The 51,200-nt window shown below is 43.2% G+C and overlaps 1 protein-coding gene across 1 annotated transcript; it reads right to left on the bottom strand.

Annotated features, from left to right (window-relative positions):
- Window positions 1-12,095: 12,095 nt before the first annotated feature.
- LOC119813649 (NACHT, LRR and PYD domains-containing protein 1a-like) lies at window positions 12,096-44,822 on the bottom strand. Its single transcript, XM_038329045.1, has 13 exons — window positions 42,559-44,822; window positions 35,849-37,517; window positions 33,845-34,015; window positions 32,947-33,117; window positions 30,348-30,437; window positions 27,826-27,917; window positions 26,523-26,622; window positions 24,892-25,115; window positions 20,918-21,180; window positions 20,305-20,430; window positions 18,695-18,836; window positions 13,389-13,433; window positions 12,096-12,966 (listed from the first exon to the last, which is right to left on the bottom strand). The coding sequence occupies exons 1-13, from the start codon at window positions 42,611-42,613 to the stop codon at window positions 12,674-12,676; spliced, it is 3,441 nt and encodes a 1,146-aa protein (XP_038184973.1). The 5' UTR covers window positions 42,614-44,822; the 3' UTR covers window positions 12,096-12,673.
- Between the last annotated feature and the right edge of the window lie 6,378 nt (window positions 44,823-51,200).

Here is a 51,200-nt window from a genome sequence, read left to right as displayed (position 1 = left end):
CCTAACTCACCCCACCCTTCCCTATTTCTGTCATCGGATCCCACTTCTGGCTCCTCACTCTCTGTTGTGGGCCATCGGCTCTACCTTCCTACTGCTCAGCTTTTCTTGAACACACCAGGAACTTGCTCACCTCGGGACCTTTGCACTGGCTTCACCTTTCTCTTGGGATGACTTTCTACCTGCTTTCCGAAGCAGCACTGCAGTCCCAGAATTCACCCTCCCCTATGCTTCTGTTTGTCACTTGTTGCCACCTAACGGCACAAACTTGATTTCTTTCTATAATCGAATAGAAACTCTTGGAGACAGGACTTAGCTTCTTTGTTGACTGGTATGTCCCTTGGGCCCAGGTTAGTGCCTGACTGACAACTGACTGACAATATCAGCACAGAGAGGCTCACAGTCTCTAAGAAGTGATTAGTCCTTTAATATTAACATTTATTTATTTATTTATTTATTTATTTATTTATTTATTTATTTTATTTATTTTTGTGTGTGTGTGTGTGTGTGTATGTATGTACATGCACACACACCATTAATCATTTGTGCTAGTCATAAGAAAACATTTAGGAGTCAGTTCTTGCCTGCCACCATGTACAACCCTGTGATCCAATTCAGTACATAAGGCCTGGTGGCAGCTGCCTGTTGTGTGAATCTCTTCCTGGGAAAACATGATTGATACAGGAAGGCCACTCCCATTGTGGGAGTGTCACCCCTTGGCAGGTGGTCCTCAGTTGTATGAGAATACAGGCCTAGCAAGCCTTGGAGGGCAAGCCACTGAGCATCACTTCCCTGTGGTCTCTGCTGCAGTGTTCTGGCAAATGTTTTTCTTATACACTGGAGTTTGATCATTCAGACCACTTCAACTCCCAACCACAAATATTAAGAATTCTTTTTTCTCCATATCCTCAGCAGCATTTGCTATTTATTTATTTATTTATTCATTTATTTATTTATTTATATGGATAGTCATTTTCACGGTGCTGAGACCCTGTGGTGGTTTGAGTAGAATGGCCCTTATAACTCATATATTTGAATGCTTGTCCTCAGTTTATGGCACTGTTTGGAGAGGGTTTGAAGAATGTTCTTGTTGGAGGAAGTGTGTCACTGGGGGTGGGCTTTGAGTCGTCAAAGCCCACACAGGTCCCATTGTCTCTGGTTCTCTCTCTGCCTGCAGCTTGTGGCTGTGAGCTCTCAGCTACTCCTCCAGCGCCATGCCTGCCTACTGCCGTGTTCCCAGCCATGATGGTCATGGACTCCATCCATGATCTCCAAATGACACCCTTTTAATTTCATGTGGTCGCATTTGTCAGTTTGTCCCATTTTATTAATGCCCTTAGCTCTGCCTGCATCAGGAAGTGTTTCCCTCTAGCAGATCCAGGGTTTCGAGTCTTATGTTGATGCCTTTGGTGCATTTGCACTTGCGTGCTCTGCAGGGTGAGAGGAGAGGATGGTTCTTCTACCTGCAGGCGTCCAGTTTATCAGCACCACTTGTTAGCGAGGCTTTCTCTTTGCTGATTAATAAATACTTTGTCACCAATGAGTGTTTTTTGTCATTTTACTTTAGAAGAGCAACAAAAAATTCCCTTATTTTATCATCTGAAACTTTTTACATCCAAAACATTCTTTTTCAATGGATTGTTTTCAAGCCAGAACTTATTTGATAAGTTATTAAAAAATACATGAAAATAATTTCAAGCTGTCTTACTATAGGATGGAAACACTGCCAGGATACTTGATTAATTTACTGTTAAAATTGATAAATCTTAGTCCGTTTTGATAAGTCGTGGTCCCAGAACTCTGTAAACCACACACACGCTGCATGTTCTTTGTAGAATCATTTCTTGAACTGTTTAGACTTGGACAAGAAAAGAAACAATACAATTATAAATGTCTTGAGTTTAAATAATCTGATGTTTTAAATAACACTTGGTTCTATACATTTGCACACTTAGTCTGTATCTGCACTTAGTGTTTAGCTCCATTTGTGTACGCTCAAATATTTGTTGACCAATTCTTGTGTAACTTTTCTGGGGAGATGTAAAATTAACACTTGCTCCTAACTTTTGATCTTTCCAAAACACAAAGACTGACTCATTAGCTAATCTTAATGAATAGAAATGCATTTGTTAGAGATTCCTCATGGAGCAATGGAAGACCACAGACATTTGCACGCTGACCCCAATTGCTTCTCCCTCTTTTCACCAAATTTTGGCTGGGCCTCAGAATTAATGTAAACATTAGTTTCTACCGCCACCTAGTGTCAACATAGCAGAGGTGACCCAGGCTCACAGTTTGATGCGTCTGCCTTTGACCTTGTTAGGTACTGCCCATCTTGGGAGCATTGGCTTGTTTCCTGCAGGATGGCATATGGGATAGCTGCATTCATCCTGCTGCAGGATGGAGATGACAAGGATTCAGAGGTCTGGGTCATTCTCCAGCTGGTCTAGAGTTCAGACCAAACATGGCTGCTACACCTTGAAGGAAGCATACGCACTTGTTAAAACATGCTTCCTGCATGGCCATGGTGGCTAACACGACTCCAAACCCATTGCATCTCCTGTGCTAGACCTTATGGACAAGAGTATAGAATCAACAGCTCATAGTGTGATGAATGGTGATAAGAAATTGTTGGTACACTTCTAGAATTGGATGACCTCGTCAGTAGACTGTTGGAATTACACGGGAAGAAAGAAGAGTATAAAATTAGATCAGATTTTACTAAATGGAAATAATGTAACAGTGCTGGTTTCTGGGGGAAAAAAGGGGCTGAAGAAACAATGGATTTCATTGAAGTATGTTACATTCTGGCTTTCTAAACCCTTTGATGTTTAGATTGCATAAAGCAAAGTTTTTGTTAAAGGGAAATACTTTGAATATATGTGCCCTTTTTTTCTAAGCTAATCATCATTATTTTGGAAAAAGAACAGTTTCTTTAAGACTTAAAAATAAATGTTTATGCCATCAAAATTGAGATTTTTAAGAGCCAAGTATTTTGTTTTTTAATTTTGTAATATGTCTACTGTAAGACAAAAATGCTAAATACAAATTCTAACATTGTAGGGAAGGACCAGAATGGAAAACACAGCCACCCCTCACTTCCCAGACACAGAAGCAGGTTCCCTGTGCTCTCTGTTGTGGCTGTTGGGATCAGGTCACTCTGACAAACAAATTTTATTAGCAGCTAATCCAGAGCTGGTAAATTGACAGAAATCAGTCTTCATTAATGGGCATTTGTAGAAAAAAGAAAGTCGTTCCTCCAGCAGACAGCCACTTAAGCAGATAGTTGTCATTTCCTACCCCAATGTCAAATAAGTTTTTCTCATTCAAGCCACTGACTTAAGGGCATTTGAAAACCATGAACCTTTAATCATCTTAAAGTTCAAATTTCAGAAGTTTTGCTGTTGTAATTGTGTTTAATTATCATCAACGCAAAGGGAGTAAACTTGTAATTTTCTTCTTCATTGTATAAAACCTATCTCTCCCAAATCACTGGCTCGTGTTGGATGAAAGTGTGCTTTCAAGTCTTCATTTAAATACTTATTGTCCCTTTGAGACTTGTTTGATGTGGGATTCCCCTCCATATGCTGTGACTATGTTTTAGGGAAATGAACAAGCAGTCTCCATTTACACTTATTAAAGGGTCTGAAACTCACTATAGATTAAGGAGTCTCTTGGTGGCACCACACTAGGTTTGTTAAAATGACAATAGCTATGCAAGCTGCACAGATCACATCTTAAGACACACAGCATAGAAAAGGCACAGAATTTCTTAGAAGGAAAATTAATACTGAGATAGTCTATTCTCTGACTCTAGTCTCTGTGAATGTGCCAGTATCTGACTGAAGTAACAAAACCCTAGGCCACTGTCAGGTGACATGTCCTCTGGAGGTGCAGAGTTGAGGACTCACTTATGGAGACTGTGTCTGTCTGCTGGACACAGAGTCTGTCCTGTCATGGCTTGGTTCTCAGAGCCTCCTAACCGCATCAGCAGAAGGCCTGGGTTACCTAGAGCACTTAGCGACCTTGCGTTCAAGTAAGCAGCCAGAAGAAAGGGATGTGAACTTTTTGTTTTTATAACCAATTCTTAATGAAATCAAATTTAGTAGACCTAAATATATTTCTTTTTATGGAGTTAAAAAGCTCAGACTATTAAATATATATTTAGCTATTGATATTTTAGCATTTCCTCTCATTTACAAATAAATCCAGTGTGTTGTATCTGTTGAACACTTTTAAGAACCTTGGCTTCACTTGTAATCATCAATATGTTTAGTTTAAAGTTACTTCTAAATTCTCAATGAAGTCAGTATAGCAGAGAGGGAGTTCAAAACTTGGAATTACCTCTTGTTAAATAAAACCCTAGAGGATCTTGGGTGAGAATCTGAGGTAAGCTGCCTGTCTGTGGCTCACTGCAGGGCAGAGTGAGAATAATGAAAATCCTGTGTTCTAGGGGAGAGAGAGAAAGAACTTCAGAGATCCTCACAGGCAGAGCTAGCACACCTGCAGAGTTCAGAAGAGAAGATGGGAGGCACTGAGAAGCCAGGCTAGCAGCTATGACCACGGGCCTGGTAGGGAGTAGAAGCTTGATCCAGAGTGAAACCAGGTGGCCTGGGGAAAGAGACTGGCAGGCCTTTCCTGGTGGCCAACACACAGTTGCATGACCCTCATGTCCTACTCTGGTAAATTGGTGAGCAATAGAGGATCCCATTTTGTTATTCTTTATAAAAATTTTAAAAAAACATGTGTGTCTGTGAGTGTGTGTGTTTGAGTGTGCACCTGTCTGCCTATGGTGCTAGGAGTAGAACTCTGATCCTCTGCAATAGCAGCAAGTGCTCTTATCTCTGAGTCCTATATCTGACCCCCATTTCACCATTGTAGATCTGCTTCTTCCTCCCTCCCTCCCTCCCTCCCTCTCTTCCTCTTTCCCTTGCAACAGGGTTTCTCTGTATCACAGTCCTGGCTATTGCGGAAGTCACTTTGTAGATGAAGCTGCTCTTGAACCCACAGAGATCCACCTGCCTCTACGTCCCAAGTGCTGGGATTAAAGGTGTGCGCCACCATCACCTGGCTGATTCACAGTATCTTAAACTGAATCACGTCTCCGTATGGGATGATGTAACTGTTTCAAAATTTTGACCAGACCAAAATGTTTGTGCATATGCAATGGCCAAGCTGAATTCAAATGTGCACTGAATCTGAGGTGTTTCCGCAGTTTCCCGTGTTGCATCACGTGACCTCCTTGTAGCTGTGGTTGTGATGCACAGCCTGAGTGCTTTTCACTGCATGGACCTGCACAACACGCATTCCCTATGGTGCCCCTGGAAGACCTTGGCTAGGCCTAGGCTGATGTTTGCTGGGATTACAGCATTTCCCTGTGCATACAAGATCTGCTCTTATCGAAACATCATAGCTTCACTACAGATTATAAAGACTTAAGTATTTTCCTATTTTTGTTCTTCAGCATGTACCAAGTTAGCATGTATTCATATTGTGTTATGGGGACTATCTGGTTTACAAGTTTGTGATCTGAGTTGCTGACGAGCTACAAAAAGAGATGCTAGGTGAATTTTGTTCTGGGATTAGGGCAGACTTTCCACCAGCTTCTGGAATGTGCACTGCACATCTGTGCTAAGCACCAGGAATGTAAAATACCCACCAACTCTGAGAGACAGTGAGGTTTCCCCGTGTATATAGCACCAACATTTCAACCAAGATTTAATGCCATATTAAAAAAATAAACAAATAATCCATCTCATTAGTTTGAAAAATTTGCTTTCATCTTTTGTTAAAATTACATAGCTTTGGTAAAATTATATTACAACAAAGAGTTGTTTAAAATAAATTTCTTTAGGGTTTATTTTTAGTAAATATGAATGAATTATATTTTATATAGCTACACATAATTATGTAAAAATTGGAAAGAGAGGTTGAAGTTGAAAAATGATTTTTAAGTGTTGAATATTTTTCCTTTTATAGAAAATAGATTTGTTATTCTTTCAATATATCCTGAGTATGGTTTTCCCACCCCTATTCCTCTGAATTCCTCTCTTTCCCACCTCTAGATATAAAACCTTTCTTTTTCTCATCAGAAAAGTACAGTCTTCTAAGAGATAATAACCAGTCTTTCCATGTCTGCCCTTCACCCCTGCATTCTTCCCCCAAAAAAAGAGTAAGATCCACTTTGTTCCTCCATCTTTCCCACTCTCCATCACTTACTCATTTGTCATTGTGACACTCGGAGCTGCGGTGTGTCACACATATACCCCTTTGCCCAAACAACTTTACTTGCAAGTGTTCACTGCAATGAGTTGTTGATCTGGTTCAAGACCTCTGATTTCTGGCACGCCATCAGTACTGGGCCCTCATTGAAACTCCTCTTTGACATTCTGCTGTTGCCCTGAGTCATGGAGCTCCTGTTGTTCAGCAGGACATGTCCCTTCACAGGCTCCAGTAGGTCACAGTAGAGGGGTAGAGGGTGGGTTGTTTCATTTCATGCCATGGGCATGGACCTGGGTGGTAGCTGAGTTGATCAGTCTAGACCTCTGCATGAAGAACAGTTAATAAAAGCTCAGAGAGAATTTGGGTTTCAACCTGAAGATTTGAAAAGCAAAAAAGCCAGCCACTAGCTCTTACCTCATCCTCAGTCTGAAATGGTGATCCTGCCTCCAGGAATCTCAGAATGAGACTATGACTGAGAACTGTTTTCTCCTGTCTTATAATCCTCTCTAGGGCTGAGATTAAAAGTATGCACTACTAGATTAATGGCGTTCACTGCCCGGTTTCTATGGCAAACTAGTATGGCTACTGGGATTAAAAGTGTGTGTTACCACTGCCTGGTCTGTAAGGCTCATCAGGGGAGTTGTTTTACTCTGATTTTCAGGCAAGCTTTCTAGGTGAGGGGCAGAGCTAGCTCTCCCTTTCCTGAGATTTCATGGCTACCAGGGAAGGGTAGAGCCAGTTCTCCTGTACCCCTGCCATATGGGTTGGTTCTTAGGAGTCCATCCATGCCACTGGGGATAGCTGTCTCACTATCCTGTGAGACATATACTGTGGAGGCAGTTAAGGAGTGGGACCAGCTCTCTCAGGGCCAATGAGGTGTGAGGCCAGTTCTGCTGTGCACCAAGACCAGGTCTCCTGCACCCAAGCCATCAAGGCCAGCTCTTCCAAGAAGAGCAGGGACAGATGTCTCTACTATATTTTTGCTCATCTGCCCAGACCCCATGCGGCACCTGGGGTGGGCCTCTGGGTGCCTTTTACCATTCCTGGGCACCAACCTCTGCTGTACCCCACTTTTTAATTTGACTGTTTGGTTTTTTTTGATGTCTAGTTTCTTAAGTTCTTTATATATTTTGGATATTAGCCCTCTATCAGATGTGGAGTTTGTACAAATCTTTTTCCATTCTGCAGGTTTTGCCACTTTGTGCAATTGATGGTGTCCTTTGCCTTAGAAGCCTTTCAATTTCATGAAGTTCCAATTATTAATTTTCAGTTTTAATGTCTACACTGTTGGTGTTCTGTTCAGAAAGTGGTCTCCTGAGCCAATGTGTTCAAGGCTATTCTACATTTTCTTTTCTATCAGGTTCAGTGTATCTGGTTTTATGTTTAGGTACTGATCTCTTTTGACTTGAGTTTTGTGCAGGGTGATAGATATGAATCTATTGGCATACTTCTACTTGCAGATATTCAATTTGACAGGTACTATTTGTTTAAGATGCTGTCTGTTTTTCCAGTGTGTATGTCTTGCTTTTTTTTCTTACAAATTAGGTGTCTGTATGTGTGTGGATTTATGTCTGGGTCTTTAATTTGATTCCAGTGATCAACAAGTCTGCTCTTATGACAATATCAGGCTGTTTTATTACTATAGTTCTGAATATGACTTGAAATCAGCAATGGTGGGGCCTCCAGCAGTTCTGTATAATTCAGGATAGTTTTAGCTATTCTTTTTTTTTCCCATATGAAATTGAGAATTGTCCTTTCAGGTCTGTAAAGAATTGTGTTGGAATTTTGATGGGGTTTGCATTGAATCTGTAGATTTCTTTTGGTAGGATGACCATTCTTACCATATTAATCCTTCTGATCCATGAGCATGGGAGATCTTCCCATCTTCTGATATCTTTGTAATTTATATTTTCAAAGACTTAAAATTTTTATCAAACAAGTCTTTCCCTTGCTTGGTTAGAGTTACTTCAAATCATTTTATATTATTTGAGGCTAAGGTGTTGTTTCTCTAATTTGTTTCTCAATCAATTTGTCATTTGTATATATGAGGGATACTGATTTTTGTAAGTTAATTTCATATCCATCTACTTTAATGAAAGTGTTTTTATCAGCCATAGGAGTTTCCCAGTGGAACTTTAAGGGTCACTTATGTATAAATGATACATTTATATCATTTGCAAATAAAGATATTTTGAGTGCTTCCTTTTCACTTTATATCTTCTGATTACCTTCAGTTGTGTTATTGCTCAAGCTAAGACTTCAAATACTATACTGACTAAGTATAGAGAGAGGGATAACCTTGTCTTGTTCCTGGTTTTGGTGAAATTGCTTTCAATTTCTCTCCATGTTAGTTGATGTTGGCTATGGGTTTACTGTAAATTGCCTTATTGTGTTTAGGTATGTTCCTGTATCCCTAATGTCTCCAGGACTTTTGTCACAAAGGGGTGTTGGATTTTGTCAAAGGCCTTTTCTAATGAAATGATCATTATTTTTTCTTTTTTATCTTTTAGTTTGTTTATGTGGTGGATTACTTTAGCTAATTTTTTTTTTTTTGGTTTTTCGAGACTGGGTTTCTCTGTAGCTTTAGAGCCTGTCCTGGAACTAGCTCTTGTAGACCAGGCTGGTCTCAAACTCACAGAGATCCGCCTGCCTCTGCCTCCCGAGTGCTGGGATTAAAGGCGTGCACCACCGCCGCCCAGCACTTTAGCTAATTTTTATATATTGAAACACCCCTGCAACACTGGAATGAAGCTTACTTGATCATCATTGATGATCTTTTTGATGCGTTCTTGTATTTGATTTGCAAGTATTTTTAATTTATTTTTAATGATTCTTTAAAAATGTTAAATGTTTTTTCTTTTGTTTATTCTTTGTGTCTTTCACATCATGCATGTCTATCCCATTTATTCTCGATTCCTTTGTATCCACCCTCTGCCCTTGCAACTTCTCCCCACAAAATAAAATAAAATTTAGAGAAAAAAAAGAAAAAATTATCTTGTCATGGAAGCTGTAGTGTGACTCAGTAAGTCATACAGTAAACCTTTTATTCACATATTTTCACTTGCAAGCGTTCATTGCAAAGTCACTGATCTGGTACGAGGACTCTGGTTTCTGCTATACTATCAATCCTGGACCCTCACTGGTCTCCTCTTGGATAGCCTGTTGTTGCCCTGTTATATGGAAATCCTGCACCTTTGGACCTGCAGTACTGGCCCCTTCACTTGATCCAGCAGATTATAGATGGGGTTGATGTTGGAGTGGGCAAGTCATATCCTAGTTCTGGGCCTGGCTAGTTGCAGGGTTGGTCAGCCCACCAGCTCTCCTTCACCCTCACCACCAGGGTGAGCTCTCCAGCACTGCCTTGGCTAGTTCACTCCTTGCAGTGATGGGCAAAGTGGCAGGGCCAGTTCTCCTGCTTTACGCTCTCAGGTTGGCTCTCTTATGCCTATATCAGCAGGCATAGCTCTGCTGTGTTGCGCAGACTAGATGTGGGGGCCACTCTCCAGAGTGCTGCAGCTGGTGAGAGGCAGAGACAGATCTTCCACTCTTATGACCTCAGGGCCAGCTCTCCCATCATCTCAGGCACAGGGGGCTGTGGAGAGGGAATCGTTCCTCCTCCCGTGCCTAAATATGACAGATGAGGGTCAACGCCAGATCTCCCATGCTCACATTCTTGAGCTGTCTCACCTCAGGTCACATCAACAGGGTCAGTGCTGCTGTGCTGCCCAGACGAGGTGCAGGCCCTACTTTCCCAAGTGCTGTAGCTGGGAAAGAGGAGGGTCAGCTAGCGCCCTAGGCACCTGTAGAAGGTAGAGGTTGGGGGGCACCTTTCCCTCATGCCGCTGCTACACCACAGATCGGGGAGGGGGTACCAGCTACGCCCCACTCATGCCCTCAGTGCTGGACCACCTGTGCCCCTGCTTCCAGGGTCAACTCTACTGTGGTGCCCAGGTGAGGTCTTTTCTCCTGAGTGCCACACCTGATGAGGGTTTGGGTCAGGTCTTCTACCTGCTATAGATGGCAAGGGTAAGGGGCAAGGAGCAAGGGACAAAGGAAGGCATGTTTTCCTCACCACAAGACAGGCATGACCTGCTCTCCTATCCTCACTCCCTCAGGTCCAGATCAATCTTGCTCCTCAAAGCAGACTAGCTCTAATGTGTGAGGTGTGTGCGAGCACTCTCCTGAGTGCTTCAGCCAGTGATAGGCAGGACCAGTTCTCCCAAGTATTGCAGTCAGTGAGAGGCAGGGCCAACTCTGTATATCCCTATCTTCTTGGCCTTTGGTGGTATCAGGAGCCACAGACATCAACACAGACCTCTGCTGCATCAGGGTCGTGAACCCAGACCTGGACCCAGGCCCAGACATCACCGTGGCCCTGGGTGACAATCAAACCAGCCACATTCTCTTGCTCCTCACCGCTTTCACCTCTTTAGATCTGCTTCTGTCCACAAGACATAAACCGTTCTGTCTTTCCTTTCTCTCCCATACCATGCCATACATTTGTATACCATACACTGCCTGTTTATCCTGTGCCACATAAGGGTTTTTTTTCCACTCATCCATTATGGCTCTGGGCAGGACCATGTTCCCTCCTCAGAGTCTGGGGCAGTCAACCCTGGGGCTCCTTGTTGTCTGACTAAGGGTAGCACAATTAATAAAAACCCAGAGATAGAAATTGGGATTCAACCTGGAGATCAGAAGAGCAAAACAGCCAGTCACTGGCTCTTAAGTACAAAATGGCAGTCCTGCCTCCAGGAATCTCAGAATGAGACTGTGCGTGAGAGCTGTCTCCTCCCGTTTTGTAATCCTCTCTGGTGCTGGGATTAAAGGTGTGCACCACTACCGCCCCGTTTCTATGGCAAACTAGTGTGGCTACCGGAATTTAAGGTGTGTGTCACCACTGCTTGACCTGTAAGGATGATCAGTGTGGCTGTTTTACTCTCTGAACTTCAGAAAACCTTTATTTATTAAAATACAAATGAAATATCACTACAGCTCAGACTGTCACGGCATTGGGCAGGACTCTGCTGCCAAGAATCATAATGGTGCGTGACTACCCGATACCAGAGGGCAATGAAATTCTTCCTGCCCCAAGTCTAGAGACCTGGGGTGAACCTGTGCTTGTCCTCTGGGGTCCACCAGGTCTAGACCACAAATATTTTATAAGTATTTCTGCATCTATGTTCATTAGGGAAATTGGTCTGAAATTCATTTTAATCTTTTTTAGTTTGGGAGTCATGATAACTGTGGCCTCATAAAACCAGTTTGGCAAAGTCTTTTCTATTTCTATTTTGTGGGATAGTTTGGGGAATGTTGGTATTAAAGTCTTTGTTGCAAGTTTGGTACAATTCTACACTAAAACCATCTGGTCCTGGTCTTTATTTGTTTGGAAGATTTTTAATGACTACCTTTATTTTTACTAGGGGTTACATATCTGTTTAAATTGCTTATCTGATCTGATCTTTATTTAACTTTGGTAAGTGGTATATATTGAGAAAATTAGGCAATTCATTTAGATTTTTCAATTTGGTGGAGTACTGGGTTTTAAAGCATGTCCTTATGATTCTCTAGATTTCCTTGGTGTCTGTTGTTATGTCCCGACTTTTGTTTCTGATATCATTAATTTGAATATTCTCTCTCTCTCTCTCCCTTTAGTTAATTTGGATAAGGGTGTGTCAATCTTGTTGATTTCCTCAAAGAACCAATTCTTTGTTTCATTGTTGTGGAATATTCCTTTTCACTGTGTGAATATGTACCACTGTGACTGGTTTACAAAAGAAAAACTGAATGGCCATTAGCTAGGCAGGCAGAGGTAAGGCAGGACTTCTGGGCACAGAGAGCTCTGGGAAGAGGAAAGGTGGAGTCACCAGCCAGACATTGAGGAAGCAGGATGGGCAATACAGGGTAAAGGTAACCAAGCCACATAAAAGAATGTAGATTTAAAAATATGGGTTAATTTAAGTTATAAGAGCCAGTAGAACAAGCCAAAGCTGAGATCAAGCTTTTATAATTGATAATAAGTTTCTGTGTCACTTTTTTTTGTGAGCTGGCAGCCCACAGGGAAAAAAAAAACTCTACATTTTATTGATTCTTTTTATTTTTTCTCTTTGTTTCTATTTCATTGATTTTAGTCCTGAGTTAGATTATTTCTTGACATTGCCTCCTCTTGAGTGTGATTTTTTTTTTGTTGTTCTAGAGGTTTCAGGTGTCCTGTTAAGTTGATAGTATTATATCTGTAGTATTATTTGTATTCACTTAGCACTATGAATTTGTCTCTTAGAACTGCTTTCATTGTTTCCCATAAGTTTGGGTCCCCAAGAGGTCTCCTGGAAACAGTGCCATCAGTAAAGTAACTCAGGTGGCCACCAGTTTATAGATTTAGAAACATAGGGCAAAATGAAAGTCAGGCAGAGTCAGGAATCATTTGAGTGCTCACTCTTCAGCCCCTAAGATGTCAAGATCTCATAGAGACACTTCCTGGCTTCTCATAGAGGTCCACGATCAGGTGATGATGGGTCTCCTTCAGAGCTTGGTACACTCGATCTTTGTTGTCCAAGCTCCAGGACCGGCTAAAGCTGAAGAGCTTCCGCATCTTGTCTTGGGTGGTGGCTTCAGCCCGCACTGCCTCATACTCCTCTTCACTCAGCACCAGACCATGCAGTTTGTCCAAGAGAGGGTTCACTGATGTCACTCGGGCCACCAGCTGCTCCCTATGCTGGTCCACAAAGTGTTGGAAGGCAGCAGCATCTAGGGGTGAAGATTAGATTGTCATGGAGCAAAGAAAGCTCCTCCATGGGTTCTCCCAATGCCTGCCCACTTCTTCTTTTCCACATACCTAATCTGCACCCCTGGTTTCCTTATTCCTCTGGAAGGTCATTTGAAAAATACCCTTACCTTTCTTGAGGTCAGTTATTGGTCTGACAATTTGCCTGACCAGGGAGGGAGTCATCCTGTGGTGTTCAGGTTGGGAGTGGGTGGAGTTATTGTCAACATGGGAAGCAGCAAGGGCTTGAGAGGAACTCTGCCCTGAGCATGCAGCTCTTCCCCCTGTCCTGGTGAGGTTTTCAAAGCGAGGCTGCCTCTTCTCTAAAGATCTCTTCTCTGAAGTATCAGACGATCTACCAGCAGAATACTATTGGTTTCTCTGGTCTTGTTTAGTTATTAGTTACCTTTGTGAACTGCAGGGATCATGGGTGGTACAGGTCTGAGGTCCCCTGGAAGAAAGGAGAGATGAAGCATCTGTAATGATATCTGTCACCAACATGCAGTACTCTCTGTGAAACTCTCACCCATGCCTGAGATTTTGAGAATGAACTACAGAAATTCTGATACAACCTGGAAGGTGAACATCTCCTTACTCACACAGGGAATCTAGGCACCAGGACTATCATCACTGAGAGAAGACATTTGGATGAGCAATAGACATTCCTCCCACATGATCACAGACTCATTTTTTCCTAGATTGAATTGCCCATGGAGAAATAATCAAGTCCCTTGTTGGCTTAAATCATTTGACATTTGATTCTTGTTAGAAAACTACTTTCTTGTCCTGGTTTGACCCTGTACACACACATGCCACAAACATGTGTTCTTGATTTGATAGCAAAATCAAGATGAAGCAAGACTGAGCATATAGGAATAGTGAGTTGATTTTAGCAACAGGTAAAGAAAGTCAATAAATCTCAGCTCATGAATAATCCCAAGGGTTTGAGAAGACCGTTAATTCACCGTGCTGTAACAGTTTAGGGAAGTCATTCCAAAGACCCAGTTTGTAGTATTTGAAGCCCTGGTCGTATTAAGGAAAGATGATATTTCTTATACTCCATGCTAGCTGGACCATCTTGGTGTATCCTGACTTGTAGATAAACTGGAGCATCTAATGAAGAAAGTGATTGAGTGACAAAGAATTTAAAAACCAAAATGTGAGATTGGGGATACAGTGGGCATTATATTATAATCATCCAGTATTTGAATACTTTCTCAAATGGAAGAGAACAGATCCTAATGAGTACCAAATATTGGAAGACATCGCTGCTTGGTCAGAGGTTGCAGCCTCCCCATGACCTTGTAGCTTATCTCAATAAGCAGACAAGATGGCGCTCCCTCCCTCCAGCAAAATTATGAAGATATTGGCTTAATAAAGAAAAATAGCCGCATTGTTCCCATCAGCTAAGGGTCATACTGTGAGTGTTTATAGACAGTATTAACTTTTTCAATCATCCTACCAGTTACTCATTCTGATCTTCAGTTTCAGAAAGGCAAGACTAAAATAAGTTAAGTCATTTCTAAAGATTGCCTGAAGAGTAAGGACCTGAGTGAGATTCAACCCTGGCCTGATGCTGGGGCAGTCAAGTCTCTAGCTGTGGCTCACTCAGGTCAAGGCTGAGCAAAGCCTAGTCTTTGACCACAGGTGTAGCCTGTTTTCAGCAGTTCAGGAGCAGGAACCACTACTGTTTGATAGCTGTCAAGGGCTGTGCATCCCCAGAGGTACTGATTAGACAGCTGTCAAGGGCTAGCCATTCCCAGTGGTACTGATTAGGAAAGCTTGATTTTGACATTGTGGGTGATGGACTAAGACTGTAGTGTTACTTTTCTCAAGAAAATGTCACTATTTGGTTTTCTCTTGTCCATGTCAGCTAGAAAATATGGAAGAGTCTAAAATCATCAAAGAAATACATACAAAAACATTTGACCCTTGGATGGAGGGAGGCCTCTGGGAGACAAATTTCAGTGAATCAGCTCAATTTTATTCCAGAGTATAAGGAATGAATATATAGCATTGGGAAGCCTGGGGACAAATCCTAATTTTCATTAGGTGGCATGCTTCTATCACAAGGCTTAGTATCTGGCAGTAGGGTCCTATAGCAGAGCTCCTTGAGCAAGTCTTCTCGGTAGGGATCTGAGCCAAGGGTCAAAATTTGGACAGAAAAAAACTCATCATGGAAATGAAATCACTCTATAAGAAAGACTTCAAGATTATATATAAAAGAAAGAAATTGAGGAAGGACTTAGAAGATGCAAAGACATTCTCCTCTATGCTCATTATTTAGAAGAATCAATATTCTGGAAATAGCCATGCAATTAAAAGCACACTACATACTCACTGTAGTCCCAATGAAGATGTCAGGGACATTCTTCACAAGTAGAGTGGAAAAATGCTGAAATATACGTGGAACCATTAAAGACGCAGATATCCAAGGTAATTCTGAACAAAATCAATTGTGTGGAAAGGTTCATCACACCTGATTTCCAACCAGTGCTACAGCCATAGTAGTAAAAACAGCATGGTATTGGCACAAAGACATGTGCAGATCAATGAAATGGAATGAAAACCTAGATAGAAGTCCACACAACCAGAGATACCTGACCTTTGACAAAGAAAACAAATATACCTTGGAGAAAAGACAGCCTGTAAAAGAAATGGTTCTGGAAAACCTAGATAGCACTGTATGGAAGAATAAACAAGATGCCTATATCTTGCCTTTAGAAAAGTCACCTCTAAATGACCTTAATGTGGGATCCAATACTGTGAAACTTGTAGAGCAAAAGTAAGGAGAACATTTCAACACAGCAGCATAAGTCAGGATTCTATGAGGGAGGTTCTGGTAGCACAGGAAGTAAATCCAGTAATCAACAAATTTGATCTCAGGACACTCAAAAAGTCCTGTATAACAAAGGAAATTTAATTGAGAGAAGATGCAGCCAAGATGGGAGAAACTATTTCCCAGAAAACATCTGTCAGAAGATTAGTTCCATATATATGAAACTTAAAACCTAAACAACAAGAAAATAGCACAATTCTGAGGTTTGCCATAGGAGTAACAGCAAAATTCTCAAAGAAGGAAGTACACATGGTAGGAAACACTTAGCTTTTAGGGGAATACAAGTTAAAATTACCTATGATTCCCATATCATCCCTTGAGAATGTCCAGTATTAAGAATACACACAATGAAGACTGTTGAAGTGTCTGTGCAGACAGAGGAACACTTATCCACTGCTTGTGAGAGTACAAACTAGTGCAGCCACTGTGCAAATCAACTACCATATAAACCAACCTTACCGCTCCTGGAATATGTTCAAAGGAATATATAGCCTACTACATTTGCACAAACACGCTCGATGAAATTCTGTTCATAACAGCTAAGATAATGCAACAAGCCTAGATGTCCATCAACAGTTAATTGTGCAGCATTTATATACCATGGATGTTTTTCAGGTGTGAAGAAAATGGCATCATGGAAGGTAAGTGCATACAATAGGAAAAACATAGAGGAAGATAAGCTAGGCCCAAAGAGGAAAAAACAAACAAACAAACACCATATCTCTCACATGTAGTTTCTATCCTGGAGTCTTTAGTTCTGCTGTGGGTTTAACTTGGTGAACCCCTGGAAACCAGAAAGCTAGAAATGGGTGGGGCTTTAGGGAGGAAGGAGGGCAGCAGGGTATTGGTAAAATGAGGGTAAAGGGGGAATAGTGGGAGCAGAAATGTTCAAAGAGCAAGAAGGGAGGAGTATGGAGGAGATAATGGGGTGGGTGGGATGGGTTAATGAAGACAGTATTTAAAAGTCAGAATGAAACCTATTATTTGATAACCCAATATAGAAATAATAAAAGAGTTCCAATACACAACACCCTAGGAGGTCATAGAGGTAATGAGTTTCAAAAACAAAACCCAATTCCAGGTGTGGGATATCTCCACAGGAGTGTTGGGCAGGGAGACCCTGGAGGTTCCTAGACAAAACAGGGGCATGCCATTCTTCCTGGCTCCCTGTCAGAACTAGTGGATAAGATCTTACTGCAGAAGACAGCATACATCTTGGATACATGACATAGAGAATCTAAGCTGGAACTGAGCTGGAGGTTTTTTTTATGCTAAACATAGTGTCAGATGGTGTTAGGCAGGCTGCTGAAGATGAAAAGACATCAACAACCTTCTGGCCAGGCCAGACTGTCTCATTGCTGCAATAGTGGCACAAGTGTGATGGGAGCAACCAGTAGCTCCCTGATTACACTTCAGGCCTACTTCACAAGATAGAATCTACCCTTAGCATTTTAAACTGATAAAACAAACAAACCCATTTATTCAGAGGTCTTAGGGCATTGTGAGAAGCCGCTATTGCTGCCTAGCTAAATGGACAAGGTGTCAATGCCCTTCTAAACATCTGTGTCTACACCACAGATAAAGGTTACTTTCAGCCTTCTTCAGAAAAGCCTCTCACTTCTATGAATGGAGGTAACTGCAGATACCTATGTATGTGCAGGATACTGAGAATTAGGGATGGTTGAGTACTCATTCCTATAAGCAGATATTTACATTACCTTCTTGAGTATCTAGGAACACTGTGGAAGTGAAATTGGAAAGAATGTAGGGACAGAAGATATGGAGAAGAGGGTGTGCTTTCTTCTATGCATCACATGACCATGGCCATCATGAATTCAGGGCAGCTGCTCCTACTGCCTCTGGACCCACAGAAGGAGGGCCTGCCCAACGGTCAGCTAGACATGGGGAAACAGCTCACAGGGACAGTACAACTTACTGCAAAAACTATGGCAAATAATAGAATATGGGAGAACAGGGTGTATACAATCCATTTGTACCCACTGGTGAACTCACTTGCTTCTACTGGGTAGTTCACACCCACAGTCACACAGATGGTTGAATGCTGCACAAAACACAACTTTATGATCATGGGAAAGAGATTTTTATTAAAGAAGAGGAGGGTGGCGGGAGTAGGGGGAGATAAAAATGTGTGTTTAGTATGAGTTCGTAGAACACACTGTATGTGTGTATAAAATTGTTAAAACACAGAATATATTTAAAATATGTATGGATTTAAGGTTGAATGTCTCATAATGACAACAATCCTTTCATTTTAACTGTTCACATTTAGATGTGAACTGGTCCTAGATGCTTCATGTGTCTCAAAATCTGTCATTTCTAGGGTATTGGGGGGCAGAAATTAGGATACAGGACTGAGAAAAAGGGGCTTAGGGCATGTGGTGGTTTGGATATGACATGTTCCATGATCATATGTTGAAAGATTGGTTCTGCAGCAGGAATTGTCATGAGGACTGTGGTGTGATGAATGAACACACACACTAGTGCACTCATAATTGCATGAACACAGAGAATGGTACTGGAAACCATGAGAGTGCACAGCTGGAGGAACTGGGCCACTGGAGGCACGTCCTGGAATAGAATGTCTTGCATGTGCTTTCTGCCTCTTCCTTCTCCTCCTTCTCTCTTTACCTTCTCCTCTCCTCTGCCCCTCCTCCACTGTTCTCCTCTTCACCTTTTTCTGCTCCTCTTCTCCCCCACCCTTGGACTTACTTTAACTCTCACCACCAGTTTTGGATCCTATCAAAAGCCACATATCTAATCTGAAATGACACCAAGAATGAGTGACAGTACACATTTTCCCATACATTGCCTTTCTTCAACCTTTTGGGTATCTGGACCTAAACAGATATTACCTGGTTTCAGCAAGGCTTCCCATATGAGATTGCTACTCTTCTTGTCTCTGATTTGCAGCTTAATCCCTGAACCCATGTGTCCAACGTAGATCTCAGAGAAGAGCTGGGATTCCCCGGGGCTACGATAGCACAGCTCCAGTTCCTGGAAAGAGGGAGGGAGGGAGAGAAAGAGGGAGAGAGGGAGAGAGGGAGAGAGAGAGAGAGAGAGAGAGAGAGAGAGAGAGAGAGAGAGAGAGAGAGAGAGAGAGAGAGAGGGTGACAAGCCTCTACTCATGTGAACATGTGAACATGTGAACAAGGTCTTTCTACACCGCCATACTTCCTTGATCCCACACACCACATTAGACACTGTGTTTTGCATCAAGGCAACCAACATTTAAATACTCACATGTGTATTCAAATACACATCTTTACTCAGTGAAGAGTTTAAAGTTTCTCTGTTTCCCACTTTTATAACTAAATTTAGGTTTCAGTTCTCTAAGAAGGACAAAACAGATTTCTCTCCCGACAAAGGACCATTTATCAATGACACCCTTACATTCAGGGATGAGAGAGAATATGGACAAGGCCTGAGTCAGCCCCACAATATCTCAATGAGAAATCCTGCAACTTCCCCCTCTGAATCATGTTTGGACTTGCTCAAGAATGTCCAAAAATGGTAAAAATGAAAACTCAGCCATTTAAAAGTATACTAACATAACTGTGTTTGCTCTATTGCTCCTGAAATTCCTCTAACTGTGCTTTAAGAAGAGCGTTCATGCTCCTCTCAGGATTGCTGCCATTTTGTACAGGTGTTTGACCTTGCATGCTTATAAACACTGTTTGTTCTTGCATACTATTTGAGTCTGAAGTCTTCCTTCAGTGTTTTCTCAGACCCTTATATTCAGAAGGCTGAAACATTCTGGAGAGAACATGGAAAGAATGTAGGAACAGAAGACATTGGGAATGCCAAGGGACCAGCTGGGACCCATCCTGCTGATTCTGTTCTTATCACTCTGACAACAAGGTGACAGGAAGCAACTTAAGGAAGGGCTGATGTTTAGTTTTATAGTAGGGAATGCATGGAAGTCGGGGCTCCATTCTTGGTGGCAGGAGCTTGCGGCACAGCTTGTTGTACCCAGAGGATCTGGAATCCAAGTCTGAGGTGGGGAGCAGGGCATGGCTCTAACCCTCAAGGACAGCCACTAGTGGCCTGCTTCTGATGGTCAGGCCTCACATATTTGTTTCATGACTCCCCAGATATTAGCAATAACTGGGGGTCAAGTGTTTCACATTTACACCTGTAGGAGACCTTTCAGATTCAAACCATAACAAGTGAGAGCTCATCCTGAAAGTCCTGCTCACACATCTCAAGCCAGGACCTGCTGTCCGTGTCAGGCTGGTCCCTTCTCCATGCCGTACTGAGTCTAATTCCTCGATTCTCCAGGCCTTCTGTATTTCTGTGTGGCCCTTAAATTGCTGTCTACCTAATGTGGATATATTCTTTATCATCCTAAGTCCCAATGATTTTCTCCCGAATCTTAGTTTGTTGCAAAGCCCTGTAACCTGTCCTACAGGGTTCCCAAGTCTGGCATCTGATCCTGAAGAGTAGCAAAGTCCTGGATGCTCACCTTAGGGATGATTTCCAGCTTCTTGGAAGCAGACACTGTGTAGCGGGAGCCAATATAAAGAGAATCTAGTGGGGGTGGCTTGTTTATTCGAACAAACTGAAACTTCATTTCTTCATCATCAATGGCCTAGGGAACATTGCAGACAGTGATTTAGCTAGATCTTGGGTCTACAACATCAGTCTGGTCTGAATAAGGTGAGGCAGTCTATCAGTGCATTTGTGTGGGTTGGGGTGGTGACACCTCCTAGCACCCTTCTGCCCTGTGTTCTGTCGCACAGCCTGCTTATTATTGGCTCCTGTCATGTTCATTGTGGGAATAGGGTTCCTGCTAGAAAAGAAGGGAACTGGCTACATTTTGGGCAAGGAACATTCCCATCCTTCTGGTGGGTGAAAGAGGCTATAAGATGCTGTGCAGAGATATAGGGACATTAGAAGCAGTTGGGTGAGAATCTGGTGTGAGGGACCAAGAAGAGGGTAGAATCATAAACACCAGCATCCACTTAATAGAACTGCATGCCCACTCCCAATTGAGAATCTCTCCAAGGGGCTCACTAGCTGCATTTCAAGTTTCTCATTAGTCCACCCTAGCTCCAATTTGTGGTTTTCAGTGTCACCTTCCGAATGGTGCAGTCATTGGGGATCAGGTAGAGATGAAGGGTGACATCCTGGAGATTGAGGTGATAGTAGATCAACGTGACAGAAGTGATGGGGATGAAATATCTGACAGCAGGCATAATTCTCAGTAGAACTCCCACTGGGGAGAAGCTTGGGTTTTCCAAGATTATGCAGTGTTGCTCTACCCTGGCTGGCGTTTCTAGGACCATCCCATGTTCTTGAAAGTGGACCACATGGAACCAGGAGATGTCCACCTGTCCCTCTGTGAAAGAACAGATTCAAAGATGGAGATTTAGTGTTTCCATTGAGCCATGCTTGGCTGGAAAAATAACAGAGGATTTAGAATGACCGTGGTGGTCTGAATGAGCATGGTCACTGGAGTTGGTGGAACTGTTCAGACAGAAGTACGAGGCGTGGATGTTGGGGGCAGTGTGTCACTCCAGTGGGCTTTGAGGTTTTAAAGGCTCATTCTATTTCCAGTTTAATTTCCCCTCTCCTCTGTGACATTAAGGATGTAAGCTCTGAGGTTCTGCCCCAGTTCCATGCCTGCCTGCCTGCCTGCTGCCCTGCTACCTGCCGTGAAGGTCAATGACTCTTACCTCCTGAAACTTTAATCCTCCCCAAATCTTCTATATGCTGTCTTGGTCATGGTGTCTTTTTAGCTTTTATTTGGTTTTTTTTGATGTTTATGTGAAAAACTGTGAACAAGAAAATGCTAAGCTTTATTAATTAATCTCCAGTTAGAATACAGCAGATCAATAAAATATTTTCATGCTATCAGTTCACCACGCCAGGGAGGTGGGTGTGACCTGCTGTGAATGGCGACTCATGAAGACTGCCCCTGCCCCTCATTGAAGCAGCTTTGGCTTTGGCTCTGTCTAGCTGATGGGGGGGAGGGGAGCTAACAGTGGAGCGTAAGTTCTGGGGAGCGCTCACAGTGGAGCGTAAGTTCTTGAGGGTCTCACCCATGGGTGCCTTAAAAAACTATAGCCCCACACCTGGCCCTGTGACTCTCCTTCCTACACATATTTTTGCTTCCTACACTGTAACAGGATCCCATTCTTTCAGGATCCAATGGAGTACTTGTCTGTTCGGAGAGTGGGAGTAAGAAACAGGAAAGGCAGTGGTCTTTAGGGAAGAAGCTTGAATGATGACTGGGGCAGGCGTTGTTGGAGAGAGCAGGAGTTCTGTGTGGAATTGCTTGGCTGGCATCAGACATACTAGGAAGGCATCATCTGGGTAGCAGATCTGATAGTCAGGATCTGGAGCTCAGGGTCTCAGGCGTTTGTGGATGCCACTATTGTTTATATTTGTTTTCTGAGTTTTCAAGCAAGTCATGCTAGGTTTCTTTATCTTCATTTTTTTTCTTGTGAGATTGCCTAATGTGGGATTCCCCTCTATATGTGGTGAATATGTTTTATTACCATTGGTTAATAAAAAAGCTACTCTGGTCTATGGCAGAGCAGAATATGGCTAGGTGGGAAAACTATACTAAATATGGGGGGAAAAGGCGGAGTCAGGCAGATGCCAGCAGCCACTAAGGAAACAAGATGTGAGGTAACAACCCACGAGACTTGTGGTAAGATATAAAATAATAAAAATGAGTTAATTTAAGATGTAAGAGTTACTTAAGAAGAAGCTTGAACAGGCCAAAGAGTATGTAACTAATATTAAGCCTCCAAGTGGTTATTTAATAAGCAGAGGAAAGCAGGTACGGGGAACCAGTGGAATGGGGTACACTTCCAGCTACTTCTGTTGCCCAATGTGGGGCAATGTACATCCACATAAAGCTGAAAAAGAAGGGCTTCTAGACCCACAAAAACACTAGTCAATTGGAGCTCCTTGGTAACTGTATATTTTCAAATAGGCTCTGTTTGCTGGCTGCAGACAGAGGTGCAGCTTTTTGAAGACATGGGATGAGGTGGTGCCAAAGTCCTAGCCATAACGCTTAACATTTTAAAAAGCGCTCCTGGTGGAAAAAGGATTACAAGTACACAGTAAAGACAGATTTAGACAAAAAGAGCCTCTAAATGGGCCACAGTGTGTTCAGAAAATATATAGAGACTTAAAAAAGAGTGAAAACAGTCATAAATAAAACAATGATTTAAAATTTTTTTAAGAAATAAAATAATACAAATCACAGTCCCAGAGAACCTAGACAACAATGAGGACCCTAAAAGAGGCAAACCAGAATCTAATCTACATGGGAAGTAGAAAAAGACAAGATCTCCTGAGTAAACTGGGAGCATGTGAGAGGGTTGAAGGGGAGGGGAGAGGACGGGAGGGGAGCAGAGAAAAATGTATAGCTCAATAAAATTAATAAAAAGTAGATAAAATAATAAAATATATGCACATTAAGTCACGTAAAAATAAAAAATACACAGAGTCTTGATTATACATACTGTTATGTTTTCTTTAGATTTTTTGACTGCAGACATTTGGTTCTAGGGGCTGCTAAGCTAAACCAACATATTTATTTTAAAGGTTTCTTGACTTCCAAAATTTGAGTCTAAAAATATGTGACTTTAAAGAGAGGTTTTGTTTTGTTTCCACAAAGGATGGTAACCTATAGATTCCATCCTATAGATAGGCAAATGTGGTTTAACGAAATAATCCCCCCAAAGGTCTCTATGAACCCTAAAAATATTTCATTCATCAAAAAGCAAAAAACAGTTAAAAAAACTACACCCAAATTCTCAAAATGATTACCTATGAATGTTTGTTTTCATTTAAAAAGGGTTGATTATAATTGATTAATGATCACTGTCAATCTCTTTCTAAAAAGGGGGGTCGTTATGATATAGAACTGAATATATTTGTATGGACTTTGGTTTATGAGCACAAATTTAAGGTCAATTTTGTTATATGTATATTTCTACTCTTGCTTAAGGTATTATGCTTAATATTAAAGCCTCAGAGTGGTTACTTCATAAGTAGCTTTGGAAACAGGCGGGAGGAGAAAATCTGGTTCAGGGGGACCAGTGGGGTAGAGAATACTTCTAGCTACAATTGCCATTAAATATGAATATCTTTAACCAGGGGAATGTTTAATGTGTTTTCTATTCATTGTTCTTCTATTGGCTGGAGAAGCCTGTGTTTCTGTTCTACTTCTCATGACTTTTTTAACTGTTAGATCTCCCCTCTTGTGGCTGCTCATCACCTTGACACCATGGACAAACGTGATCTTCATCTGCTGGTCTCCATGGTTGGCCTATTCCTGTGCTCCTTGAAGCAAGGCAAGTAGCCACTTGTATAACACCTGGTTTCCTTGTTGTTGTTGCTTTTTCCTTTCTTAAGCAGAGTCTGGCTGTGTTGTCTAGGCTGCTCTTGAATGCTAAATTCTCTGGTCTTAGCTTCCAGAGAGCTGTAGTAATGGCTTTCAGCATGAGATCTTTCTCTGGGAATCTTTTATTTATTAAACTATCTTCTGAGAGACTATTTGGTGATGACTGAGGTTGGGACACTTTTTAAAAAGACACCCCTCTTCTTCGGCTCCAGTTCCCAGACTGGATCTGTTGAAATCGTTTTCTCTCTGCCTGTAGCAGTGTAATGGCTCCTAGTATTGGTAGACACTGGAACCAAATGATCCTTGCTAGTTTCCTTATTCTTACTTTGTAACAATCTCCTCATATTACTCAATTTACTTTCTGTTTCCTGCTGAGTTCTTGCAAGATATGCTGTGTAAAAGCACTTAAGAAACAGTAGTTAATATTGCTACTAAGGACATCATGTTCCACTAAGAAAATTTTTCTAGGTAAAACAGAAAGAAAGTCGTAAGGCTTGGAGACATGTGCTTCAAAGAAGATACATCAGGCAGGAAGGGATGAGAAAACAACTCAGTGTCCACCTTCACATTCTGCTCTGCCTCACTAAGTCAAAGACCTTTCCCCATCACCGCCATCATATACTGACTGTCCTATATGGCAGGTCCTCCCATCACCTCCACCCGACTCCTTATGCTTCCCTTGGTTACCTTGGAGATTCACAAAGTGAGGGAGATGCACAGCAGCCACAGCTCCCCGCTCAGCCTTGATGTCAAACAGAGGCCCAGCCACCATGTGACTGTCCTGCAAGGGAGTCTGGTCCAGGTGTTGGCTCCAGGCACAGAATCCAATCTCGATGGTCACTGCCCTCGTCACCACAAAGTGGAGTCCTGTGCTGGGACAGTGGTAGGAACCAGCCTCAGGGATTTGAACTCTAGAAGAGGGAGAAGCAGACACCAGTGAACACCAGCTCTGCTCTTCCATTAGGTGGAGACCCAGTGCAGGGCTTGGGACACTGCAGACTTCAGCCGGATGACTCTGAGTTCTGGTTCCTCTGCTGTCTCTATGTGGATTCCTGAGTAAATCATTTAATCCTCAATTCTGAACAGAAGGTTGATGACAACACCATCTTACAGACCTGTGAGTACTGAGTGATCTAGAGCAAATCTACAGGTAACACATACCTGGAGCAGTTAGCTCTTAGTAATGATGATGCAGGTGATACAGATGTGTGTGTGTGTGTGTGTGTGTGTGTGTGAGAGAGAGAGAGAGAGAGAGAGAGAGAGAGAGAGAGAGAGAGAGAGAGGTTCTGGGGATCAAATTAGGACCTTGTGCACACTAGGCAAGGGCTCTACCACTGAAGTACGTCTTCAGTTTTTAGTGTTTAGATTCTTAAAGAGTATATTTCCTACAAATAAGAGTAATAATAATATTAGTGATAAATCTAGTGATACATCCTTGGCCCTGTAGCAATGCTTTACCAAGCTCTTCAGTGATTTTTCTCAAGGCTTCCTGTTTGGGAACTGACTGGTAAACAAGTGTCAGTTTCTGTGGAAGGTAGTTGAAAGTAACAGTTTCTCCAGCTGAGACTGTGTTAGTGTTGGAGGAGGATACAGGTTATGGTGGACACTGTGAATGTGAACATAGTCACCCATTACTCATAGGACTATAGCCCTTGGAGGACAGGACTGCTGTATGCATCCTCATGTTCTTAGTTTCCAGTGGGTTCTTGGCACAAAATGGTAGTTCATGAAACAGGAGTGTAGAGACTACAGGGATTGGAGGGAAATCTAAGAGATAGGAGCAACCAAATAAAATTATGGCAGGGATACTGTTTGTACCAAGAATAAAATAACAGCAGAAAGCCCACAATTCAGGTCATGAGCTAAGATGAGCTTTTTAGATGGAATGAAGGACTCACATCAGCTCTGTTGATGTGGTAATGGTGTGCTGGTCATGGAAGACGAGGTCCTATCTGAACTACAGGGGAGACATAGGGAAATGTTTATGAGTGAAATCACCTGTCACCTACTGTCCTGGACTCACACTACTGTGACGGCAATGATAACAAAGGGGGAATGTGAGGAGTTGAAACAAACTTGGAAAAATGGTTGCTGGAGCGCAGTAATTGGACAGGGAAGTCCTTGTGTGCTCCAGTTTTGTAAATGTCTTGAGAATGTTGTGAAAAGGCCTCTATAATTATAACAATCCAAACTTCTTATTCCTGTCCTGGCCTTGTCTCCTGCATTAGTGAGAGGATGAGAAGGTGCAGTTGAGACTAGGTGAAAATTTTGGAAAGTGTGCTGGGGAAAGTCACTTTTCTCAGGCAGAGCTCACTCACCTGTACAGGTTCCTTTCTCTGTCAATCACCTCAGTAGCTACAGATCCTGTAGGGCTCCAGAAGTCATCTTCAGTCCCCAGTGCTTCCATGTGTCTGTGTTCTGGAGAGGCAGGGGAAGATGGATGGAAGGTCATTAGTGGTGCAAATTATGAGCATCCCTCCTCTGGAAGAGGCCAGACACTCTTTGTTGTCCAGGCTCATCTCCAGAGCTTTCTTCAATGTTGGACCATGGCTGAACTCTGTTCCAGGTTTTCCCAGCTTAGGTCTCTAGGTCTTAGCAGGAAGTATGCCTGTAGTTTTCATCACCGTCCATCAGGCTATCTGGACGCTTCCTCCCCCACTCTGTCTCTCTCCCTCTCCCTTTTCTCCCCCCCATATTTTGTTTTATTGTCTTCCACTGTTCCTTTTGACCAACCATCCCACCACAATTCCTGCTCCCAAGCCAGCTGATATGTTTTCTGTCTTACAGATTCAAAAGCGTTGATTTTCCTAGCGTGTCTCAAGTGGGTATGTTGACAAACAAAATAGTGCAACTCAAAATTTAGATGAACAGGAATAGGGAGGTGAGTCCCAGGGCATTGCAGTTCGGAATGAGACACGGAGCCTTGGTATAGAGCCTGATATAAGCCACAGACTCAAGAAAGGAGCAACAGCATCCCCGAAGGCTGGGAAAGAAGGAAGTGATATTCCTTCTGGGTTCTAAGTGAGGAATGTCTTGCAAGGGGTGGTGCTCTTATTGGAGAGCCTGTATGGTTCCACGTCAGAGACAGGGGGATAGAAATGATGACCCCTTCCAGAACATCTCTTGCAGATAATGCTTTTTGCATGTGACAGGGACGTTGTGCCAATGAAATTTCAACAATATCTTTTCCTCAGTAAGATCTAACCAGTGATATCACTAGCTGACATGCTAATGTGGATGGGGTAAATCTGATAACACCGTGCTCCTAAGTGAAGAGCTGGTAAGAGAGGAAAAATCAGCTTCCCCAGTAAGAGTTTCCTAATAGGTTATTCAGTACCAAGTGGTCAGCCTGAAACATAAATGACCAATTCTAACTGTATCTGCAAATATTAAATACACATATATTTAACAATAATATTTAAGAACAGGTCATTAATTTGAGAGAGAGTGGGATATAAAAGTTGTTGGAATGGGCAGACTGGGGGCTGGAGATGATGTAAATATAGTACTTGTATATTTAATTTAAAAAAATAAGTTAAAAATAAAGAAATGCAGACTTCCTCCCACAGATGCCCCTTCATTTGACAATCATTACGCTCTGGGTCTGAACCCTTCACATACCTGACTGTGGTCTCTGTTGCTTGAATGAGATTGGGCTCTCACCCATTTCTTCTCCATCCGGGTTCTTATTAGGGACTATCACATGTGGCTCCCTAAACACAGAAATATTCATTTCCTCAGATGCCAGGAAAAACCATGGAAACCAGGGCTATGTACACAATATCCCTACAAAATATCCAACTCAACTTCTTCTCTGGGACAGAACTCCACGAAGGCTCCTATCCTCCCGGGCATCCATGCTGCCAGAACAGGGATCATGTCAACTCCTCTTTGCTTTAGTTTGAATGTGTTCCTCAATGTTTACTCATTAGAAAGTTAACCCCCAATGCCACAGTGCTGACAGGTTGAAGCATAAGACACAATGAGGTCACGAGTGCTCTGCTGCCATGAAGGAGTTAATGACATCATCACAGGAGTAGATTCCTGTGACTTTTGTCACTAAAGTCACCTTGGCCTCTCACTCTCAGCTCTCCCAGCTGCACAACCAGATGGAACAGGAAGAAGGATTCTTTAGATGTAGAGTCCATGCTCCAGAACTGCAAGAAATAATCTTAATTCTTCATAAGTGCTCAGTGTCGGACACTGTGTTATAGCTGCACAACACAAATAATCATTCACCCTAAATGCTAAGCACCTAGATAGAACCTTCTAACTCTCTCTCCTTTCTGTCCTCTACTCTCCCTCTCCACCCTCCATCCTTTTCCCAGGATGGAGAGCTATCTGTCTATGTTACTTTCATTGGTTAATTAATAAAGAAAACTGCCTTGGCCCTTTAAGAGAACAGAAAGTTAGGTAGGCAGAGTAGACAGAACAGAATGCTGGGTAGCAGGAGTGGGGAGACGCTTCAGGCAGTTGCCATATGCAGTCGCCATGATTCTCCTCTCTGAGATGGACGCAGGTTAAGATCTCTCCTGGTAAGCCACACCTCATGGTGCTACATGGATTACTAAATATGGGTTAAAGGAAGATGTGAGAATTAACCAATAAGAGGCTACAGATAATGGGCCAGGCAGTGTTTAAAAGAATACAGTTTCCGTATAATTATTTTGGGTAAAGCTAGCCGGGTGGCGGGACACCGCCGTTCCTTCTATAGTCCTGAACTTCTGGCAGGTGTCCCTGCTTCTGATATCATCCTTCTTGCTCATACATAGTAGCTGACCATAAAAATTGAGTGTAGATGCCCCTTCATGTCTGAGGCATTGGAATGCCTCTCATTTCCTCTGAGGAGAAGCAGAAGATTCTTAGCATGGTTCACAGTTCTTGCGGTGGCACCCGCTCCTCTGCAGACCTTCCTATGTCAGCCTTTCCTGTTCAAATCTAGACCAGTGGCTCTGAAATCATCGTGTTAAAGTGTCACCTGGACAGGCTGCTAAATCAGAAAACTCACTGAAGGAAGCTGCCCCTCCTGAGATTCTGAGTCAGCAGGGATGGAGTGGGGTCTGAGAACCTGCATTTCTGTGGAGCTTCCTGGTGATGGTGAGGCAGAGCAGATGGTCTCACACATGGCTTCCTGTCCCTCAATGGAGATGCTCTCTCTGCTTCCTTAGAACTTCTATGCCTGTCTGGAATTTTCTCCTTCTTTCCTCATCCCTCATTTCCCATCTTTGAGAGCTGACATCAGCTTAGGATAAAGTCAGGCAGATGAACACTGCACTCACAGGGTTCCCAGGTACAATTCCGTGGACTGTGAGGAACAAATGTCCCCTCACTGCTGGACTGAGATAATGAATGTTGGGCCATGTCTGCCTTGTTAACCTATATGCCCTCAGATCCCAAAGTACTGCATGATGCACAGTGGGTCTTACACAAATGTTTGTTCAATGAATGGATGCCCTCCTGTGTCTATAGGACCCTCTGCTTCATGTGTCACACATGAAGCAGGAACTAGAAGACAAATGGGATTCATGGTCATGAACTGAAATGGACTGAACCAGGAGAGCATGGGGCTTCAGCACAGCCCCAGTGGGTAGAAAATAACTTTCCTGTCCTGGGGCTTTATTTTTCATAATACAGTGTGCGTGCGTGTGTACGGTGTGTGTGTGTGTGTGTGTGTGTGTGTGTGTGTGTATGTGTGTGTGATGCACATACTCCTGTGTGTATGATTGCCTGAAGATTAGGGTCAGGACAGTGATACCCATCATGATTCTTGTTTTCTAAGAGATTTTCTTTATTTTTCTTAAGTGTGGTTACTGCTTTCATTGTTCCAGTGGTTTGTGTTTATGGGTGGCAACCATTGTCATACTTGCTGTGCCCAGGAGACTCACAACTAACTCACTTTTAGTATTCTTTTTTTCTGATGAAAGAACTTATGTCAGCATATTAGATGACTCTATTTTTTTTCTAAAAAGAAAATGCAATACCCGTTGCACAGAAACTACTCTCAATTTGGTCACTGTGGGTCCTGGTTTCTTTCTTGCTTTGTTTGTATTTCTCATCACCTCAGGACCTTTTCCCACCTCTCATCTCTCAAGCAGTCAAACAGAGCCTGGGTTGACCAGTAGGAGTTCTATGTCCACACTTACCATGTGCTGGAGATGAGCAGGCGTGGATTCTTTGCCTCTAGGAGCCTGAGCTTCATCATCACCTGGTCACTGAGAGAGGCCTGGTCCAGCCTGCAAGCACAAGAGGAGATGTTTGTTATGGGATTCACCACAGGATCATGAGGCCTCACGGTCCAGGATCCTGGGTTCTGTTTTCTGTAGATGGATCTAGTGAGGGAGCTTATTCCCCAGTCAAAAACCAAAACAACAAACCAGGACAAAGGATGGAGAATAGCAGTCTGAGTAGAGGGATATGTGTCCATGACACACTATTAGGGGACTCTGTTCAGTGTGCAGGGAGATCTGAAGTCAGGATGATGACCTGTGGAACTTTCCAGAGTTGAAATGAGGGGCTGGTTCTTTATACTCCTCACCACAAGTCAGTCATTAGAAACAGACTATCCCAGGGAAGGGAACACAGCCAGAGATGAGGGGACTCTTGTTGGAAAAGGACCACAGAGTAGCCATCAGCGTTCTCAGTGGCTGGAGGTCATGGCCATATTCCCATAGGGATTCTGGATACCTCAAGCTCCTGTAGTGAAACCCCATGGCCCTCCAGGGTGCCATGAACTTCCTCTTTTGGAGCTTTTCCCAACTCTGCTTTTGTCTAGGCTGCTGTCTCCTGTTGGTCTAACCAAGGCCTATTTCTCTATCAGGCCTAGGAGAAGCCCTCTAAGTTACGAGTCCTAATCCACCTCCAAATCCTCCTGTCCCCTATGACCTCAGAGGAATTCTGAAGCACAGGCTGAGACTGCACAGAGCAGATCAAGAGAGCTGACCAAAAAAGCAGACCAAGACAGTGAACCAAGGAGTGGGCCAAGAGAAACCTCCCTGGCTCCCTGAGACACAGACACTGACAGTACAGAGCAGACCACGAGCAGTTCCCAAAGACACAGACAACCATTGTGAGAACTGGATTAAGAGGCAAAGACACTGCCAGTACCAACTGGAGGAAGAGATGGGTAGGAACCAATGCAAGAATTCATCCAACAACCTAAAAAGCAAAATGGTAACATCAGAACCCTTTGGTCATACAACAAGAAGACTTGAGCATCCTACAGCAGAAGAGGGAGAAGAAAAAGATTCTAAATGTAACTTGTAAGACAACCAAGAAAAAACAACCAAACAAACAGTTCAAACAGTTCAAGACTTGAAAACTGAAATAGAGGCAATAAAGAAAACACAAACCGAGGGAATATTAGAAAAGGAAAATCTGGGAAAATGAATGGGAACTACAGATGCAAGTATAGCCAACAGAATATGAGAGATGGAAGAGAGAAATACTATAGAGGAAATAGATTCATTGCTCAAAGAAAATGTTAAATCCAAGAAATTCTTAACACAAAATATCCAGAAAATCTGGCACACCATAAAAAGACCAAACCTAAGAATAATAGGGATAGAAGAAGGAAAAGGAGTCCACCTCAAAGGCACAGAAAATATATTCAACAAAATCATAGAAGAAAACTTTCCCAACCTAAAGAAGGATATCACTTTGAAGGCTCAAGAAACTTAAAGAACACCAAATAAACTGGACCAAAAAATAAAGTCCCCTCATCATATAATAATCAAAATGCAAACCATACACCAGCAAGAATCCCCTCATCTATGGCAATGTTCCCCTCCCTGGGACAGTCTGTTTCCAGTGACTAACTTGTGGGGGAGGGGTATAAATGGCCAACCCCTCATTCCAACTCTGGAAAGTTCCAAAGGTCCTCATCCTGGCTTCAGATCTCCCTGCACACTGACCAACCACACTGAGACTATGTCATGGACTATCTAAAATGTCACCATAGAACCTGTATCCAGTAACTAATAGAAGCAGAGATCCACAGCAGAGCACTCACTGAACTGAGCTCCCAAAGTCCAGTCGAAGAGTGGGAGGAGTAAGAATATGAGCAAAGAGGTTAAGACCATGATGGAAATACCCATTGAAACAGCTTACCTGAGCTAATGGGGGCTCATCAACTCCGGCAGGACAGGGAAGGAACCAGCATAAGACCAAACTAGGCCCTTGGAATGTGGGTGACATTTGTATGGCTGGGGCAGACTGTGAGGCCACTGTACTGGCTTTTGGGAACCCATTCTCTTTCAATGGATATGTTGCTCAGCCTAGATATAGTAGGGCGGGCATTGGACCTTCCCCACAGCAATGTGCTTTACCTTCTCTGAGGAGTAGATGGGGGCTTGGGTAGTGAGTATGTAGAGGGAAAGGGAGGCGGGGGAGGGAGTGGGAACTGGGATTGGTATGTAAAATGGAAAAAGGTAGTGTTTCAAACTAAAATTTAAAAAGAAAATCAAAATAAAAAAGTAAAAAAAAAAACAAAGACAAAAACAAACAAGAAAAAAAAAAAAACAACCCATAATGTGGTATGACATTCCATTTAACAGATGAAAAAACTGAGTTTTAAGAAAGACAGTGACTTGCCCAAGTACTGGGGTATTGGTGGCACAGCTGCTCAGGAGCAAGTGTGACTAGGCATTGTCTGTCCCTTTTCTTTTCTATGTCCTCTTATCTAGTAATGCACCTGTGACCCTTCCCTTGCCTCCTGCCCAGAAGTGAATCCCAGGATTTACTTACCACAGAATTCTGAGGTTGCAGGCAGGATTCCTGAGCCCCTTACACAGCTGCCTCACACCACGGTCTCCCAGGTCATTCAGCTGCAGGTCTAGCTCAGTCAGGCTGGAGCCGGCACTGAGCACTGAGGCCAGGTCCTCACAGCAGCTGGATGTGAGGCCACAGTTGACAAGCCTGCATGGAGATGCTCACCATCAGATTCTCCAGGGATGACTGCTCTTGGGAACTGAGCTCAGGTCTCCCTTGGTGAGCCCTGGCATGTGGTGTTAGCAGCGTTTAGCTCCTTGAGAGCCCTTTCTAGTCTGGGTGGATAATTCCATGCTTCTCACAGCTAAGCTGCAGGAGCAATGCAGTACAGGTTGGGGACCAGTGCTCTGCTGTGATTGTCTATGACTGAGCTCATGGTCTATTTCAAGAGCCAGCTGAAGTGACATTCACCAGCCATAGACTAGGACATAATCTCACTTGTCATGTGAAATCTTAGTAAAGATGGAGTCCATAGAAACAGAGTAGAAGGTGGTTGCTAGGGCAGAGATCAAGGAGGAAATGGGAGATGCCATTCCCTGGGCCTTGACCTTTCTTCCCTCCTGTTTCATTTAACCATCTCCTCTGTGTTCTTCAGCTCTGCTACCCCTTTTCTCAGGATGTTTGCTCCACTGGAGACCTTCTGGGCCTATTGTTAGCAATAGCCGGTGGGGCTCCTCGCTGAATGTCAGTCTCTCATGATCCACAAGAACAGAATCCATTTGTTTATCATAACAAGTCTGGCAGCTGTTACTGGTGTGGTCAAGAATGTTTGGCAAATATTTGAAGAATACTAAGCCTTACCAGAGACCCAGCTTTTGCCTTTGCTCTCCTCACATCCATCCCTGCCTCAGGGAAGAACCCAGGCCAGACTCACCACAATGTTCTAAGATGACATCCAGGGCATCTCAGTGTCCTACAAAGACTCCGCAGTGCATAGTAGCTCATTGGATTCCCACTTAGGTCCAGCTCCTGCAGGCTTCTGGTATAGTTAAGAGTGTAGAAAAGAATCTTCCAACTGGCATTAGTTATAGGGGTCCACCTGGACCTGAGGGAGAGAGAGGGACATGAAGAAATTGATTTATGTGTGTATGGTCTCTGACATGCACAGCCCCACACAGCAGATTATGTTTCTATCTACCTGATCACCAGGCCTCAATCTGCCATCCCAGGATTCACTAGCTTCTACCTGCTCCTTTGCTCCAACATCTGGATCCTTTCCTTTGGGTGGTTCCTCATCTACATCCTTATCATAGCATGCTATTGGCTCATTTTGTGTGTCTGTATCTGATGAATCTAGGGTGTGAACAAGTGGCTGGCATATTTTCCATATAATCTATAGTACCCAGCACAGGCCCTGGCACAAAGAGGGACCTTGGTAATTCTGATGGCCTCTTCATTTATTGTTGTTTTTATTGAGCTATACATTTTTTCTGTTCCCTTCCCTCTCCTCTTCTCCTCTGCCCTAGCCTGTGACCCCCATGCTCCAAATTTGCTCTTGTCTTTTTCTCTTTCCTATGTGGACCCATGTATGTCTCTCTTAGGTTAGGGTCCTCTTTGCTGTCTAGGTTCTCTGTGGTTATGGATTGTAGGTTGGTTTTTCTTTGCTTTATGTCTAAAAGCCACTTATGAGTGAGTACATATTATACTTGTCTTTCTGGGTTACCTCACTCAATATGGTTTTTTCTAGACCCACCCACTTGACTGCAAATTTCACGATGTCATTATTTTTTACTGCTGTGTAGTACTCCACTGTATAAATGTACCACTTTTTCTTTATTCATTCTTCTGTTGAGGGACATCTAGATTTTTCCTGGTTCTGACTATTATGAATAATGCTGCTATGAACATAGTTGAGCATATGTCTTTGTGGTATGATTGAACATGCTTTGGGTATATACCCCAAAGTGGTATTGCTGGGTCTTGAGGTAGATTGCTTCCTAATTTTCTGAGAAATTGTCATACTGTTTTCCAAAGCAACGGTACAAGTTTAGAAGATCTTTACCAACCCCACATTGGATAGAGGACTTATCTCCAAAATATACAAAGAACTCAAGAATCTTGACATCAAAAGAACATATAATCCAGCAAAAAATGAGGTACAGACCTAAACAGAGAACTCTCAATAGACAAATGTCAAATGGCTGAAATACACTTATGGAAATGCTCAACATTCTTAGCCATCAGAGAAATGCAAATCAAAACAATGCTGAGATTCCATATTATACCTGTCAGAATGGCCAGGATGAAAAACAATGATGCCAGCTTATATCATCTAGAGAGGAGAGAGACACAAACTGATACTGAGTCACCACTTCTTCACAGTGATAGGGGACCCTGGAAGTGGAGGTCTACATTACTGCTGATTTTGGTGGGAAGCTAGGAAGCCTTCTAGCTGAGTGCTAGGCCCATGTTGCCTTCACTGACATATACAAGGAAGTCATTTGGGCAGGGAAAAGATAGGCACTCTAACGGATATGCCTTCTGAGGTGATGGTGGGAAGACCTCAGAGCCAAGGTCATTGTCATGGGGAGAAGGGATGATGCCTGCAGGAGCTGAATGAGCAGTCTTTCAGAGAGAAAGTATGGTAAGAGAGAGGATCCGTAACTGTGGGCCATTTGAACCTTGTGAAGGGTGAAGAAGATTTGAATCAGAGAAGGTAGGTGGTCCTTACCCAGGCATAGGGAGAGATAAAAGCTTATCGCATAGTCAAGTACACAGAGGCAAATAGAGAAAGGTGGTCAGATTCAACAATTACATGTCACTGGTGACCTGTATCCTGCTGTCCTGAAAACAGCTAAGAGTGTTACTGATGCTCAGAACATGTGTGTGCATGGGATCCACAGGGAAGCTGGAGAGAGAGCTAAGTATGGATACTCACAGAACCATCCTGGGGGCCGTCAGCATTGGTCCCTGTTGTCCACAATCGTTCAGCTGAAGCCTCTTCACATGGCAGCAGAACTTAATACAGAAGGTGACCACCATGAGCTCCACGTCTGTCTGGACCACCAGGTGCTTCATGTTTGTCAGGAACCTTGGGTGTAGCATATCCACTGGGGCATGTGCCCTCGTTTCTTGATAGTTGTGCATCACATCTGTCAGGAGCTTTTTCTCCTGAATCTCATACAGACAATGGAGTAAACCCAGGGAATATGGTTGATGGTACAGGGCTTCTTCTAGGATGTGCCACTGCAGGTACAACCATGTCTTCCAAGGAAACCTGCAGGCAAAGATCTTATACAACTCTCTCATTCCGTTTTTACTTAAAAGACCAAATAGGAAGCGCATGGTGGGTGTCTCAAACAGGTCTCGTCTTCCATACACTTCTATCAGTTTTTCCACGATTTTGTAGCTTTCCATATCACTGTATCTCTCCTCACTATCGCCCAAGATGTAGGACATTGCTGCAAAGAATTCCTGGAGACACAAGTGGGCAAAACTGTAAGTCAGAGAGCTGGTTTGCTTTTGAAGGAGACCAAACTTCAGGAAAGCGGCAATGACATCCTCAGCTAAACCTTGCTTCTGGAGATCTAATTCGCTGAACAGGGTCCTTCTCCGGCAGATCCCCTCAGCAGCCAGTGAGCAGAGTCTTCTGAGATGGGTCCTGAGTTGCTGGACTGGTATTGTCTGGGAAAGGTATTTCAGGCAGAGGGCTGTGGTGGTCTGTGAGGTCAGGGAGAGGTCTTCTCCCTGATCCATCTGCTGCTTCAGGCAGGTGCAGACCAGCCAGGACACCCAGGGCACCAGGCATAGTGTTGAGAGCACTGGGTTTGATTTAACCAAGCTAACAGCTTTGTTTGCTTCTCTTTTTCCTGTGAAATATTTGTGCATATATTCCTTCTGTCCAGACTCAGAGAATCCCAGGACTTCCACCCAATGTGGCTGCCCCAAAGAAGGAATTATCATTTGAATATCTGTGGTCCGAACTGTGAGCAGCAAGGAAGCCCCAGGCAGGATGGATTTCTTGAGCAAACTGCCCAGCAGTGTGTGCACAGGCTGATGCTGGTTCCAGTGTAGACAGAGTTCAGGATTCTGTTCTTCCAAGACCCATGCTGGCTCATCTATGCCATCTAGGATGAAGAGCAGCTTCTCAGGGTGAGACAGTATCTGCCTGATGGGAGTTGTGGGTACAGCCTGGTCTTTTGCTATGAACTCAGCCAGACTCAGTTGCTTGTACTGGGCCAGCTCTCTGCAGCTGAAGTAGAAGACATGCTGGAAGCGATCCCTGTAGAGCTGGCCTTTCCCCCATGCTCTCCTCACCTGCTTGGCCAGTGTTGACTTCCCAATGCCAGCAGCTCCCTCTAATACTATTAATTGAGACTCTTCCTGGGAGTCTGGGCTTAGGCCAAATAAGTCTTGGATCTCAATCAGATGTCCACTCTCCTCTCCTTTATTTTTACGCCACCTTTTCCAGACAAAGGTGTCCTTGCCTCTTGGGCAAGATTTTTGTAGAATTAGTAGCTGTGTGTAATTTTGGAGCAAATCCTCAGTTTTCCTTTTCCAGGATGCAGTGTGGCAGAGATCTTCTCTTCCTTTGTTCTTATGTATTTCTGAAATGAATCATAAATTAGGGAAGAATGATGGAGCATAAGTGTACACTGTTGCGTTGTTATTTCATTCTTTCTTTCCTTCCTCTCTTCCTTTCACCCTTCAACAACTGGATGAATCTTGGCATCTGTCTACGCTGTGCAGCAGACTGGTTGTGGGTGCTGGGATATTCTGAACAGTGCAGCACAAAGAACGTGAGCTTTAGAGTAGAAGAGTCTAGTTCAAGTTTCACTTGACTAATTAATATGGCTGTGTGATTTCATTCACGCTTTAGATATTTATTAATGTGTTACTCTGTGCCAGACCTGGTCTACTGGTAGAGAATAAAGGGTGAGTTCACAGACACAGCTTTGTCCTCATTCCGTCCGTGTGATGATCCACTAGCTCGATGAAGCTTAACTTTTTCCACCTGTAATTTGGGGCCTGTGATATCTACTGCAGGAAGCCACAGAGTACTGGGTAAGATTATAGATAGTGGAGTGAATGTATGTTCTTGACAGATCCCATTGGCCCCCACCATTGCAGTCCTGACAGCATCAGTCTGTAAGTCCTGAGATTGTGGGTCTGAAGGGGTGGCCTTGGGATACTTAAGAGTTCATGTTTCAGGACATAAACTATGTCCCTTCTCCCTAGGCCTGGCAACACCAGGCATATTTTGTACTGCTTTTCAGCTATCGTAGGTAACAACAAACCTCGCTTGTGATTACCGTTTGAATGTCTTTATTACCTACTAAAATTCTGTCGATAGTGTGGCAGCAAGGGGACAAGGGCCTAGTGTGATCCATTAGAGTCATGGGGGCAGGCCCCTTATTAGTTGACCAATACTTTTCTTCTAGGAATGGGCAAGTTGTTGTTGGAAGGGGTTCCCTTTCTCTCCTGCAGGCACCTGCTCGACTGTATTTATATATTTTAAAAAAGCAGAGCAGTCATGGTCTCTATTCTTGGTCTTCAAACTCCAGAAGTATAGTTAAAAATACAAGTTCCAAAAAACCAAACAAAAACCCAACCACCCAAACACACAAACAAAACAGCCACTAAGCATGGTTGTAGTCATGACTCAGATGACAGAGGCAGGAGAATCAAGAGCTCAGGGCCAGCTTTTCTATATAGTGAATTTGAACATCCTGGGGTGCAATCAGTCAGTCAATCAATCAAACAAACAGACAACAAAAATACCCCAAATCATCCAGTTTCTGTTCCCTATCTTGGCAATGAAAAGCAAACTAACACATCTGCTCTTGATGGAACCTGCTCCACAGTTTGCACAGCATACTTTGCTGGCTTCCCCACTCCAAAAACTCCATTCGAGGAATCCTCTTTCCAGGTGGATCTAAACACAGATCTCCTCTCAGCATCTTCTTTGGGAGGAACTCAGATAAGATAGACAGGAGGATTCCCCATGGACCAGAATCCAATCTTCAGCACCTGCTGGCTTCCCATAGTACAAGGCAGTAGCGTGTCCTGTCTTCCCCAGGGTGCTGCAGAAAATTTGGTGAGAGCACAGAGTGCAGCATCAATTAGCCCTTGAGAGACTGGCTTCAGGGGCCAACTTGCATCTGAAATCAGGATCTCTAGATCCGCTCCCATTGTCTTCTGTAGGAAGACATCTAACATCTCCTGAGTGCAGCAGGCACTCGGGTCTGTGGTCAAGGTCTGCCTGGCTCAGGCCATGCCTGCTGAGGTGCCAAGAGAGGGCTCCGCTCTTGCTCGCCCATGCTCTCCAAGACCTCCCGGGTGGAACGTATCTGTCACCGCGCACACTTCAAAATCATCTCCAGTTTTGTCACACTTTAAAAATATCTGGGGCAGGCCGGGCGGTGGTGGCGCACGCCTTTAATCCCAGCACTCGGGAGGCAGAGGCAGGCGGATCTCTGTGAGTTCGAGGCCAGCCTGGTCTACAAGAGCTAGTTCCAGGACAGGCTCTAAAAAAGCTGCAGAGAAAGCCTGTCTTGAAAAACCAAAAAAAAAAAAAAAAAAAAAAAAAAAAAAATCTGGGGCAGAAAGTTAACGCGGTTGAAGAAAAAGTGTATGGACTAGAATTTGGGTCCCTAGAACTCCTTTACACGCTGCACTTGCATTGTGGCCCCTGGTATTCCAGGCTCAGAAAGTTGAGTCAAAGGATCCACAGAGCAAGATGGCTAGGTAGACTTGTTCCACTGACAAGCTCTGGGTTTGGATGAGAGCCTCTGCTTCGAGGCATATGGGAGAACAACTGAGGAAAATTCTAAACATCAATTTAGAGTGCTTACAAGCTCACATTACAACCCCCATATATGTGTGTCCCAACACATGAAAAGATGCACATACATGTATGCAAACCACAATGTACACATAGAAAGAAGAAAAGACCAATAAAGAATCCGCAGAAAATGGATGAAAATGAAAAATATCCTACTTACTGAGGTAACATGCCTAGAGAGACAACTGCCACATTTTTCCTGTTATATATGAATCATATGACATATGATCATATATTATGTATATGATCCATATATTTAGATTTCAATGTTTAATTTGTTATTTTTAAAGTTTCTTTTCAGTTAAATTTTGAGAATTTCCTATAACCGTACCATATTTACATCATTTCCACCTTTCTTCTTCTCTCCCCATTTCCTCCTGTGTTCCCCCCTCCCTCTCAAATTCTCCTTTTCTTTAATGTTTGTTCCATCCATGCACAATACATACATACATACATACATACATACCATACCATACATCCACACAAACACACACACATTCTGCCGAATCTAATTAGTGGTGTTGTTATACATTTAATGCTAACCACTTGGGACTGGAACCTACAAGGTACATCTCTGGCGAAGACAGAGTCTCCCTCTCTCAGCATCCATTAATTGTCTGTAGCTTTTCATCTAGGGGCAGGGCCGTGCGAGATTTATTTGGAGTGTCTCTCAAGGTAACAAGGCCAAGAGAGGGCTAGGGTAAAAAGGCCTTAGAGGGTGCAGAGAGAGTAGAACCTTTGTGATGTGGAAATGTTTAAGTGACGTTTAGGTGATTCAAGGCTGAAGCGAGGACAGAGATTGTTTGAAGGGGGAGAGGAGTGGGTGGCGATGGGTAAAGGGAAACTAACAATGCACCAGAGACCCTATGGAAACTCACCGCTTTGTAAGCTCATCAACAATATACCTTAAGTAAATGCAGGGTAGTGAGCAAAGGGTGCAGTGTACTTCCCCCTGAAGACATGAGTTACTAAAAAGAAATCCACATCAGAAACAGAACCAACAAAAGAAGCCCATATGCCCCGGTGTCACTGCAGTAACGAGATGAAAGGTCAAGGCTGTATTTGCTCCCTCCCAGTTAAATCGTCTCATCGAAATGTCCTCCAGTGCTCTACCACCATCCCTTGCTGCATCAGAGGGCCCTAGAGGCACAGTCCCCACCTGCACGGACAGAAGAGGTGAATGGCTGCTTTCCTGGTTGGACAGCTCTGCTCTCTAGGCCCTAGGTTCAGAGACACTTCCCCCATCCATTGCCCACCCATCACAACCCCAGCAGCTGGTAAGCCAGCAAGTCTCCTGCTGTCAGGCTGCTCTACCACTATCCCAAGCTGCATCAGAGGGACCCAGAGGCACAGCCCCCACCTGCACCAACAGGAGGATGAACTGAGTGGCTGCTCTCCTAGTTGGATAGCCCTGCTCTCTAGGCCCTAGGACTGGGCGCATTTCCTGTGACCCTCCCCCACCCATCTAAGGTCCTGCAATAGCTAAGCACCTGTAGGAATAAAACCATCAAGATGAAGTCTCAGTTCTGAACATTTATGCTCCAAGTACAAGGGCACCCACATTTGTAAAGGAAACATTACTGAAGCTTAAAGTACACACCAAAACCTCACACACTAATAGTGAGAGACTTCAACACCCCACTCTCACCAATGGACAGGTCTGCCAGACAGAAACTTAATAGAGAAATGAGTGAACCAACAGATGTTATGACTCAAATGGACTTAATAGACGTCTATAGAACATTTCACCCAAACACAAAATAATAATATGCCTTCTTCTTAGCACCTCATGGAACCTTCTCTAAAACTGACCATATACTCGGTCACAAAGCAAATCTCAACAAATACAAAGAAATTGGAATAACCCCCTGTATCTTATTGGATCACCACGGCTCAAAGTTAGAACTCAACAACAACACTAATTGCAGAAAGCCCACAAACTCATGGAAACTGAACAATGCCCAACTGAATCACCACTGTGCCAAGGAAGAAATAAAAAAGATATTAAAGACTTCCTAGAATTCAACAAATGGGAAGCATAAGTGATTGTGTTTATTGGAGAGACAGTGGTAGGAGCCAGGCAACCAAATCTGGGGTCCTTCCTGCTTAGCTTCATACCCTTCTCTATCGTCTTATGGGGAGAAAGACACTCTCACAAGTGCTACTTGGAAACGGTCCTGCTCTGGGACCATGAAGTTCGCACACCTGTCCTGGTTCTACACAAGTGCTCCCTATGAGTCTCTATTCCTCTCTGAGCCTCAGCTCCCTCTCTTGTGGCTCTGAGCTTCTATACCACACGGTTGCAAGCTATAATAACGGCATCAGCAATCACACGGGCTTGCATTTATAATTACTCAACATTTATTGAATATTAGATAGTTTAATATTCAATGTGGATTATCATATACTCTCACAGTCCAAGGAGCCCAGATGGAAACATCAAGAAAGGCTGTAATCTGCCTCTGCTCAGTTTCAAAGTCTGGGCTTGTAAGTTCATTGTCACTAAGTGCTGCTCTTGGGAGCTGGCTTGAGCCCTGTGTCAGCCTCCTCAATGGCTGTCGCTCCCCACTACAGCGTCTGCGTGCTTCTCTGGTTGTGAGGATGGCCTGGAATGCACTGGTGTGGAAGACCAGAGTGGCTTAGCGTTCAGTTATTCCCTTCTGCAAGCCTTCCTGTTCCAGGCTTTCCTGGGCCTGTGAACTCTTTCGACAGAGGTTATCTTGCCTATGGAAACCCTGGCAGGAGGGTTCAGTGGTGATTTTTGGGTTACAGAAGTGGTGGATTGGGGTCTTTGATGTACTTACTTAGCATCCAGTCCTCCTCTGACAGAGAAAAGGGCCCCTGTAGCTCCAGGTCCATCTGTTTGCAAGTGTGGTGGGAGGGGTCCAAGAGTTACGGAGCCTTATGTTGAGCCTCTCTGTGTCACTTCTGAGACTGAGCTGCTCCTGTGTTGACAGCCCTCAGATATGGCCTGGACATACAGCTCTTTCCCATGCAGCTTCAGGGCTTCCTTCTGTTGTTGCACCAACCAGGAGGCCAGTGAATTCTTGTCTTTACAAGCCTTTCCTGTGCTGGGAAAGGGTGTTTGACCAGAACTAAGGGAGGAGAGCTGGAAATAAAAGAAAGAGGGGAGCAGCCTCTATAGGGACAGACTGTCCTCTAATCAGAGCAGCTGAAGGACTCAGGTCTCTCCTGGGGATAGAGACTGTGTCCAGGTGAAGTGCTTGGGCTTCATAGAGTAGAAGAGGGAGCTCTGGTAGGGAAGTTTACCAGTGGATGTGTTCTCTAGAGTTTCGTGAATGGTGCCAGTGGATGTTTTCGTTGCTGTGTTGGCTTTCCTGTCAGGCAGTTGTGCTGATCATTGTATTGAGTCAGGGGCACTCAGTTTGTCTAAGGTTTCTTCTTTAGGTTAATAGGTCATTTATCTGTCCCTAAGGGCAAATAAAAAGAAGAGGAGGCGCACTCTTTCATTGGTTGCTTCCTGTGGGAGGGAGAAGATGGAGGTGGTAGTAGGCTCTGTCCCTAGGGTTTAAGGGGCATAGGTTGGGTGACTTCATGAAACAGGAAAAGAGTTTTAGCTTGATCTTCTGCAGTGGATCCTGTGATCGCTGTCATTCAGTCCTGGAGAAACCTGTGAAAACAGTTAATAGACAGAGCTATAGTGAGCAAGATGAGATCGAAGACAGGGGACTCAGTAAGCTCCAACCCAGGGTAGCCGTTGTCCTAATGTGAATCCAGTGATGGCAGTGATTTGATCCAGGAGGAACTTGTGTAAAACTTTTAAAGGATATGGAAAAATGGAAGGATGAGGATAAGGAGGAATGGAGAGATCAAGGGGAGGAGCCAGAGTGGGAGGGAACTAAAAGCCCACCCTTAGAAAGATGACTGTCACTGAATCTTTATCTGGTCCTTAATTAAGTCTTGGGGACCTGCCAAACAGCTTGGGTTTGTTGGTGCAGAAGCAGCGCTGTCCCTGGAGGAGGGCACAGTTCCCACCACCAACCGCAGACAGGAGATCTAGGTCTCTAACTTTGGAGAACCACAGCAGCAATGACTTGTCTCAGGCCTAACCATGGAAAATGATGGAGAAGGGGGAGTGGGAAGGTGGCATCTGGAGAGTGGAGGGTGGGGAAATGTAGGGATGGGAAAGCAAGAGGATGGAAGGATGCAGGACATTCCCACTTAACACCTTCCTGCTCAGGACCCTTATTCCTGCAGCTTCATGTCAGACAGGAGAGAGGAGGGTGTAGGATAGGCTATGACAGGAGCAGACACATGAAGCATACAGGGAAATCCAGTGACCTCAGCCCACCAGTGGCCTGCAGATTCTCCAAGCAGGGGTGGAACCTGGGCCCTGGCTCTCAGGACTGTCAAGTTGGGAACATAGGCCCCAGCCCCTCGCATCTATCCCAGCCCCTCATGCCTGGTCTGGACTCCAAATCCCAGAAGGCCAGGTCCTGACCCCTCCATGGGGGTGGAGTCAGGACTACTCCCCAGGGTATTGTTATTTCAACTGGGCAAAGACGTGTTAATTTGCTTATGTTGTAGATTTGAGCCAGTCTAAACCAGCTTGAACTGGTCTGAACCGGTTTGAACCGGCCTGAACTGGTTTGAACCGGTCTCGACCGATCTGAACCAGTTTCAACCGGTGTAAACCGGTTTGATCTGGTCTGAACTGGTCTAAACCGATTTGAACTGGCCTGAACCAGTTTGAACCATCCCGAACCAGTTTGATCCGGTTTGATCCAGTTTGAGCCAGTTAAAACTGGTTTGATCCGGTCTAAACTGGTTTTATCCAGTCTGAACCGGTCTAAACCAGTCTCAATCGGCCTGAGCCAGTTGAAACTGGTCCAGACTGGTTTCAACTGGTCTAAACTGGTTTGATCTGCTCTGAACCGGTCTAAACCTGTCTAAACTGGTCTTAACCGGTTTGATCTGGTCTGAACCAGTTTGAACTGGTCCGAACTAGTTTAAACTGGTCTCGGCCAGTCTGAACCGGTCTCAGCCGGTCTAAACCAGTTTGATCTGGTCTGAACCGATCTGAACCAGTTTGAACCGGCATGAACCGGTTTGAACCTGTCTCGACCGGTCCGAACCGGTTTCAACCGGTCTAAACCGGTTTGAACTGGTCTAAACTGGATTGGTCTGGTCTGAACCGGTTTGAATCAGTCTGAACCAGTTTGATCCAGTATGAACCGGTCTGAACCAGCCTGAACCAGTTTAAACCGGTCTGAACCGGCCTGAACTGGTTTGAACAGGTCTCAACCGGCCTGAACCGGTTTTGACCATTCTAAACCAGTTTGATCCTGTCTAAACCAGTCTGAACCGGTTTGAGCCGGCTTGAACTGGTCTTGACTGGTCTGAACTGGTTTTAACCAGTCTAAGCCAGTTTGATCCGGTCTGTACAGGTCTGAACCAGTTTCGACCATTCTGAACTGGTTTCAACTGGTCTAAACCGGTCTGATCTGGTCTGAACCGGTTTGAACCGGTCTGAACCGGTCTTGACTGGTCTGAACTTGTCTAAACCGGTTTGAATGGGTGTGAACCGGCCTGAACCAGTTTGAACCAGTCTCGTCCTGTCTGAATCAGTCTCGACTCGTCTAAACCGGTTTGAACTGGTCTGAACTCGTTTGAATTGGTTTGAACAGGTCTAGACTGGTGTGAACCATTTTGAACCTGCCTGAATCATGCATTTATTATAGGTTATGGCCATCATGGGTATACCTGCACAAATAAAGACAGATAATGGTCCAGCATATGTTTCTAAGTAAATGAAACAGTTTTTTTCTTATTATAATATTAAGCATATTACAGGTATACCAAACAATACTATAGTTCAGGCAGTTATAGAAAAATCAAATCAAACTATAAAGGATATGCAAAACAAACAGAAAGAGACAGAAAATACCTCCAAAAATAGATTGCATAAATGCTTCATTAACCTTCAATTTTCTTAATGCTAATGAGAAAGAAACAAGAGCACTGAGAGACATTGGATAACAGAAAAAACTTCTGAATTAAATTAGCTGGTATATTTCAAGGATGTGCTGACTTCACAATGGAATCCAGGAGATGTGCTATGTTAGGGAAAGGGTTTTGCTCTTGTTTCCATGGGAGAAGAAAAGCTATGGATACCACCAAAATTAATAAAGATTCAGTTTGGAAAAGAGAAACCTCTTGAAAAAGAGAAATGACAGCTCATCTACAGAGGTGATAATTCTACCTCTGATCAAGATACTTATACATTTTTTTACATTTTGAGGTCATTGTCCTCATTTGTTGCACAGTTGTTTAAAGACTGTTTAATATTCTAATATGAAGTCTTAGTCTTTAAGCTATATATGTATTAAGAATTATAGGTCAATAGTCATTCATATTTGTCATGCTTATAGTTAGACTAATCAGGTTCTTTAGATATACTGAGATTGTGTTCTGCATAGATAGGTAATCTTCAACCACTTCAAAGAGCTGTAGAGTATGGCATTTCAATAACTTAGGGTTCTGTTGATGTGAGACACGATTGCTCCTGGCAGCACTGATCTATTCCTGAGAGAATGTCAAGCACTCTTCGGTTGAGTACTCTGCTTAAAGCTGTTTTCTTCTTGTCAAACTGGCTTTGGGGAAAGAAACTGCCCATGCATCCACTCCTACTGACAAAATGCACCATGTCGGGACAGGACAAGCAGGATACAAGAAAAAAAAGACTGTCAAATCTTGCCAAGAGGATAAAATGGTTTCAAAAATTTCCTGCTTCTGAAAATGGTCTGTCAGTTACTATAGGTCTTAGCCAAAGTTGGTTGCTCCAACGCTGCAAATGAGACTTTGGGTGATTGCCCAGGTAGCCAGTTGTCTCTGTCATTTATTACACATTTTGTAATGTGTAAAAAAAAAAAGTTGCTTGATTGCACTTCCTGTCTACTTAAGTAATATTATCTCCCTTCTCAGGTCTTTGATGGGGTTGAAGACTAGATAGTTGTAGTCACTTTCCTCTCATGACTTGGCCAAGTTATTTCTAAAAAAAGACTTAGATTTCTTAGGATAGGATAATTATTGAAACATTTATCACATGTTTCTTGCTTGATATTGTTTATGCTGGTTGTAATTCTAATTTTTATACTTGATATTTATTCTTATTGTATATAATTTTGTATTAGGCTTAGAACTCTCTTATTTAAACAAAACGGGGAGGTGCTGTAGGAACTCCTTCAGCCAGTAGCCTTTAAGTTATCAGCCCACTTGAACGTGGTCTCATACTAAAAACGCCTAGGTAAAGCTTCTGGCTGCTGGATTCGGTTCCTGTTCCCTGTTTGTGCAGAGGACTGTGATATGTGAGCCTACCCCTAAATAAATAACCCTTTATTCTACTCATTTCTGAGCTAGTGTGGGATTTCTTTTTAGCATTATTCTTCACTAGATTTCCTTTTAACTACATTAATAAACCACACCCTGCTCCTTTTAAACAAAACACTGCAATAAAGCAGTTATAGCACTCCCTAAAGACAATTATCACATGTGCTCACTTGTAAGTGGTTTTTAAACATAAAGCAAAGAAAACCACAATCCCAGAGAACCTAGACAACAATGAGGACCCTAAGAGAGACATACATGGATCTAATCTACATGGGAAGTAGAAAAAGACAAGATCTCCTCAATAAATTGAGAACATGGGGACCTTGAGAGAGGGTTGAGGGGAGGGGAGAGGCAGGGAGGGGAGCAGAGAAAACTGTAGAGCTCAATAAAAATCAATAAAAAGCAGCACTCATTAACTCTTCTTACCACAAGGACAGAAAACTCAATTATAGTAGTTTTTAAGAATATAGAACAAAGTAGATAGGGTGACATTCTCTGCAGACACCTGTCAGCCCCTTCCTGTGGCCACGTCATTTCACTGCTTGTCATGGTCACCTTTACTTTCTTCTCCAGATACAAAACCTGAAAACTTTTTGAAGTACTCATTTACCAATGAGTTCTCTATGAGTTCTCACATAGTCCGTTAATGAGGCACTACCATCTGGGGGCCAATTAAGGTGTCCTTGTGAGAGCTGTGGATCTGCTGCCTTCTCCTTTCTCCAAGCTTACCATCTTCTCATTCAGGTCTGTGGGTTCACCTGAGTCAGAATGAAATCTCTAGAGTTTGACTTTTCTTCATGCTGACCTCTGGGGTGGTCTCATGACCATTGTGGAATTGGCTCAGCTCTGAGGAGCAGGAGTAGTTTTGGTTAGAGCAGGGATACAGCCATTATCTTGAACTTACACAATGAATCATGGGATAAACACGGCAGATTCAGCATCACCTAAGTGGCAAATGATCAGGCCCTGGCATTGGTTTTACCATTCCCTAGATGGGAGATTTTTGCCAAATCACTTGTGTCTTCTGGGTCACTGTTTATCTGTTTATTTATCTGTGCAATGGGCAGGTAGAACCATGTTGACTATCTCTTGGGGCTGCAGTCACTAAAAAAAAAGAAAACAAAAACAAAAACACCCCCCCCCCCCCAACCCAGGGTATACAGTCCCTTAGGGCAACAATGAGGTTCTGTTATGTCTGCCTACTTTTCTGAATCCTCACCCAGAAAAGTGTAAGAATCCTCCAGTCCGGTTTTTATTTTTATTTTTTTAGCCTGAGCTAATGGGCCAATCAGTTTATAACGTAGACGTCTGTGTGATTTCTTTGGGACTTAACAATTGTGGAAACAGGGAAGGACAGGAAACCTCTAACAACACATGCCTAACTCAAATCTCTCTCTCTCTCTCTCTCTCTCTCTCTCTCTCTCTCTCTCTCTCTCTCTCTCTCTCTCTCTCTCTCTCTCTCTCTCTCTCCTCCCTCTCTCCTCTGTATGAAACCATAATAAAATCTCCTTAACTAAAAACAAAAAATCCAGGGTTGCTGTTTCTATATGTGACACTCAATGGGTTCTGTCTGCTTCTCTCTGAACCTGTTTCCTTATTATCCTGGGGGAGAAGAATCTCTGCCTGGACTCTACTGCCTCTCAGAGCTGATGAGGATCAACAACAGGAGTGAGAAGAGTGGGGTCAGAGCTTTGGATCAAGGCTTAGCAACACCACTGCAGGGGCCAAGGTGCTTCTGATTAATGCTGATTGCTAATGACTAAGGTAAAAATACACCCACCATGGACAATGTCATGGTTGCAACACATGCCACTGAGCAGCAGTTGAGATACATGTCAGTATACAGTGTTTCAGCCTGCAAATGCACCACACTAAACAACTGCTAGAACACAGAACACAGGAAAAAAATCATCAGGATGAGCAGAGTTCAGAGCTTGTGTTGCCTTTACATTTGTTTTAAATGCTATGATGCAAACTCTAACCTCAAGCCTTCTATTTACTCAGGTGCTATGCAGTTGAGCCCACATTCCTAGGCACTCTGTCTTGTTTCCAATACAATTTATTTAACTGTCATTTTATAAATAACCTTTAGTATTAGCTGTGTTTAATAAGCAGCTCACAGAAATTCTAACCCCTTATCTAAATCATCACTCTCAGCAGGGAGACTTTTTTGTTCTATCTTCTCCTGAATCCTTAGGAAACTAGGATACAGAAGGCAGAGATGGAGATTCCAGGTCAGGAACACTGGCCAGAACTTGTGGTATGGGGCTGACATCATGACATTTTATTCCTTTAGCCAGCCTAGAAGAGAAGAGGTTACTACTGGAATTTTATAGAAGAAGCAGCCGAAGCAGAATAACACCAAGTTCAAGAGAACGTGATCCAGAGGTTGATATATTTGGACCCCACTTCTTATTTGCACTCAAGAGACATGAGCCTCTCAGAGAGTTTTCTCATTCTATTGCCATGGAGAATGTGAGACCAAAACAGGAATAATACACCTTATAGGTTAAGGGCTCTGTTTGCAGTTAATACAGTTAATAATATGTTCCTATTTGTCCTTTTCAGATTAAGTTTTCTATTTGTAGTTAAGCGGCAGGTTCCTGTCTGTTCCATGCTAAGTCCTTGCAAGTTAAAGTTTCTAAGGTTTCTGTTTGTATTAGAGAGTAAGTTGATGTTTCTTAGATCTGATGTAAACTGTAAAACATGTTTTTTTGCCAGAGGGTGAGAGGCTGCCCTCCAGGCAGGTCTGAGGATTCCTGCAGGGGAGTGCAGACACCTTCAGCTGGTGCTGCAAGGTTCACTGTGTGATACTCGACACTGCCCTGCCACCACGTTCACCCTTTAGTCCAAGGTGTCCTGGAACTACCAGCATCCCTGATTCAGTGCTGAGGAGTTCCATCCAGTCAGGAATAGTTCTTGCTCCTGCACTGAGGAGATCCACCCAAGTCAGTCATAGCAAAGATTGGACCAAGACACCAAGTCTCTCCTGGCTCAATTTGAAGGAAGAGATGGTCAGGAGCCAATGCAAGAATTCCCCCAACAACCTGAAAAGCAGCATGACATCACCAGAACCCAGGCATCCCGGAACAACAATAATTGAACACCCTACTCCAGAAGAAATAGAAGAAATCGACTTTAAACAGTACTTTATGAAAATAATAGAGGCCCTTAAACAGGAGGTAAAAAAAACTGCCATAAAGAAATGGAGATGACAAACAAAAAAGTAGATGAAATGAATAAGTCTCTCAAAGATACCCAAGAAAAACAAGAAAAACAAGAAAGTGCAATCAAACAGGTAAGGGAAACAGTTAAAGACCTGAAAAATGAAATGGACGTAATGAAGAAAATACAATCTGAGGGAAGACTGGAAATGGAAATTCTGAGTAAACAAACAGAAACTACAGGGACAAGTATTACCAACAAAATACAAGAGATGGAAGAAAGAATCTCAGACTCTGAAGATACTATAGAGGAAATAAACTCACAGATTAAAGAACAAAACAAATCCAACAAATTCTTAATACAAAACATCCAGGAAATCTGGGACACCATGAAAAGACCAAACCTAAGAATAATTGGGGTAGAAGAAGAAGAAGAATTACAACTCAAAGGTCCAGAAAATATATTCAACAGAATTATAGAAAACTTCCCCAACCTAAAGAAGGATATTCCTATAAAGGCACAAGAAGCCTATAGAACACCAAATAGACTGGATCAAAAAAAAAAGCATCCCCGCACCATATAATAATCAAAACACAAAACATACAGAATAAAGAACAGATATTAAGAGCTGCAAAGGAAAAGGGCCAAGTAACATATAAAGGGAAACCTATCAGAATTATACCTGACTTCTCACTGGAAATCATGAGAGCCAGAAGGTCTTGGATAGATGTGCTACAGACACTGAGGGAGCATGGATACAAGCCCAACTACTATACCCAGCAAAGTTTGCATTCACCATCGATGGAGAAAACAAGATATTCAGGACAAAAACAGATTTAAACAATACGTAGCCACAAATCCAGCCTTACAGAAAGTAATAGAAGGAAAATCACAAACCAAGGAGTCCAACAATGCCCACAATAACTCAGAC

The sequence above is a fragment of the Arvicola amphibius genome, chromosome 4 (genome assembly GCF_903992535.2).
Source record: "Arvicola amphibius chromosome 4, mArvAmp1.2, whole genome shotgun sequence".
NCBI lineage: Eukaryota > Metazoa > Chordata > Mammalia > Rodentia > Cricetidae > Arvicola > Arvicola amphibius.
This window is presented reverse-complemented; position numbering and strand designations above follow the sequence as displayed.

What these genes read in the sequence shown, in the direction of transcription:
- LOC119813649 (XM_038329045.1), bottom strand. Translation starts at nt 42,613, where the DNA reads ATGGACCTGGAGCTACAGGGGCCCTTTTCTCTGTCAGAGGAGGACTGG. An exon ending in CTGCTCATCTCCAGCACATG is followed by an intron (nt 27,918 to 30,347) that starts GTAAGTGTGGAC and finishes TTCTGTGTTTAG; the next exon opens with GGAGCCACATGTGATAGTCC. An exon ending in GGAAGCCTTGCTGAAACCAG is followed by an intron (nt 13,434 to 18,694) that starts GTAATATCTGTT and finishes CCTTTCTTCCAG; the next exon opens with GGGACCTCAGACCTGTACCA.